Source organism: Tachypleus tridentatus, chromosome 3 (assembly GCF_004210375.1).
Source record: "Tachypleus tridentatus isolate NWPU-2018 chromosome 3, ASM421037v1, whole genome shotgun sequence".
NCBI classification, from domain to species: Eukaryota; Metazoa; Arthropoda; class Merostomata; order Xiphosura; family Limulidae; genus Tachypleus; species Tachypleus tridentatus.
Window position 1 is genome coordinate 108756957 of NC_134827.1, and position 72089 is coordinate 108829045.

The 72089-nt window shown below is 35.1% G+C and overlaps 3 protein-coding genes across 3 annotated transcripts; all 3 read right to left on the bottom strand.

Annotated features, from left to right (window-relative positions):
• Positions 1–3068: 3068 nt before the first annotated feature.
• LOC143245950 (uncharacterized) lies at positions 3069–21392 on the bottom strand. Its single transcript, XM_076492201.1, has 15 exons — positions 21373–21392; positions 21129–21237; positions 18342–18542; positions 16938–17132; positions 16200–16726; positions 15367–16060; positions 15101–15216; positions 13131–14978; positions 11569–11857; positions 10833–10982; positions 9156–9347; positions 7663–7855; positions 6112–6266; positions 4483–4634; positions 3069–3559 (listed from the first exon to the last, which is right to left on the bottom strand). Exons 1-15 carry the CDS (start codon positions 21390–21392, stop codon positions 3556–3558), a joined length of 4845 nt encoding a protein of 1614 aa, XP_076348316.1. The 3' UTR covers positions 3069–3555.
• A 19542-nt stretch (positions 21393–40934) lies between these two features.
• LOC143245951 (abnormal spindle-like microcephaly-associated protein homolog) lies at positions 40935–49594 on the bottom strand. The gene is made up of 7 exons (XM_076492202.1): positions 49316–49594; positions 48536–48685; positions 46859–47050; positions 45357–45549; positions 43805–43959; positions 42262–42438; positions 40935–41252 (listed from the first exon to the last, which is right to left on the bottom strand). Exons 1-7 carry the CDS (start codon positions 49592–49594, stop codon positions 40935–40937), a joined length of 1464 nt encoding a protein of 487 aa, XP_076348317.1.
• LOC143247719 (uncharacterized) lies at positions 49266–52909 on the bottom strand. The gene is made up of 2 exons (XM_076496137.1): positions 50887–52909; positions 49266–49553 (listed from the first exon to the last, which is right to left on the bottom strand). Exon 1 carries the CDS (start codon positions 52868–52870, stop codon positions 51023–51025), a length of 1848 nt encoding a protein of 615 aa, XP_076352252.1. The 5' UTR covers positions 52871–52909; the 3' UTR covers positions 49266–49553; positions 50887–51022.
• Between the last annotated feature and the right edge of the window lie 19180 nt (positions 52910–72089).

Sequence of the window (72089 nt, forward strand, 5' to 3'; positions counted from 1 at the left end):
GAATCTAAACACAACTAAATGAAGATTGCTGCTCTAGTCAGTATTGGTGGATTCTCAGAGTTTACCCAGAGATCCGAAACGGCGATGACAGTCGCTAATTCACACTCGTAAATTTACTCTGTAAGCGGGAGCACAACATGTTCGATTCTCAATCATGCAAGTAGTGAATACATAGCTGATAAATGTATCATTGAAGAGTATATACTACATACATATAACAGTACTAAAGTGAATAAAACTGTAGATTAATTAGAATGTATATAAATAAATAATAATGACATATCTGTCTACCATCGGCAGGAATCGAACCTCGGAATTATGTGTGAATCTGTAAAATCACCGTTGGTCCATCGGAGTAATTCAATAAGCAAAGATTTGGGAGGCAAACCAAAATAATCCGTCTTAAAACCCTGACATGTGCACGAGTACTGGTTTGATAGGTATGTCCGTCTAGAGACATCACCAACAACAGTAACCAGAAACTATTTGGCAAACCCACAATAATTAACACACTGCAGTTTAGCGTAAGAACTAGGCCTAACAAAATCGAATACTAGCCCTAATAACAAATATATGCTAAGCCTAACTGTAGCGTCGCATATTTTAACCATAGAACGAGGCGTAACAATCAGAAACCTAACTGATTTATGAAGGTTAAAGAATATAAAGCCTCCTGCTAGTACAGCGGTAAGTCTACTGATTTACAATGCTAAAATCAGGGGGTTCGATTCCCCTCGGTGGGCACAGCAGATATCCCGAGGTGGCTTTGCTATAAGAAACAATACAATACAAAATAAAAAATATAAAATGTCTAGATTAACCTGTTGACTGCCAAGTATTTCAGCTGCTACAATACAACTCTAATGCTTCTTCATTTTGTAACTTTTTCGTGACGTCATTTTGGATCGAAAGTGAAACAATTTGTAAGTAGGTCAAATGCATGTATGGTGCTGACATTTAGCGTTGAAGTTAGGTATTATTTAGAACGAATTAACTCGTCCGTGGCACTGTGTTACCGATCGGCTTGGACGAGTTATCTCGTCTACGGCACTGAACGGTTAATAAAATTAACTTTTGTGAACCGGAATGTTTGATACTTGTATTGTTTAGCCGAGCACGAAATTTTCTTTCAGTATCATTGTATTAAGACAATTTGATGAATGAGGGCAAACTCAGAATCGAATTTTTTTTTGTTCCTTTAATTTTAACACATTCTGCAGATTTATAGGCACATCACATACATGAACTGGAAAGGTTCCATCACTCCTGTTCTCAATGAATCTATGATTCATTTTCATGAAGGATTTCCCACAACAGGGTTTTCAAAACTTATAATGGATGCAAATTTTGTTTTTTTGAAATAAGAAAGAAAACAAGTGTCAACTTCCACGACAACGTAATTAAGGAAATGGTTTTTCTAAAGTCAATCATGTTAAAAGCGCAGTCATTTAAAAGACCGTGGCTATAGCATCATTAACTCATCCATCACAGTTTAAGTCAACTGAAAAGCGGCAGTTGACACTTTATTATCAACAAACCTACAGAAAATTTCCATGAAAAAACCAAATAAAAACGCATTAGTTTATAAAAGTGTTCCACCTTTACGAACAACCCTACACTTTTAAGGAACATATAGTGGTTGAAATGTGTAAGATAGGTTCTGATGCACTCCTCTACCAACCACTAGTAACCTAAAATTATTCAGGTATTTTAATATGTGATTGTATCATCACAATTAATCATTCATTATTATTCAGCGGAGTGGATACTAAGTTATGTGATTTTTGTTTTGTCTTTTCTTTCCTAAAACGTTTAGTTTCGTTGAAGAATTTCGACTAGAGAATCAATGTGTCATCTTATTTGCCCCACCTCGGTTCAAGTCTGCTTCAAAACAACAAACAAAGCAATACCTTAGTCACTTCGTGTAACATTTGCCTACAAGTTTTTCAAACCCTCGTATTATACTGAAAATAATGCTAAGCCTAACATTTTTTTCTAAGCTTATATATCGTACCGAAACATATGCTATACCTAACAACTTTTAATAACCTCATGGTTGTGTACCAAAACAGTTGCTAAGCCTAACTTTTTTTTTTTCTAAGCCTACATGTCGTACCGAAACAGATGCTATGCCTAATGACTTTTTTAATAACCTCATATTTGTTCCAAAACAGTTGCTAAGCCTGATGCCTTTTTTATAATCTCGTGTATTTGTACAGAAACACCAGTTCTTTTGGGACAGTAAAATTAATGCAAATAAAATAATAAAAATTGACGTTAGAAAAACAAGTAATTATGTTATTAATCCTTAAGTTACCAATCTGATTTGTAACTGACGTAAATAGAATTAATAATAATTCACTTATCTAATTCACACCACAACAGTCGTTGTTTGTGAAATCTAAAAATATGTCTGTCGTATTCCAGTTGGCCTCATAAGTACACGTATCAGGTTTGTTTTGAATATCGCGCAAAGCTACACAAGGGCTATCTGCACTAGCCGTCCCTGATTTAGCAGTGTAAGATTAGAGGAAAGCAGCTAATCATCACCACCCACTGACAACTCTTGGGCTACTCTTTCACCAACGAATAGTGGGATTGACCGTACCATCATAACGCCCCCACAGCTGAAAGGGCGAGCATGGTGTGACGGAGATTCGAACCCGCGATCTTCGGTTTACAAGTCTAGTGCCTTAACCACCTGGTCATGCCAGGCACAGGTATTGTTAGCACTAGATGTTACAGATATATTGTGGTTTACATACAACATTCTTTTGTTTGTATTAGCCTTAACCACCTGGTCATGCCAGGCACAGGTATTGTTAGCACTAGATATTACAGATATATTGTGGTTTACATACAACATTCTTTTCTCACATTCAGATATAAACTGTTAGAACTTGCAAATAAAAATTTTGTTTGGCCTTTATGTAAATCACTTCCTTCAGTACCATAATGCATACTTTATACAACTACTATTTTGAATAAAAGAAACAAAACAGTGTTACGAGGTAATCCAAAAATAAAATGTAACTTATTAATTTTAATAACTGACAAAATTTTCCCACTTTGAGTTTAATCCAATTTTATTATTATACAACATAAAAACGTACATGATAATCTGTTTTTGTTTGTTTTTCTTTTATACAGGTTAAAAAAGTGATAAAAATGAGAGGTGTATGAACTACAGCACACATACAACACGAATAAAAATCATAAGAATGTACAAGGAAGACACGGTCCTAGTGCTTGGAATTCTTTGACATATTCATCACTGCAACTATAGCATCAACTGGATCAATAAATTCTCGCATGTGTTTGTGTCCAAGTATCCAGTCTGGTTGGATTTGTGGCTGGTTTTGGTGACATGGGGAATGCAGACAGACATGCTGGAAATCACGCTCTTGGAACACACAGAAGATGAAAGAAATGAAGACGATAGAGTGGTGGACAACCGAGCTTTGGTCAGTTTCCTTTCCTCTTCCATCTTGTGTCGCCGACAGGTAAGATAATGGAGACTTTTGATTTTCTCCATCACATTCTTGTTAGATTTCATCACCTACACCAAAGTCAAGTCAGCATTCAGTTCAGTTCATACACTCTTTCAAGTAATATAGGTTTCAGATAATAAAGACAGTTGACAGTTGCAAAAATAAAAATATGACAGAAGACATTACAAGAAATTCACAATTAATTACATTTCAAACAAACCAAAATTATTACACAGTTTGTTCTCTCCAGGACAATATCAAAGCTGACCCAAATTAGAAAATTTGCAAGTATACCACATGTAAATTCAGGTTAGAAAAAAACCAAAGTATTACAACACTTAAGAACACAAAATATAAACACTGTAGAGGTAAAAGGAACACTAAAATAATCTTTTGTTAGACTGTTAATAACTGTGATGAATATCCTCTGTGCCATTCTACAGCCTAGTGTGCAAACAGTATCCTCTGTGCCATTTTACAGCCTGTGCAAAACAGTATCCTCTGTGCCTAGTGTGTAAACAGTTCTACAGCCTAGTGTGCAAACAGTATCCTTTGCCATTCTACAGCCTATAAACAGTATCCTCTTGTTTACAGCCTAGTGTGCAAACATATCCTATTAAAACAGTATCCTCTGTGTCATTTTACAGCCTAGTGTGCAAACAGTGTAGTTAAAAGTATCCTCTGTGCATTTTACAGCTAATCCTCTGTGCCAACAGCCTAGTTAATATATTTCTTGTTTTACATTTATTAAAACAACAAAACAACAGTGTAGTTAAAACACTAAGAATTAATTGTATACCATCACCACCCTATTAATGTAATCACATTTTTACCATCTCACTTCACAACAAATCTGACACATTTCAGACACCATAATTTTCGGATATTTCTGTTTGGCTGCTCCTAGAACTCTCTTCCTTGTAACAAGTTTACAAAGATAAAAGTCTATCTAGATTTTAATTTCTACTAGCTGGTCGATAGTCGTTATTACCGAGGCCTTCCCAGGATCCTGGAAGAAGATCCATAACAGTGTACAGACTTTCGAAAAATAGTTTCACCCTTCTCTCTGTAGATTCGCAAGAGGTCCAGCAGAGTATCGAGAGAACCAGTCACTGTCCACACAGAATCCACCGTTTTATCATACTGTTGATGTGGAAAGAAAACAATTCATTGAGATTGTGTTACAATATGATGAGAAAATCAAGTGAAACACACACTGTGCATCTATTACACAGAGAGAGAGAGAATGCTATCAAGTTACACTTATTAATTTGTGATAAGAACCAGATGCCCACTTACATCAAAACTGAAATCTAATTTGATAACGAGTACAGCTAATTAAGTACGCTTTTCTTACATGTGTAATTATATAAACTATAATGCTTTGTTTCATCAAAGACAAGGGTACTCTCACTATTAAAGATAACTTAGGCCATAAATACATGACACACTTATCTTAAATACAATAACATTGTATAATGTAGCTTAAACAACAGTATTATAAGATATATACAATATTTGAGTAATACCTGCACATGCATACATAAAACAAAGAAATTAACACATTTCTTCAGTAGTAAAGTTTGAAACACATTTACAAGTTCATTTCAATGCAATTTAAGTGTTTTTTAATCCCTTGTACTTCTTACTCTCATGAAAATGGTATAAATTAAAACTTAAATCACAAAAATGATGCAGTTAAGTTGGTCTTTTTATAGTAATAGCTGAGGAAAAAACGTTTTTATACGGAAACAAATTAAGGGTAAGTTAGGTCCCAGGCTAAACGTTTTATACAGAGCCCATCATGAAAAAAACAAAAAAGTGAAACCACAAAATGGGCTTTTTTTTTTTTTTTTCACCCTAGCCCCACCTATAATACTCCTTTAAAGCTCTGTGAATGGTTAGGATTTCAGTTTCACACACAAACTTTCTCAGAGTTCTTTTGTTAAGGTCTGTATGTTATGGTAATGACTTTCTCAGAGTTCTTTTGTTAATAATAATAATAAAACAATGACTTTCTCAGAGTTCTTTTGTTAAGGTCTGTTTGTTATGGTAATAATAAAACAATGACTTTCTCAAGTTCTTTTGTTAAGGTCTGTATGTTATGGTAATAATAAAACAATGACTTTCAGAGTTCTTTTGTTAAAACAAATAAAGGAAAATAATAAAACAATGCAAAGATTTCATGAAAACAAATAAAGAGAAAATATTTAATGTAAGTTTAAAGCCGGGTGTTAAACTGTCATTACAGAAGCATCTGGTTTATAAAACCAGTTTAGAAATGAAATAAAATAAGGTTAACTTGCAACAAGAAATAACTCAGTATTATAGAGGTGTTGCAGAAACATGCAGTACTGGATAAGAGGAAGATTGAAGAAGCTAAACGTCACACAATGTAAACAGCTCGCCTTTCTTGATGACGAGAAACCCACTTGAAATAAAAATGTATTTTAGAACGGCTGGTATTAACACTTACTGATAAGCAAAGACCAACGTTTCGACCTTCCTAGATCATATTTAGAAATAAAATGATCAAGGAACAATAATACATTTGAAGCAGAACCTATGTTGTCATGGTAACAACCCAAGTGAAACAGAATCTCTGTTGGAGAATACAAACCTTGGCAAGATTTAACAAGATGTTTGTGGAATATTTAATCAATTCCATGTGAGGCAAGCTTCGGTTACAGCTTCGTATCAACTGGAAAAGGATTTCTACTGCACTGCCTTCTGCTATCTTCTCACAACATGACGCCGAGAGCCGGGTAACAACATCTGGGCAATTACATAAAATGGTTTAGCACAACTTTCAAAAAATGTAAAACAACCTTACAAGGATTTATGGACAACGTAAAAGCTTTGGTATAAACACAGTAAGTGAAATTTAAAATTTTAGAAGAAAGAAAGATTAATAGTGAAATAATTAAAACAATCGTTTTCTTTGGTTAAACAAAAGTTTCATTTTAAAATTCCACCTACATTTCTTAAGGGAACTTACTAGGAGAAACGTGAAGAAAAAATATCTACAGTCTAACATGAATTTATCACTTTTGTTAGGCCTAAAATATATTTTTCCATCCTAGACATTCTACATCAATACTCATTCTATAACAGACAACCTCAGATGGTTATTATATCACACACCAGTGTTTAATAAGTTTTCCTGGTTTAGTTCAAGTGAAGGTAAAACCATTAAAATCTTTACGCAGAATAAAAACATTTTAACAGTTTTTCCAGAATGTAAAAAAAAAAATATTCTTGGTCCCAGAAACAGAAAAATTTTCATGATTTTAAAATGTTAACTCTAGCGTTTAAGTGATTGCAAAAATGATTCCAACAACAGATGGAATCTTGTGTAATTGCTAGTCTCAAAAATTACTTTTTATGTAATGTATGCACTCTCAGATATAAAGACAGAGGGCAAATGCAACAAACAAAATCGTTTGTAATTCATTAAATACTTACTACACATGTACAACTCTTCTTAAACTTACAAAAATCTCAACTTTTATATTCAAAACAAACATTTTGTAAGCCATATATTAAAGGATCTGACACTGCCTAGCAGCACAGAATAGAACGACATACACAAACACTCGAGCATTATACAACATGCACGTGTTCGTGATAAAAGTTGTCACAATATTTTATTAACACTCAGGCTTCTTACTAAACAAAATGTTTCATTTAGTTTTCCAGTACATTTTCTCAGTGGTCACACTAGAATGTGAGCATCAGAATATAACAGAAATGTATTGAATATGTTGGTATTTCCAAGAAACAGAGAAATCCATAAGATAATAAAAATAGCACTTTGCACTTTCTCATAACCAGAATGGAAGAGATAAAAGCAGAAATTAGTACTATTATGATTAATTTGTTTTTTTAAAAGGTAACAGACTTAATACATTAAACCATCAGCAAAGATAAACCAACACCGTGTCCGAAGCAAGTGAAACTTTGACATTTTTCGCTACGTCATCCGTCAACATTGAGAAATTTAGTTAAGTTTGTTCTAAAAACAAAATTCCTGGATTTAAGACCCACAAGAACGTTTGGTCATACATAAAACTTGAAAAATTATTTCTCTCCTGTTTTCTAATTACAAATCTTGAGAGTAATTAAAACAAGTGGGTGTCGTAACATGAGAGCTAAAAAATCTCAGTCTCACCTAAATGCATCAGTGCAGACAAGATGTAGGATAGATTTCGGCAACGTAATAAGAAATCTAGAGCCGAAGTTGTTCGATTACATAATTTCTTATCTTCAGTAGCGTTCGCATTAACGGTTTTCAATCTTTCTCTTATTGTTTTCAGTTGACGACTCTTGAGTTTGCAACGCTGCACGTGCCCTCGCCAAGCAGCCTGATGTGAAAGAAACATATTACTACAATATTAATTTTTTAAACAATGACAAATGATATACAAAGAAACTGATACACTTACCTACATGTTGTCAGAGTTCTAATTTTTCTCTCTGTTACATATCTAAAGAAAACAGATTAATTTGCACATCTAATAATAATCTAACCACTACAACTAAATGTAAGTGATTTTAACATTTTTAGTAATATAACAGAAACATGACCTTTGAAATTCCCGGAACCACCTGACTCGTTAACAGACATATCACACGATTGAACTAGGCAACACGATTCGACAAATCTAGGAACTAAATCTACTGAACCAGAGAAAAAACTATAAGAAACCTGAAATTGTTATACTGATGGTTATAAAACAGACCAAATAATCTGATTAGATAAAATAATTGCAAGAAACTTTTGGATATGAGCAGAATTATAATAAAATAATTATGGATCAACACAATGGTCAGCCATCTTAAATATATCTTCTCTTCTGTATGGATGGTGCCACACAAACATACCCTAATCTCCTGCTCAGACCAGTCAAGATTCATTTTACAAAATCCAATTTAACAGGCACTTTCTGAGCATGATTCGTTAGCTGCAAAAATCTGATTATTGCAACAACAACAACAACAAAATCCCTGTAGAAGGCAATGAACAACAAATAACAGATCTATTTCTCACTTATGTGATAAAATACCACCCAATAATAAACATTGTTAACAGATAACTGTAGACATATCACAGTAGAAAACCAATAAACTTGCAACGCCCTGGTCTCATTGCAGGAAACATCAGAACAAGAATGGCAGGCCTAAAACAGCTTCAAGGTCAAAGGTATTAGACACAGGGCAAATCTGTTATGGCTACACTACACACAAGTTTGGTTGAAAAATAGCCTCCTATTTGGTTTTACCCAAAATTCCATTATCACAACTCAAATTGGTTCAGCTCTCTAGGGCTAAAGCCATCCTAAAACGTGCCTTCGACTCCTCTGTAGCCCCTGCATTCAACAAACAGTTTTATTGTTCCAGCTGCTAAATATTAAAGCATGTATACCTACAAGACATAGCCCACTTCTCCATCAATCTCTATCTGGTCCTCTACACAGACCAGGAAGAAACTGGTTCCATTCTTGACTTAAGATCTGGATAACATTTTATTCACACATGAATTATGCAAGCTCTAATAATCCTTATAAAAAATCTGACCACTAAAACTTAACAGGTCAACTCAATATTTATGCTAAACTTCAGTGTACACACTTTACCTTCCAATCTACACTTGATTGTACAAACCTGTATAACTGTAGCTGCATTTTGTTCCTTTACCAACCTCCTATAAACCAACCATGAACGCACTTTTGCCTGTATCACAGTTGCTGCCTTTTCTTGTGTAAGAAGATAAATTCGAGCAGCTCTCTGGAACAGTATTACGTTCTGTCGCAGACGTAAAAACCACAGTCTCTGCAAGCGTCCTCTCATCCACCTCTGGAGAAGTCATGAAATACTTAATGTAAGACATCACAAGTTGTACAGTTACAATAAATCAAATTTTGGCAAAAGCAAGTTTACAAAAATCAGAAGTACTTATAAAAATAGAAGCATGTTCTGTTTCACTTTCCAAAACCACTAAGATGTATATCACTGTTCAAAGAGATACATATTTATAATTTAAAATATGCCATATTAGCTCAAATAAGGAAACTTCTTAACTACAGTAATAGTAATAAAATAAACATAACAAAATTGTCTTTATTTTTCATAAACACTCAAAAATAAAATATTAGTTTTGTTCTAGGTTATACAACAGTTATTGTGCTGTTTTCATAAGTTATCTTTGTTTAGAAAAACGTTAAAATGTGCAAGTCATACCTGTAGGGATTATCACACAGTATTCACACTGATGAGTTAATTTGATATTTAACATTAAAAAAACCATTTAATGTAAGTAACCCCCCCTACCACATATTTCCACAATCCTTTTGATAGTTTTCCACACCTTTTCACATGACAAACTTTTTTCAAGCTCAACTTTCAACCAATCATTATCTTAAAAACATAAATGATATATTAATTGAACTTGTCACACACTTCTTGTAGTTTGTTTGGAAGTTTGCATAAAGCTACACAAGGACTGTCTGTGTTAGCCATCCCTAATTTAGCAGTGAAAGACTAGAGTAAATGGAGCTTGTAATCACCACCCACTGCTAATTCTTGGGCTACTCTGTTACTAACAGACAATACGATTGACCATCACAAAACCACCCCAGGGCTGGCGTGTTTGGTGGGATGAAGATTCAAGCCACAAGCCGCAACCCACAGATTGTGATTTGAGTGATATAACTGCCTAGAAGTGTCAGGCCCACCCACTTCTTTTGAAAAACAACAATGCCTTACATTGAGACTGGTAAGATCATTTTAATACTTCTACAAAACTGTTACGTGTTTTGTTTTACAGACAATAAGAATTCCCATATACGTTTGATTTTCACAGGTCCAGCTCTGTTGAAGAGATCTGGTACAGATGACAAGTTTTCTTGATGGCAACTTGTGACAGACAAAAACTTGTATTAAATGTTACAAAACCTGTAAATCACTATTTAATAATAAACGAAATAAAAGCAACTGCAGTCAAACATGTTTAACTTTAATAGTTTTCACCCAAAAACATATCTTAGTTTTAACTTTTGGAAGAAAAACTATATATAGTGCAAAGACACTTCAATCTTCCAAACACAAAAATAAACTCTAAAATGAAATGTCTGAAAAAAAGTCTTACCACAAAAATTTTCTTCAATGTACTTAAATTGAAAACTGTAGAGCAGTGTGGAAATTATGGTAGCTTACAAGTGATTTTATTCCCAAATTTCTGGGGTCAGATGTGTATCAAGTTGCACTCTTTATGCATAAAAATAATGCCCATATACTTTGACCAGTATGAACATTTAATGTTTAAAAACTAAGATTACTAGCCTGAATAACAACAACTGCATCCAGTTGTTTCTTCGCCAACCTCAAATTTAATATTCGTCGGTAAAACCTTTGAACTCGTACAGCCGATAGATGACGTAATACCATGGCTACAAAACATTCCACTTTGACAGTTCTTGCCATAAGTAAAGCCTATAATTTAAAATAAACAAAAGATAATTATTTATAATGTTAACATATACAATAATACAAAATATACTACAGTAATATGACCAACAAGAAATTCAACATTTCAGAAATGTTTAGCATAAAAACTTTGTTATTAACACAGCAAGTTCACACAAACACCCCTATTTAATTATTAATCTAAATATTACATTCAGTTTTATCACTTTTTGTGATAAGTAAATGGAAAGGTCAGACATTCTATTTATTATTTTTAGAGGTACTCAGTGATATCCATAAGTAACATATTCAACAAATCAAGTTTCAAAACATTTAAAGATTAAAATGAAAACTTGTTAAATCAGTGTTTTGATATGAATACAGATTTTTAGGACTAAATATCAAACGTTTTAATGTTTGTTTTTTCCAACATTTAGCATCCTAAAGCAGCTTAAACTCATTGGTAAACTGTGCCACATTTAGTATACCTAGATCTTAGAGCATTTCATAATCTACAATTTCAACTAATGAACAGACCTCGACAATGTTTCGACTAATATAGATACATAAAGTAGCTGATAAAAAACAACATCTGAAACAATGATTTACTTACATCCAGGTGTTTTTGAGCCAAGAAACCACGAACAGCTTCTTGTAATTTTACTCTAATTTCAAGTTGCTGGTCCATCTGAAGAAGTTGCTGGCATTGTAACCAACTACGTGCCTTGACTTGGAGTAGTAACACTGGCCGATAGATTTTCAGATAACGTCTTTTAATCAGAGCACTTTTGTACCATCTTTGAATTGTAATGGCTGCCTTTAACCTTTTCACTTGTCGACGTACTAACCAACCTCTTGTAGCTGCTTGAAGCTTCACTGTGCTGCTTTGTAATCTCTCAAACCTGTAATCATTTTTTAAACTTATTTCACACAAACTGTTCATTACAATTTCTGTAATACATGCAACTGAAATGAATCTTCGCTTCAAGTTGGAAGAAAAATTCAGAATAAAAGTATTACAAAGTGAGAAACAAACTGGATATAATGTGATATCATGAAGACATTACCAAGTGAGAAACAAACTGGATATAATGTGATATCATGAAGACATTACCAAGTGATATAATGTGATATCATGAAACAAACTGGATATAATGTGATATCATGAAGACATTACCAAGTGAGAAACAAACTGGATATAATGTGATATCATGAAGACATTACCAAGTGAGAAACAAACTGGATATAATGTGATATCATGAAGACATTACCAAGTGAGAAACAAACTGGATATAATGTGATATCATGAAGACATTACCAAGTGAGAAACAAACTGGATATAATGTGATATCATGAAGACATTACCAAGTGAGAAACAAACTGGATATAATGTGATATCATGAAGACATTATATAATGTGATATCATGAAGTGTGAGAAACAAACTGGATATAATGTGATATCATGAAGACATTACCAAGTGAGAAACAAACTGGATATAATGTGATATCATGAAGACATTACCAAGTTTATAATGTGATATCATCTTTTCAGTGGAAATCTTGTAATTAAAACCGCACCATTTAAGGCCAAAAGAAATTTCCATGAACTGCAAGATTTGTTGTTAATCACAAAAAATGCCTCAAAATAGCCAGCTTCTATAGGGAGAAATGTTGATTTTAATTACAATAAATAAATATTTACATTTTAAAGATATTCGTGATAAAGTTAATCACCCAGTGGGATCCTCATCTGTTTAATCTATTTAAATTATAAATCATTACTATTATTTGGCTAAGTAACTTTACCAATACACTTTAAGTGTTACATTAAATTTTATAGTAAAACAAATTATTGATAGAAGCAAACAGGTACACATCATATTCCAATTAAATCACTTGTTGAATCCAAACAAATCTTGATGTATATATTTCAACACGTTGTTCAACATGCATTATTTAACATAAAATAGAGTTGTATCTATTATTCTATAAAACCAACACTTTGTAAACAATTCAGCAGTGCATACTAAATTTCAAGTTATGATATGCTTAACAAACTTAATTGAAAAACTTTAAATGATTCACTTAACAAATAATATATACAAGCAAATTTACTGAATTTTTTTCAGGCAACAATAGCTACAATGGTCAAACAACACAGAAGTATAACAAACCTAATCTTTTGTGTTCGATCCTCACGTATTGCCCGAAACCAACGTTGAATCACCACAGCAGCTCTTCGCTGGAGAAGAAACTGTTGTCTTAGTTTTCGCCCTCGATATGAGGTTTGAATGTAAACAACACGATTTCTCACAACCTGAAACCTTTTTCTATATATTGTTGCTCTAAAGCACGCTTGAATTATCACAACACTCTTTCGAAGCTCAAGATAGCCTTTTCTCACTTCTTTTGCTAACAACCAACTTCGAAAGTATTTCTGTATTTCATATACTGCCCTGAGTTTCTTTTGGTACTTCCCCCTAGCCAGCACCATGCGATACCAAGACTGCAACTTCATGGCCGAGGACCTCATTACTAAGAATTTCTTTCTTACAATGACGCAACGTATGACAGACTGAACAATACGTGCAGAAACCATGGTTTTCGTAATTCTCCTTGCCACGAAGCCTCTGTAAGCGCTTTGGATTATTATGGCACTCTGACGAAATTGCACAAATTGCTGATGATACAACCTGCATTGTAACTTTGCTTTCCATCTCTGTTGAAGAAGTACAGTTGTCTTTTTCAGTTGAACAAATTGTTTTCTTGTCCTATGTGTCCTGTATGCAGCCTGTATTGTGGTAGCAGCCCAACGATTACGACCAACCGTTTTCCTTACAACGTAACCTCGCCACCAAGCCTGCACCTTGATGCAAGCGTTACGTAGCAACTGGTACCTTCTGTACTCAGCTCGTCCAGAGAGCTTTGCTTTAAACTTTTGCTGAATGAATGTAACCGCACGACACATCTGTAAAAATTCTGCTCTCTTTATCAAACCACGGACATACTTTTGTAAAGTAACACAAGCAGCCCTCATTTCCAGAAACTTGTTTCTTGCTATAAACATTTTCATGTAGGACTGAATTATAATTGAAGCCTTTTCTTCCTTCATTTTTTTCCTGACTAAATATCCCTTAAACCAAGCCTGTACCAATGTGGTAGCCCGTCTCTTCCTCAGAATTCTCTTTTTGAGTTTCTGGAGTATTAAAACATCAGTTACAAGCTGTCGGATCCTGATGAACAGACTTTTTCTTCTCTGAAAGTTCTTTCTAGCAATAAATCCCCTGATGTATCTCTGAATGATTATGGCTGCATGGTGTTCTTTCTTCAAGTGTTGTCTTACCTGGTGCCCTCGCCAAGAGCTCTGGATTACCAACACTGCTTTCTTCATTACTAAGTAACGTTCCAATTCCCTTCTTCCGTTCAGAAAAGCTCTGAAATGAGCTTGAAGTACCAATGTTGCTCTTTTTTTTGCAGCATATTTCTTTCTCTCTCTATATCCTCTGTAAAGAGTTTGAATTATTACAGCACCATCTCGTCTGCGTTTCAGTGCTGATCGAAGCTTCCAACCCCGATATGCTGCCTGGATTCTTATCACAGACTCCTTCAAGCTCAAGTAGAAAGCTCTATCTTTCTGTCCCATCAAATATGCTTTGATAGCTTTCTGTAAAACTACTACTGCTTGTTTAAGTTTAAGAAAAGACTTGCGATCTGAGTATCTTCTGAAGCAAGTCTGAATCCTTGTTGCAGCAAAATGCAACTGACGAACTTCTTGCCGAATTTTCCAGCCTCTGTAACCCGCTTGAATTGTTACGACTGGAGTTTTAACCTTCTGAAACTCGTGTTTTGCCGACCTGCAAGCCTTGACAGCTCTGTATCTTCTTTGTAGGTTGATGACCACTTGCTTCAGTTGAATGTATTTCTTCCTAACCAAATATTGTCTGATGCATGCTTGCACTGTCACAATATTATTGCAATACTTCTGCAGCAATCGTCTACATATCCACCCCCCGTACCCAAGCCTGTATTGTTAGAATAGCTCCCTTACTGATGTGGTACTGTAACATGGTTCTTTTCCCCAAACTCCAAGCACGGTAACGACATTGTATTATTACAGCTGATCTTCGCATTAGCAGATATTTACTTCTCTGCCGAAACATTCTGTACTGAGCTTGGATCAAAATACACGCACGAGACTGAATTCGGTTTCTTTCCGGACCTTCCAGCCACGGACTCCAGCTTGCAGAGTGATAGCAGCTCCTTGAGCAAGTAAATACTCTCTACGACAAACCACAGCTAGTTTCTTTGCTCTGTACCTTTCTTGGAGTACAAGAGTGGCCCATTTTAAAATTCTAAACCTTTTCTAACTAGAAATCCTCGTATCAGCTTCTGGATCCTTCTACAAGCTACCTGAAGCTCTAAATAACGTTTCCTGGACTTCATCATTCTAAACTGTGTCTGCAAAGTGATCGTGGCTTGTTTTAAGTTCAAGAAATTCCTCCGAATTTCTTTTCCACACTGCCAAGCACGCACTCTTTCCTGCATTTTGTAGGTAACCAAACAGAGTTCCATGTATCGTGATCTTTGTTGGTACATTCGTACACATGCTTGAAGTTTTATCACAGCTTTCTTTTGCATACAGAACTCTCGTCTTTCCACGAATCCTCGATATGCAGCTTGGATGAGAATTGCAGCATTTCTTTTCAGAATATACTCTTTTCTTTCCTTCCGACAGTTTAGAGTAGCAATGCGTCTATCTTCTATTTTCTTAACGTAATTCTTGATTAACAAATAATGCCTGCGTGCAATAAACCCTTTCATTCTGGCTTGTAAAACCAATACAGCTTGTCTATAAGCCAGGAAGTCTTTTCGAGCTTTTTTCATTCTGAATTGTGCTTGTACTTTAACCACTAGTTTTAGGAGTAGAAGGAACCTCAGTCTCTCTTTGTTTCTTGCTAACGTAGCTTTAAAATGTTGCTGCAGAGTGATTGCTGCATGCCTTATCTGAAGAAAACGTTTTCTAGCCATTAACATACGAAAGTAGCTCTGCAACTTTATTACAGCTGACCTATGGGTCAGGTACCTCTTTCGGAGAAGGTAGGACCTGATATAAGATTGTAATATGACAACACTTTTCTCAGAGCAAGATAATCCTGCCTAACCTTCTGTCCCGTCTTAGTGTTCCTCCACCACTTCTGAATACAAACTACTGCTGTTTTCTGTTTTTTAAAGAAATTTTTTGCCAAATAACTTCTTGCGTGTGCTTGCAATATAACGACAGCTTTTCTTTTGCCAGAAAACTCCGTCGAGTTTTCTTCGTCCTGTACCATCGTTGTATGTTTATTACTGCATAACGGATTCTCAGATAAGCCATTCTGCACTGCTGACCATGATATATAGCTCTCACGACTCTTTGAAGTCTAAGAATAGCAGCATACAATTGATGGTATTTTAGTCTAGCTAACCACCCTTTCACAACAGCTTGAATGGCCACAGCTGCTCGCTGCTGTCTTTCCAGTCTTTTCCTGACTAACCAACCACGAACAAGAGCTTGGATGAAGATGATGGAACACCTTATACGGATATATTCTCTTCTCTGTGTACACCCTATTATGTGGGCACGATATTGGCTTTGTATTGTTTTAACAGCCAGTTGGAATTTCAAGTAAGATTTCCGTGCCTTCCAGGAGCGGATATACTTCTGTAAGGTAACAGCAGCAACTAATCTTTCCTTCATTTCCTTCCTTGTTCTGAAGCCTCTGTAAGCAGCCTGGAAAGAAACAAACAAGATATCGGAAAATGTACAGCACATAACTTTAGTTACATAACAAATTTTCTCAGTTGTTTAAATGCAGATGTATGAAAACCTCATTGTTTATACAATAAAAACATAATGCACGTCATATTTTCAATGCTGTTTACAGGAAAATATGTTAAGTTTTCCTTAATTAAGTACTCTACCACAATATATTACTACAAACCTGAATAACAACAGCCATCAGCTGTTGGTACTGGAATAGTTTCTCTATACGCAAGCTTTGCAAACGTTTCCTTGCTACAAAACATTTAAAGGCACACTGAATGATGGTCGCTGCCCTGTTTTGTTTGTTCAGTTGTTGCCGGTGTAAAAACTTGCGAAGAGCTCTTTGAATTACTGTTGCAGCTTTAATTTTGGCCTGCAACATAAAGTACAATATTACCAAACAATACAAATACTGACAATACATGTATACATATAAAGCAAAAGTACAACACACTATGAAAACAGTTTGGTTACTTACTTATCACTGTTACAAGTTAATAGTCTCCACATGATACGCTCAAACTGCTAAACTGGAATAAAAGTCGCTTACAATATATAGAAAAGGTGTCAGGATAGCTTGTAACCATAAGAAAGACTTTCAAAACAATGCAAGTGATAATTTGTGACAGGCTTTTCTTAACCAGAGGTTAATAAGTAATAATAATGGAACCATTTGTGAGGTGTATGCCTCTGTCATCATGGCCTTTCGATTAACACCCAAAATACTCTATGTAAACTCTAACTTTGTAAATGGCTTATATAGATAAAGATTTGTTAAACATCTTACTGCCATGTAAAATATCACAAGAGAAATAATCCATGGACTTAAGCACAAAATGTACTTTAACATTTGATATACAAGATATTTTTCCTTACATTTTTTTTAGACATCCTGCTTTGTATTAAATGTACATTCTCTCTCTCTTAAAGTATGTTTCAATACAGTAATAAGATGTTTTCTATGCTGAACCTAGTTTTCTTAGATAAGGAAAATGTTTATTAAGATTCCCCAAATGTTTGTAGGGTACATCTAACGTTTTTCAATTTAAGAGTCAAACAAGAGGTACTCAATACAGTTGAAACTTTAGTTTGCAAATTGGCTACAAGGACAGCACTGTTAGCAGCACTGAGGCACCAGGTTTGTTTACATCTGAAGTCTTGTGTTTTGGCTTATATTTTACCCTTATTTTAAATGTACATTTTGTCTTCCAATGAACCAAGAGCAATGCTAGTGCTGTTTAAAACTTTATTCAACACGAGAGAGCAGAAACCATCTTACAAGGTACATTAAGCCTTATTACAGATATTCCATTTACGTCACAATCTTTATCTCTGCATAAAGATGCAGTAGACACTGTCTTACTGAGGGTCCCTTGTTGGTTATTCTTACCAGTATCATAACACCCTGACCTTCAGTAATTCTCAGTCTGTCTAGATCTACCATATCATGACTTTACACAAAGTTTATTATTTCTTTGTGCCATAACATTTGTTATTAGAAGAAAGTGAAATGTCATACTAACAGTTATGTAGGGTAACTAAAACAAACAAAATGATATTTAATGTCACGACCAGAACCTACCTTCCTCTTGGCTTCTTCCTTCCTAATTTGTCGTCTCTTCCACGCAAGTTGTAAAATTCGGGCTGCACGAATTTCTTCACTCAGATCAATCAGTCGTGCACTGAGATACGTTACCAGGGTGATGACCACTTTCTCATCAGGAATAGTATTGGACATATCTGTTGGTTTAGTCAAAATGGGAATACCTCCAAGCTCTTGCATCTAAAATGAGTTAAACCTTCTTAAACACCGACATTTTTATGTCAGTGCTAAGTTTCATAAAAAAGTGAACCATTCTACACAACTGATTAATAAACCAAGTATGAAAAAATTCAATTCATTTTTTTCTTCCAGAAAAATAATATTCAAATTTAAATTATTTACAATATAATTAGTGTTATTACTTTGTTATAATTTAAGTTCTGTGAGATAGATGTCAGATGAGTCATAATGTAAATTTTAATAGAAATTAAGCTTCTAATATGATGAAGCAAAGGTACAGGGACAAGGTTCACTCTTCTAACAACAAATTTTAGTTGAACTAATGATAAACATAAGTCATGTTGAATGAAAAGTCAGCTTCCATAGGTATGCCAGTGATCTGTTTAAACGTTTTTCAAAGGTCACATAGTTATAAGAGTTAAAGTTGCATATTGGTCTTCTATATAAACATATCAGTGTCAAAGAACAAATTAATTAAATATTAATAATACTCAAGTCTTGTAAAACTTAATACATGAAATAATAAAGTTGTATGTTGGAAGGACAATTAAAAATTCATTCAAGAGAATAGAAAGTAGTCCAACATTCTAGAACTGTTGTACCGTATTCCTAAATAGGCCAAAACCAATGGCAAAATAATTTAAGAATTATTTTAGGTCATTAAATATGATATGACAGATTTAGTTACAGTATTTATTAATTTACAAGACAACCACATTTTAAAAGAATTTTGTAATTATATACAAAAGTAAATTTATTAACCCTTTAAAATGTGATTTTTGTTAATCAATACGGTAACTAAATAATATTAACTAAAGTTTAGATATTCAATTACTAAATAATTCTCAGAAAATTATATAAAATTAGCAGTTATTTCATATTAATTTACTGAAGATTAGTAATAATATTAATTATATTAATTAAATTCTATAGATGAAATTTAAATATCCAATCTTCTCTATCTGTTTTATAATCTCTATCTCATTAAAGATGTACATTTTAAACCACGAGTCACAAACGTTTTTGGATAAATGCAAAATGTAAAAATAATTCATTTGTTTTTGGAATTTCGCTGAAAGCAACACGAGGGGGCGTTATAATGTGGCCGTCAATCCCACTATTCGTTGGTAAAAGAGTAGCCCAAGAGTTGGCGGTGGATGGTGATGACTAGCTGCCTTCCCTCTAGTCTTCCAATACTAAATTAGGGACGGCTAGCACAGATAGCCCTCGAGTAGCTTTGTGCGAAATTCCAAAACAAACAAACAAACCAAATATGTACAATTTCTAAAACATATAAAGTAGTACAGGAAGGAATGGAAAACAATGTAAGGTACTGCATTCAGTACAGTAATAAATTTTCATGCTGATCCTCAGTCTTGTAAAGTTTATGATATGAGATAATTTATGAAAGAAGCCAAAATATAGAAGAGAATGAAAATGATGCTGCTGTAAATGAAACTTTTGCTGATATTTGGGAGTGTGAATAAAGAACAACTTCTCAAGTTGCTGACATTGAGGAAAGAACTGTACGGTTGCACTGATGATGTAGATGCTGAAAAAAACAAAAACAAAACTAGATTAACAGAAACTGTTTTAGCAAAACAACGAAATCTTTGAACAAAATGTTACAGAGGTCTAATCTTTGATTAAAAATATTGTGTAATAATTTCCATTTCATCAAAGCTAACCAAGCACCCGGATGTTAATAACCATTATTACAGTAATTAAATGGATTCTTTTTTGTCTCCAAATAATAGATCAGTTCGATACCATTGCCGTTCTTGAAATAAATTCAGTTACACCAAATAGTTGTAATTGGGTTGCTGATTAACCACAATGTAACGTGTAAAATAACATTTGCGAGTTTTAAGTTATTCAAGTTAATTACCTGAACGTACTTATACAGACACTACAAGCCAACCATCCAGTCAGCAGGGCCCGCTACTAACAGTGTTTTGTATGTGTGTTTGAAAATAGTAACTGTATTCACTCTCCCACAGTATGGAGCTTGTTTAGTGGAATTTTCAAACTTAGATCTTTCGATTTCACATCTCGTCACACTAACGTTTAGGCCATGACCGACTCACAATGTATTACATAAACTATAAGGATATTTAAAATTATCTTACCGATTTTATGTGTCAGACTTCTTTCCATTTCGGGTTTCGTTATAAGTATCTGTGCTGTTTGAATAAGGGAATACCCACCGTTGTACCATATGTTTATTTTTATTTTTAGGAAGGTAACTGTATATTCCTGTAATTGACTGTTTATCATGGTTCTTATTGGAACACAGTCAACAGTGGCTGACTGAGTTGTTGAATATCCAAATTGTAAAATACTTTTCATGTTTTCTAGTTCTCTATAGCTGCCCTCTAATTCTTTACTGGACTGAAAAACTGAGTGCCTTTTACAGAATGTTGAAACGTGAATATTTGGTCTCTCGCAATCGTATGATTCTTCAGCTTGATGGATTTCAGCTTTTGTTTCAAATGTAAATGAACCTTCATAAAGTGAACAGAAACGCAACAAGCTTTCTTCATAAAAGAACAACTTATATTTTTCATTTTCCTGTGGTTGACTAACCGTGGTTATTTCTCTGAAGTTTTCAAATTCGGCTTCTTCGACAAGATCATCTATCTCTTCTTCTACCTCTGTAACGTAGCTTTCATTTTCTTCGTATCTTCCAGTGCAGCTATAAAATAAATTAGTAAAAGTATTTTGTTTGTTTGTTTGGAATTAAGGTCAAAGCTACACAATGGGCTACCTGTGTTGTGCCCATCACGAATATCGTAACCCGTATTTTGGCGTTTTGAGCTTTCAGACTTACCACTGAGTCACTTGGGGCATGAGACTAATATTACGTATGTAAAAAAATAATTTAGTAAAAATCAAAACAGCTAAACAAAACAAAAAGATGGAATAAATATAAATGTAAATGTACATTTATTAATGTAAGTTGTTTAATACATGGAAATCTAATTTTGTCCACAATGCATATTGTTATTTTTTTCCCTTTGATATAAACATGCGGAAAATTAAAGAAGTGACTGCTTTTAATCACATATGTCCCCTGTGGGACAGAGGTAAGTCTTTGGATTCACAACGGTGAGATGAGGGGTTCCATTACTCTCGGTGGATACAGCAGATAGCCCGATGTGGATTTGTTATAAGAAAAACATGTACACACGCACACATAATCATGGGCCCAGCATGGCCAAGTGGTTACGGCACTCGACTTGTAATCTTAGGGTCGCGGGTTTGAATCCCCGTCACACCACACATGCTCGCCCTTTTAGACGTGGGGGCGTTATAATGTTACGGCCAATCCCACTATTCATTAATAAAAGAGTAATCCAAAAGTTGGCGGTGGATGGTGATTGCTAGCTGCCTTCCCTCTAGTCTTACACTGCTAAATTAGGGACGGCTAGCGCAGATAGCCCTCGAGTAGCTTTGCGCGAAATTAAAACAAAACAAAAAAAAAACACATAATAATGTATATAAATGGCCCGGCATGGCCAAGTGGGTTAAGGCGTTCCACTCGTAACCTGAAGGCTGCACCAAACATGTTCGCCCTTTCAGCCGTAGGGGCGTTATTATGTAAGGGTAAATACAACTATTCTTTTTCCACTAGGTAAAAGAGTAGCCTAAGATTTGGCGGTGGGTGGTGATGACTATCTGGCTTCCCTTTAGTGTTACACTGCTAAATTAGGGACAGCTAGCGCAGATTGCCCATCAGTAGCTTTGAGCGAAATTTAAAAAAACAAACAAACAAATAAAACAAATGTGTAAAAATATGAAAAAAAACGAAATTTAAATATATTAGTGTTATTGAAAGATGCTGGTTGGGTCATCTATTAATTGCTTATATTATTGCTTTCTTTAATATGTTAACAAAATTTTATAAATTGTATTGGTCTGTTCCAAAGAAAGCTAGTACAGTATCACCATATTGACAAACTTATAGACCCAGAAATTAGATAAACCGAGCACGGTAATTTCATTCGAAAAAGAAAATAATAATACCCTAATGCTATTACTGATGTTTCCTTTAAGCTTGTATCAGACAAAATATGTAGAGGTCTAACAAGAAATGACTGTTGCATTTAATACAAAATACTGTTTCACGTAATTACAATAATAAAATCTTTTTTTATAGCTATCATCGTCCACTGTTTTCTAATTACTCTTGCAATAATATTTTGTATTAAGTTATTAAACTATGCGACAAACTTTGAATTGTGAAAATAAATATTAATATAGAATAATAATATGTGTAATAATAACAAGAAAGGCATAATTAAGTAATAGGGTTATCTCGCAAATGAAGGCTTAGGGAGTATCCACGCACTTTAGATCACATAAAAAACCACGTACCAAGATGGAATCAAACACAAAAACAATGTTCGTAACTTTCTCCTCACATATCTCCCTATTTTTCCCATATTTAAATCAAATTAGTAGATTGCTCACAACTAATCGCCTTTTAAAAGATTTTTATTTTCAATGTAAAATTCTGTTGTCATAGTAATTCCGAATTGTAACACTATTACAACAATATCTTACAGTGACGTTTAAACTAACCCTTAACAACGTTGTTTAGTTAGTAACAGATAATCGAATGTACATATTTAAAAAAACTTTAAACAATACTTTCTTTCACGTGCTACAATATCACAATGACGTAAAAATAAGAATAAATATAAACACACACTTGCATATTTGTTAATGTAAGTTGTTTTTTTTTTTTGATAAAGATTGTTTATTTTTTGAATTTCGCACAAAGCTACTCGAGGGCTGGCTATCTGCGCTAGCCGTCCCTAATTTATTAGTATAAGACTAGAGGGAAGGCAGCGAGTTATAACCACCCACCGCCAACTCTTTTACCAACGAATAGTGGGATTGACCGCACATTATAACGCCCCACGGCTGAAAGGGCGAGCATGTTTGGCGCGACGGAGATGCGAACCCGGACCATCAGATTACGAGTCGCACGCCTTAACACGCTTGGCCTTGCCGAGCCTTTTTGATAAAGAAAATTTTATATGATTTATATTGTTTTTGCCAGTTATTTCTGCTCCATGAGGACCCTTCATAGCCAAGCGAGTTACGGCGTGCGACTCGCATCCCCGTCGCGCCAAACATGCTAGCTTTTTCAGCCGTTGGAGCGTTATAAAGTGACGGTCAATCCCACTATTCGTTGGCAAAAGAGTAGCCCAGGAGTTGGCGGTGGGTGGTGATGACTAGCTGCCTTCCCTCTAGTCTTACACTGCTAAATTAGGGACGGCTAGTGCAGATAGCCCTCGAATAGCTTTGCGCGAAATAAGAAAAACAAACAAACAATCTACTCTGAAAAATCAAAGAAGTGATTATGCTTAACCATGTGTTCAACTTATGAGAAAGAGCTTCGAAATGTTCTTTCAGTATTGTTGGAAAACGTCTGTTAGTTTCTCTGACACAAGATGTATTATTCTTTATGTCGAATTTGTTAAACCGATCCAGCATTTTTGAAGAGCACGCTATATCTGGTTTATTAGATAATCTACGCTTGTCATTAAAATGCATAGATTGGAAAACTCTAGTCATCAGTGTTAGTTAGGCCTGTTGTAGTTTATAATACTGTATTCTTTATTTAGTCCACTAGAGATAACAAATAATATGAAGTGTCTAATAGCATTTCAACCATTTGTTGTCCGTCACATCCATTGCCGACGGCAGATTTCTTGCTAAAAAAGAACTTACTTATCAGAGCGGCCCGGCATGACCAGGTGGGTTAAGGCGTTTGACTCGTAATCCGAGGGTTGCGGGTTCGAATCCCTGTCGAACCGAACATGCTCGCCCTTTCAGCCATGGGGGCATTATAATGTGACGCTCAATCCCACTATTCGCTGGTAAAAGAGTTGGCGGTGGATGGTAATAACTAGCTGCCTTCCTTCTAGTCTTACACTACTAAATTAGGGACGGCTAGCGCAGATAGCCCTCGAGTAGCTTTGCGCGAAATTCAAAACAAACATACAATTCGATGTCGTTTAGGCATATGAAGATACAGTGAAGGGAAACCTTACAATAACAAAATATTTTCTACATTGGCTAAGAATGTTGAAAACTACCATATCCATTAATGTAATATTAGATCTTCACGATTCTAATAACACAATATATCAATCTAGCTTTGCTGCGTTGTTCTTACATTATAGACTTGGAATGTTATATTCCTTATTACAATTCCACCTTTCTCACCTGGGCCCGGCATGGCCAAGTGGATTAAGGCGTTCGATTCATAATTCGAGTAATGCTCTCCCTTTCAGCCATGGGGGCGTTATAATCTGACGGTCAATCCCACTATTCGTTGGTAAAAAAGTAGCCCAAGAGTTGGCTGTGGGTGGTGATGACTAGCTGCCTTCCCTTTAATCTTACACTACTAAATTATGGACGGCTAGCGCAGATAGCCCTCGTGCAGCTTTACGTAAAATTCAAAAACAAACAATCAAAGCCTCTCTCACCCAATGTTTTGTTTTAGTTATTTTTTTAGTTAATATTTTCTTTTATTAGCTGTCGTAAAATGGTACAACGGGAAACATGTAGGCCTACAATGCTAAAAATCAAGTATACATATCTATGGTTGGCACAGGAGAAATAATCCATTGCACAGATTTGTTCTTGACACAGAAGAAATTTTTAGTCCGTCTATTTTATAAAAAAAAAATTAAAATAATAAACTTTCTAAGAAACTATTCTCTTTTGTATGAATTTTATAAGAAAAATCACATTCAATAAAAAAAAAATTTAATTTTTTTTGGCTATTTCCTTTGTTTCTGAAGTTGTAAAATAAATTAAGAAAATGTTTTGGTAACTTGAGACCTGTATTGATGTAGAATTTGTGGTAGCATATCATTATTGATGTTTTATTTATTCGGAAAGAAAATAGGCTATTTTTATCTGAAAGTGTGTGATTTTTTTTATTATATTAAATTAACTTTCATGATAAATATTATTACTCAAGTGTTAACATTTAGAAATTTCATCACTTCTAAAAGTGCCTGAAGGTGTCACACATGAATAATCGGATAAGTTAAGGTATGATTAGTTTTTAAACTTTATTTATTCTTTTCTTGAGTTATGATTAGACTTCTGACTCGAAATTTGCAGGTCTCGGGAATCCCGCCACCAAAAATGCTCGCGTTTTCAATCGTGGGGGAGATATAACGTGACAGCCAGTTGAAATACACCATAGCCCATTGTTTAGCTTTGTGCTTAATAGTGACAGCCAGTTGAAATACACCATAGCCCATTGTTTAGCTTTGTGCTTAATAGTGACAGCCAGTTGAAATACACCATAGCCCATTGTTTAGCTTTGTGCTTAATAGTGACAGCCAGTTGAAATACACCATAGCCCATTGTTTAGCTTTGTGCTTAATAGTGACAGCCAGTTGAAATACACCATAGCCCATTGTTTAGCTTTGTGCTTAATAGTGACAGCCAGTTGAAATACACCACAGCCCATTGTGTGGCTTTGTGCTTAATAGTGACAGCCAGTTGAAATACACCATAGCCCATTGTTTAGCTTTGTGCTTAATAGTGACAGCCAGTTGAAATACACCATAGCCCATTGTGTAGCTTTGTGCTTAATAGTGACAGCCAGTTGAAATACACCATAGCCCATTGTTTAGCTTTGTGCTTAATAGTGACAGCCAGTTGAAATACACCATAGCCCATTGTGTGGCTTTGTGCTTAATAGTGACAGCCAGTTGAAATACACCATAGCCCATTGTTTAGCTTTGTGCTTAATAGTGACAGCCAGTTGAAATACACCATAGCCCATTGTTTAGCTTTGTGCTTAATAGTGACAGCCAGTTGAAATACACCACAGCCATTGTGTGGCTTTGTGCTTAATAGTGACAGCCAGTTGAAATACACCATAGCCCATTGTTTAGCTTTGTGCTTAATAGTGACAGCCAGTTGAAATACACCATAGCCCATTGTTTAGCTTTGTGCTTAATAGTGACAGCCAGTTGAAATACACCATAGCCCATTGTTTAGCTTTGTGCTTAATAGTGACAGCCAGTTGAAATACACCATAGCCCATTGTTTAGCTTTGTGCTTAATAGTGACAGCCAGTTGAAATACACCACAGCCCATTGTTTACTTTGTGCTTAATAGTGACCAGTTGAAATACACCATAGCCCATTGTTTAGCTTTGTGCTTAATAGTGACAGCCAGTTGAAATACACCATAGCCCATTGTTTAGCTTTGTGCTTAATAGTGACAGCCAGTTGAAATACACCATAGCCCATTGTTTAGCTTTGTGCTTAATAGTGACAGCCAGTTGAAATACACCATAGCCCATTGTTTAGCTTTGTGCTTAATAGTGACAGCCAGTTGAAATACACCATAGCCCATTGTTTAGCTTTGTGCTTAATAGTGACAGCCAGTTGAAATACACCATAGCCCATTGTTTAGCTTTGTTTAGCTTTGTGCTTAATAGTGACAGCCAGTTGAAATACACCATAGCCCATTGTGTGGCTTTGTGCTTAATAGTGACAGCCAGTTGAAATACACCATAGCCCATTTGTAGCTTTGTGCTTAATAGTGACAGCCAGTTGAAATACACCACAGTTCATTGTGTGGCTTTGTGCTTAATAGTGACAGCCAGTTGAAATACACCATAGCCCATTGTTTAGCTTTGTGCTTAATAGTGACAGCCAGTTGAAATACACCATAGCCCATTGTGTGGCTTTGTGCTTAATAGTGACAGCCAGTTGAAATACACCATAGCCCATTGTGTGGCTTTGTGCTTAATAGTGACAGCCAGTTGAAATACACCATAGCCCATTGTTTGGCTTTGTGCTTAATAGTGACAGCCAGTTGAAATACACCATAGCCCATTGTTTAGCTTTGTGCTTAATAGTGACAGCCAGTTGAAATACACCATAGCCCGTTGTTCTTAATAACAAATAACAAAAATTAATGGACTGAACCCCCACTAAATTACCAGACACTGAGTGAAAGTTTCCCAAATTTAGAAAAAAAATTGATACAAAACACAAGAATTAAAGTTTAATTTAGATATTAAATCCAAATATTTAGATAGATAAATCTAAACAGGTATTTTGTAGGATTGGTTTGTTTGTTTTTGAATTTCGCGCAAAGCTACTCGAGGGCTCTCTGCGCTAGCTGTCCCTAATTAAGCAGCGTAAGATTAGAGGGAAGAAAATTAATCATCACCGCCCACCGCCAACTCTTGGGCTACTCTTTTACCAACGAATAATGGGATTGACCGTCATATTATAACGCCCCCATCACGCTGAAAAAGCGAGCATGTTTGGTACGACGGGGATGCGAACCCGCGACCCTCACATTAGCGAATCTCACCCTTAATTCACGTAGCCATGTCGGGCTTTTGGGATTGGTATGCACATCTAACCCTATAACGTTATTACTCTAGTGAATGGAGAGGGGGGACATCTACAGCCTTCGAGACGATGGAGACGGAATCGAGAAGTTGGCGATGATATAACTGACCAGCTGTTTCTTGTCTAGTCTACCCCTGGTAACTCAGCGATAAGTCAGTGAGCTTACAACGCTAACATAGGATTTCGATACCCGCAATAGGCAAAATACGGATAGCTCTTTATGTAACTTTGTGCTTTGCAAACTCTCTAATCTATCAGTTAAAAACCATGAATGTCTAAGCGCAGATAGCTGTATAGCTTCGCGTAAAAATTATGAAGTGAACAAATACTGCACAATTTTGTAACTCAAGTTTACAGATGGGCGAATAGGAAATTAAGAGTAGTTCAAGTTACCCTTGACTTAGGTTTGTATTGTGTAAGAAACAAAACATGTATTTCATTACAGCAAAAACAACTATTTTCATAATAGATGGTAATTAACACTAGATAATAATCATAATAGATCGAGATATCTCCATAGGGTAACAACGAGTGTTAAAAAGTTTCTGGGTTGAATACATCTTTCTAAACACAGTTAAAATAGTGTTGTAAATTGTTACCAAGATGAAGTTATTTCAATATTGTAGTTTTTGTATTCAGTAGAGTTTATCAGCCAGACTCTAATAGTATTGACTCAAATACTATTATTAAAATAACATATTTTTATTATATTTGTTGTAGTATTTGTTCTTAATTAATTTTTTTTACTATTATCATTACAATTTATTTTATCTTTTAGCATAACAATTATAATATTTCTTGCAATGTTTCTTGACCTTATAATATCATTTTTATTTTAACTTATTAGACTTCGGACTTCTTTTTGTAAAGAAACTTAAGGAGTGTGTTCTTTTTTTTCGTTGTGGTTTTCTAAACGTCTCACCTGTAGAAGGTTTGGGTAAGAGACGAATGTTTGTGCATTAATTTAAAAACAAAAAACGTAATGATTGTCCAAAATAATTATTTAGTACAAACACGTTATATAGTGCTGATTATGTTACGTTACAACTATTTTGAATATGCAAATCAAGTCATATGACAACCACAACCGAAATAATGTCCTTGTGGAACGGAATGTATCAGGACTACATTTTGACATTGTTTAGTGTTTCATAGGAAGAGTGACCCCAACAAAAACTGATCACTTTGGGAAGGATATGTAATGACTCTCTACAACACTTTATGGTATTAATACACTTAGGTAACAAATGTGCAATGTAATGACTCTCTATAACACTTTATGGTATTAATACACTTAGGTAACAAATGTGCAATGTAATGACTCTGTATAACACTTTATGGTATTAATACACTTAGGTAACAAATGTGCAATGTAATGACTCTCTATAACACTTTATGGTATTAATACAAATGGTAACAAATGGTGCAATGTAATGACTCTCTATAACACTTTATGGTATTAATACACTTAGGTAACAAATGTGCAATGTAATGACTCTCTATAACACTTTATGGTATTAATACACTTAGGTAACAAATGTGCAATGTAATGACTCTCTATAACACTTTATGGTATTAATACACTTAGGTAACAAATGTGCAATGTAATGACTCTCTATAACACTTTATGGTATTAATACACTTAGGTAACAAATGTGCAATGTAATGACTCTCTATAACACTTTATGGTGGTAACAAATGTGCAATGTAATGACTCTCTATAACACTTTATGGTATTAATACACTTAGGTAACAAATGTGCAATGTAATGACTCTCTATAACACTTTATGGTATTAATACACTTAGGTAACAAATGTGCAATGTAATGACTCTCTATAACACTTTATGGTATTAATACACTTAGGTAACAAATGTGCAATGTAATGACTCTCTATAACACTTTATGGTATTAATACACTTAGGTAACAAATGTGCAATGTAATGACTCTCTATAACACTTTATGGTATTAATACACTTAGGTAACAAATGTGCAATGTAATGACTCTCTATAACACTTTATGGTATTAATACACTTAGGTAACAAATGTGCAATGTAATGACTCTCTATAACACTTTATGGTATTAATACACTTAGGTAACAAATGTGCAATGTAATGACTCTCTATAACACTTTATGGTATTAATACACTTAGGTAACAAATGTGCAATGTAATGACTCTCTATAACACTTTATGGTATTAATACACTTAGGTAACAAATGTGCAATGTAATGACTCTCTATAACACTTTATGGTATTAATACACTTAGGTAACAAATGTGCAATGTAATGACTCTCTATAACACTTTATGGTATTAATACACTTAGGTAACAAATGTGCAATGTAATGACTCTCTATAACACTTTATGGTATTAATACACTTAGGTAACAAATGTGCAATGTAATGACTCTCTATAACACTTTATGGTATTAATACACTTAGGTAACAAATGTGCAATGTAATGACTCTCTATAACACTTTATGGTATTAATACACTTAGGTAACAAATGTGCAATGTAATGACTCTCTATAACACTTTATGGTATTAATACACTTAGGTAACAAATGTGCAATGTAATGACTCTCTATAACACTATAACACTTTATGGTATCTAATAACACTTTATGGTATTAATACACTGGTAACAAATGTGCAATGTAATGACTCTCTATAACACTTTATGGTATTAATACACTTAGGTAACAAATGTGCAATGTAATGACTCTCTATAACACTTTATGGTATTAATACACTTTAACAAATGTGCAATGTAATGACTCTCTATAACACTTTATGGTATTAATACACTTAGGTAACAAATGTGCAATGTAATGACTCTCTATAACACTTTATGGTATTAATACACTTAGGTAACAAATGTGCAATGTAATGACTCTCTATAACACTTTATGGTATTAATACACTTAGGTAACAAATGTGCAATGTAATGACTCTCTATAACACTTTATGGTATTAATACACTTAGGTAACAAATGTGCAATGTAATGACTCTCTATAACACTTTATGGTATTAATACACTTAGGTAACAAATGTGCAATGTAATGACTCTCTATAACACTTTATGGTATTAATACACTTAGGTAACAAATGTGCAATGTAATGACTCTCTATAACACTTTATGGTATTAATACACTTAGGTAACAAATGTGCAATGTAATGACTCTCTATAACACTTTATGGTATTAATACACTTAGGTAACAAATGTGCAATGTAATGACTCTCTATAACACTTTATGGTATTAATACACTTAGGTAACAAATGTGCAATGTAATGACTCTCTATAACACTTTATGGTATTAATACACTTAGGTAACAAATGTGCAATGTAATGACTCTCTATAACACTTTATGGTATTAATACACTTAGGTAACAAATGTGCAATGTAATGACTCTCTATAACACTTTATGGTATTAATACACTTAGGTAACAAATGTGTCTTCAGATCGTGAGGGATTTAAAATTTCCGACACTTCTTTACTTAATAGCATTGGAGAAAATAGAAATATGGATCAACCAGGGGTTATCCAGAAAAAGACCTGCAACAAGTCGTACTGTAATTATGGTAATCAAAGTGCGATGTCATATAATAGGTAAAATCCATGAACATAAAGGTCAGCGTCAAAAGCCATTCACTTGTATGTAACCTACGCAAGACGAATCTCCGTCCGGGAAAACGATATAAGTGTCAACAAAAGATACTTCTATGACACATCCGTTCAATCGTCACAGATAGCTGTAGAATGAAACCAGTATCATATTATTCCATGTAAAGGTATACCGGTAAAGCCTCTGGTCTTTATATATATGGATTTCTGTACGATCAGATTATTGAAACGAACGCTCTATAACCGACATCCTTGCACAGTGGGTGGATTATGGAAAGAAAGTATGAAGGGTCTGTGTTTTTTTTTATGTGACATTCTTTCGAGGGATCATTTTACAACACAAACTGTGCTGTTTGGCTGTTGTCAACCAACACTAGCATCAGATAGGTTGTGATCGTACGTGGCGACATGAATTATAAGGACATTATAAATCCTTTTCATATAACATGTCCGTCCTTCTCTATAGCTTTTAACTCATCATATCCGTAACATTCATTCAAGTGTTTTCCTTAAACGTTGTTAATGATGCTTCCACAACAAGGGCCATGCAAGTTTTTCATTAATGTTCAATTGAACATAATATTTTGCAAACGTTTGGTAGAAGTGCAACATAAGGCTAATGAAAGTTGTTGGTGTTCTAGTTCAATGCTTCACAATGAACTACATTCACTCTCTTCACCACCGCAAGATCCCTGGATTTAGGAGTCAGAAGTCCGTAAACTTACCGCTGACAAAAGCTTAATATCTGTTTTGTTTGCTTTGAATTTCGAGCAAAGCTACACGAGAGATATCTGTATAATTTGCAAAAGATGAAATAATTTATACATTGGACAAACAGGCCGACGATTCGGTAACTGAGCACGAAAACATATAAATCATATTAAACTGTAGAACCAAGATACACCTGTAGGTAAACATTTCACCATCAATAACCACTCAGTTGAGAACTTTTCGATTCTTTGACATATGAGTGCTCCAACAAACACTCACTAAAGAGAACGACTCGAAAGATGATTAATCTATAAGCTGGGGGTGCGACAACCATCTGATTTAAATTAACGCTTTTCTTTCCTGCAGATTTCTATTTTTCATTCTTTGTTAAAATTTTAATTGCTATAAACGTGTTTTTTTTTGGTAAGGGTGTTACTACCCATACTAGTCGTCCTGAGATACAAAATTTTCAATGGTTCCCTATTAAAACCATAGGCCCTAGCAGGGGCGTAGCCAGGGGTTACCCCCCATGGACCTAAACTTTTTAGACAAGTTCAGTTGCCACCTGTGAAGTTTCATAAAGATCCGTGATTGCATGGCAGATAATTTCACACACAACAAATGGTCAAATGGAAATTTCTGATTGAACACTCTTTTAATACAGCAATTTTTGTCAAAACTAGAGAAATACAATCGAATATCTATGAAAGGCTCAAACACCTGTTCGTTCTTGTCAGAACATCTACAACACAGTTTGGTTCAACTTTGATATCACGGTGAATGTATAATGAGGCCAGGTCATTCAATCGATCTTCAGTGGTGGTATTTCTCAAATACGTTTTGAGTCTTCTGAGAGTTGAAAACGAACGCTCCACTGAGCTCGTTGACACAGGCAGCGTGACAAATACTTTCAACAGTCTAGAAATGACTGGGAACATTTCTGCATTGCACATTGCATATGCATCTATGACATTTTTTGGTCTGTTGTTTGCAAGTGATTTGTACCAAACCCTAAGTTCACCTACTGCAGCTAGTGAAGTGCTGTCAATGTCAGTCTTGTATATATTGACCAACTCTTTAATTTGGTCACATTGTTGTGCTGTAGGTTCTGACCGTTCTGTGGTAGATCCTGATGGTAGAAGACACATGAAGTTTGTAAGGAGAGTTTTGTGACTGGACAGATGGCCACATATTTGTGAAAGAAAGTCATCAACAAATGGCAGAAATACAACAATACAAAAGTACTCCTCAGAGCTAGTGGTTTGTGAAATAGCACCGTACATCTGTCTTTTAGCCTGCCTTGGCATTATGATGTCAATTTGAAGCTCACTACACAGAGTTTGAGCCTCACAGAAAATGTTGTTAACTTCATTCACAGTATTATTTCTGAGTAAACGGATTAAATCTTCCACTATTTCTGCGTGATGCATCGCAGCAACTAAATCAATGTTCTGTTGCTGCAGTAAGTTGCATAGAGGTAAACTAAAGGAAAACAATCTAGCAATGATAAGTAGAGTGATGATGAATTCTGGCTGTGTTAAAAAACACAACAATTGATTAGCTGACGCGACAGAATCTCTGTCTTGCCAACCTGATATGGTCTCAAGGAGATCTGCAACTGCATGGATTAAATCTAGAAAGGCAATGACTGAGTTATGCTTCTCAAACCACCGGATGGGGCAGAGACCTTTCAAACTTTTTTTTTTTTCAATTCAGTTGCTTTATTCTCCACATAAAGAGCCAAAACGTGCTTTCGTTTGTGTGTATTAAGAAAGTTTTCAGTGCCAGAAATTACTTCCATGCAATTTCGCACAAGAACTTCTTTACAAGCATCAGAAGTTTAGGGAATGGGCACTGCAGTGTACATAGGGTGCAAGTTGGAATTTATCAGTTATGTGTCTCTGGACACCATTGAATTTCACACTCATAGAAGCAGCACCGTCGTATCCTTGTCCTCACAGGTAAGCCATGTCAATACCATATTTTGTCAGATTGGTTATGATAACATCAACCAAGTTTCTGCCTGTCACATCATAAACAGGTATAAATTGCAAAAAATTTATATTTTCAGTTTGTGTATGGAAATTTCACTAGTTGTCCCAATTTCTGGCTTCCAACACCAGCACCATCATTAGCAAAAAGAAAGCAGTACTTGCAGAAAGCATCCTTTGCATGTTAACTGTAGAGTAGCCATCTCCACTGTGAAAGCCAACGATGCTGAAAACGCAGCTTTCTTGGACCACACTGGGGGAAAATGTAATCACTCCCTGGCTTCCAGGCATTCTCAAGGAGGCATATTTTGGTTTCAGCGTTTATCTAAAAGAGACAGAAAGACATAGTTCTAATTCAGTTATTTTGCACATAGGAAAGTTTGTTATGAGAGTACAATAACTTCGAAGAGAAAGGCTTAGAGTTGTACTTTACAGAGCAAGCCTAACATCCTGTGGCTGTTGACCTACAATCACTAGCAGCAATGAATATTCAGTCTAAAACTCATCAGAGTGTTTGCATGATTTTTAATACAAAATTAATATAATGAGGAGTCGACTCACCTGTTTACCAATGCTGACATCATCTCAGATATGTAATTTCCAATGTACCAGACTGAACCTGAGATAGTAGTGGTAGCACTGGTAGAAGGCCACGGTGATGACTCTGACAATTCTGATTCAACCTGATTGGCTGCAGCAGATTGATCAGGTTCAGCCTCATGAATGGGTTTTTAAAGAACCCATGCAGTGTCTTTTGCTTTTTCAGGCTTGACATAGTGAATGATTGTATATTGCAACTTCTGTTTGTCAACGTCACATTCACAGTACCATTGGCGCCATTGAATGATTCACTATAGATGGCGCCAATGGTTCAAGGTTAGTGCCATGGTGCTGCCAGCCTGTCACGGTGCCACCCACTGTTTATTTGTGTAGTTAATTCTTGAAATCCATGGAATCTGAACATACACTGTCCATGATATTTGAATACAGATTATACACACTATACATATATTTTACACTCTCCTGAGTGACTCTATATTTTATATATTGATGACAGGACTGTAGGCCTACTTTGCTGGGCCTGATAGCTTTAAGTTATATATTATATTATATATATAATATATATGTTTATGTATGATTACAAAAATAAGGCAAACACCTCAGTGTTCCATTCTGAAATCTGTCAAAAAGGTGGTCTCAAAATGAGACCAGGCTCAAACTAATAAATAAAAAAATCAGGCTAATAAAAGCCTAATTCAGGCTTTTCTTTTATGTTTTTATTTAAAAATTTTCCCGGGGGTCATGCCTCCGCACCTCTCAAGCATGGCTTAGTGCCTGCGGCGCTTGCATCAAGCACTCAACTAAACCCCTCTAATGGTCATTTCTGGCTACGCTCCCTGGGCCCTAGGGCTGAGCCCCCTTTAGCTCCTACCTAAACACGCCACTGCTTTACATGACTTCTAACGTTTATGTAATAGATGTAATTTTGCCTATAAATTACACCGTCAACATTTCCAAATACTTCGCACGCAAGTTCTATGAATTCTGCGCATGCGCCATTATTGTAAACTGTACGATCTGATGAAGAGTGCTACCTCGAAACGTCATCCTTCTTTAAATAACAATACGTATATATAATTGGCGACTTTTCAACCTGTTATTTTATTTTAATATATTTTTGTCAGTTATGCAGTTTTAATTATATTTGTCTTGCAAGGGATCGCACCAATAGATAAGCCTATTCGTAGTCCTCACAATCGTTTACGGCCCAGCATGGCCAAGCGTGTTAAGGCGTGCGACTCGTAATCTGAGGGTCGCGGGTTCGCATCCACGTCGCGCCAAACATGCTCGCCCTTTCAGCCGTAGGGGCGTTATAATGTGACGATCAATCCACTATTCGTTGATAAAAGAGTAGCCCAAAAGTTGGCGGTGGGTAATGATGACTAGCTGCCTTCCCTCTAGTCTTACACTGCTAAATTAGGGACGGCTAGCACAGATAGCCCTCGAGTAGCTTTGTGCGAAATTAAAAAACAAACAACCAAACACACCGTTACAGATTGGGCTATATCTGCAGTGCTCACTACAAGCATCGAAACCTGGTTTTTAGGGTTAGAGGTCTTCACACTTGTCGCTGAGTGGGATCATGCAGTTATTCAGCCTTTCCTATAGGTGTTTGTTTGTTAGTTAAGTGAGAAGTTAGCCCAATGATCTATCAGTGATGCGCTCACTGCAAGTGATGGAAACCCTGTTTTAACGGTGTGAGCTCTCTAACAGGACATTTTAATATGATTTTATTTATGTAAATTATTATTAATAATAACAAACTGGAGGAATTTTGCGATCAATGTTATTTTTTCCTTGTAGGGTATATTATTTGTACCGTACAAATCAAGTGAAGATTTTATCCCCAAGAATAAATAAAACTCGGACGTCAGAGGAAGCAAACACAAGCGACTAAATAAAAGAAACATTTATTCACAATAGTGTGTTATGTGGCCCACCTACCGGCAGGCATCTTAAACTCCATTGTAACTTCACTGGCTGTTGGGAATGGAAACGGATGCTTTTCCGAGAATTATATTATACCGCGCTATACTGCATTATACCAGATACGGTATCCCACAATCCATAGCTACCTACGTTACCAACTATTCCAAATAGCAGCAAAACGTGTTACAAAAATAAGCATATTTGCTGCTTTCTGTTTAAAAGTGCATAAAAAGTACAAACCACAGCGTTAAACTTCTAAAATTTTCAATCAGAAATGTTGGTTTCAGCTCTCAGTGTGTTTGGACTCTTTTTGTTTTGTTTTTAAAAATATATATATTGTAATTTGAACACAAGAAATATAAGAAATTTAACACTGTTTTCATTGAATTGTCTGAGTGAGCTTGTTATACAGAAACGACACATCACACTCCAGTTTCAGAAAAAAGTTAAGACATTTCTGAGTTGACCTATAAAGATAGACCAGAAGGAAAACAACTTTATTTTTCAGATTTTTATTAATGAAAATTGAGAAAGACAGCTAGTTCTTTTTGACACGCAAAATTATATCAGAAAAGAAAATTATATTTAACATCCACGTGCTTGCTCTCTTACCAACGTGACAAGCAGTCACTTTCGTCAGGAGTTCGTGAAAAAGATATGTGGTCGGAAACTAAACAGGAAGCTACTTGTGGAAGTTAAAACTAATAATGTCAGTCATTTCACAACTTGAACCTTTAAGTGGGAACCACCGCGCGTGCGTGTGTGTGTTCTTATAGCAAAGACGCATCAGGTCATCAGTGTCCATCGAGGGAAACCAAACCCCTGATTTTAGCGGTGTAAATCCGAAGACTTACCGCTGTTCCAGCAGAGGACAATTGGAACCAGAATCTAAACACAACTAAATGAAGATTGCTGCTCTAGTCAGTATTGGTGGATTCTCAGAGTTTACCCAGAGATCCGAAACGGCGATGACAGTCGCTAATTCACACTCGTAAATTTACTCTGTAAGCGGGAGCACAACATGTTCGATTCTCAATCATGCAAGTAGTGAATACATCAGCTGATAAATGTATCATTGAAGAGTATATACTACATACATATAACAGTACTAAAGTGAATAAAACTGTAGATTAATTAGAATGTATATAAATAAATAATAATGACATATCTGTCTACCATCTGCAGGAATCGAACCTCGGAATTATGTGTGAATCTGTAAAATCACCGTTGGTCCATCGGAGTAATTCAATAAGCAAAGATTTGGGAGGCAAACCAAAATAATCCGTCTTAAAACCCTGACATGTGCACGAGTACTGGTTTGATAGGTATGTCCGTCTAGAGACATCACCAACAACAGTAACCAGAAACTATTTGGCAAACCCACAATAATTAACACACTGCACTTTAGCGTAAGAACTAGGCCTAACAAAATCGAATACTAGCCCTAATAACAAATATATGCTAAGCCTAACTGTAGCGTCGCATATTTTAACCATAGAACGAGGCGTAACAATCAGAAACCTAACTGATTTATGAAGGTTAAAGAATATAAAGCCTCCTGCTAGTACAGCGGTAAGTCTACTGATTTACAATGCTAAAATCAGGGGTTCGATTCCCCTCGGTGGGCACAGCAGATATCCCGAGGTGGCTTTGCTATAAGAAACAATACAATACAAAATAAAAAATATAAAATGTCTAGATTAACCTGTTGACTGCCAAGTATTTCAGCTGCTACAATACAACTCTAATGCTTCTTCATTTTGTAACTTTTTCGTGACGTCATTTTGGATCGAAAGTGAAACAATTTGTAAGTAGGTCAAATGCATGTATGGTGCTGACATTTAGCGTTGAAGTTAGGTATTATTTAGAACGAATTAACTCGTCCGTGGCACTGTGTTACCGATCGGCTTGGACGAGTTATCTCGTCTACGGCACTGAACGGTTAATAAAATTAACTTTTGTGAACCGGAATGTTTGATACTTGTATTGTTTAGCCGAGCACGAAATTTTCTTTCAGTATCATTGTATTAAGACAATTTGATGAATGAGGGCAAACTCAGAATCGAATTTTTTTTTTGTTCCTTTAATTTTAACACATTCTGCAGATTTATAGGCACATCACATACATGAACTGGAAAGGTTCCATCACTCCTGTTCTCAATGAATCTATGATTCATTTTCATGAAGGATTTCCCACAACAGGGTTTTCAAAACTTATAATGGATGCAAATTTTGTTTTTTTGAAATAAGAAAGAAAACAAGTGTCAACTTCCACGACAACGTAATTAAGGAAATGGTTTTTCTAAAGTCAATCATGTTAAAAGCGCAGTCATTTAAAAGACCGTGGCTATAGCATCATTAACTCATCCATCACAGTTTAAGTCAACTGAAAAGCGGCAGTTGACACTTTATTATCAACAAACCTACAGAAAATTTCCATGAAAAACCAAATAAAAACGCATTAGTTTATAAAAGTGTTCCACCTTTTACGAACAACCCTACACTTTTAAGGAACATATAGTGGTTGAAATGTGTTTCTTTACTAACAACCGTAAGATAGGTTCTGATGCACTCCTCTACCAACCACTAGTAACCTAAAATTATTCAGGTATTTTAATATGTGATTGTATCATCACAATTAATCATTCATTATTATTCAGCGGAGTGGATACTAAGTTATGTGATTTTTTTTTGTCTTTTCTTTCCTAAAACGTTTAGTTTCGTTGAAGAATTTCGAGTAGAGAATCAATGTGTCATCTTATTTGCCCCCACCTCGGTTCAAGTCTGCTTCAAAAACAACAAACAAAGCAATACCTTAGTCACTTCGTGTAACATTTGCCTACAAGTTTTTCAAACCCTCGTATTATACTGAAAATAATGCTAAGCCTAACATTTTTTTCTAAGCTTATATATCGTACCGAAACATATGCTGTACCTAACAAGTTTTTTTTAATAACCTCATGGTTGTGTACCAAAACAGTTGCTAAGCCTAACTTTTTTTTTTCTAAGCCTACATGTCGTACCGAAACAGATGCTATGCCTAATGACTTTTTTAATAACCTCATATTTGTTCCAAAACAGTTGCTAAGCCTGATGCCTTTTTTATAATCTCGTGTATTTGTACAGAAACACCAGTTCTTTTGGGACAGTAAAATTAATGCAAATAAAATAATAAAATTGACGTTAGAAAAACAAGTAATTATGTTATTAATCCTTAAGTTACCAATCTGATTTGTAACTGACGTAAATAGAATTAATAATAATTCACTTATCTAATTCACACCACAACAGTCGTTGTTTGTGAAATCTAAAAATATGTCTGTCATATTCCAGTTGGCCTCATAAGTACACGTATCAGGTTTGTTTTGAATATCGCGCAAAGCTACACAAAAGCTATCTGCACTAGCCGTCCCTGATTTAGCAGTGTAAGATTAGAGGGAAAGCAGCTAATCATCACCACCCACTGACAACTCTTGGGCTACTCTTTCACCAACGAATAGTGGGATTGACCGTACCATCATAACGACCCCACAGCTGAAAGGGCGAGCATGGTGTGACGGAGATTCGAACCCGCGATCTTCGGTTTACAAGTCTAGTGCCTTAACCACCTGGTCATGCCAGGCACAGGTATTGTTAGCACTAGATGTTACAGATATATTGTGGTTTACATACAACATTCTTTTGTTTGTATTAGCCTTAACCACCTGGTCATGCCAGGCATAGGTATTGTTAGCACTAGATATTACAGATATATTGTGGTTTACATACAACATTCTTTTCTCACATTCAGATATAAACTGTTAGAACTTGCAAATAAAAATTTTGTTTGGCCTTTATGTAAATCACTTCCTTCAGTACCATAATGCATACTTTATACAACTACTATTTTGAATAAAAGAAACAAAACAGTGTTACGAGGTAATCCAAAAATAAAAATGTAACTTATTAATTTTAATAACTGACAAAATTTTCCCGCTTTGAGTTTAATCCAATTTTATTATTATACAACATAAAAACGTACATGATAATCTGTTTTTGTTTGTTTTTCTTTTATACAGGTTAAAAAAAGTGATAAAAATGAGAGGTGTATGAACTACAGCACACATACAACACGAATAAAAATCATAAGAATGTACAAGGAAGACACGGTCCTAGTGCTTGGAATTCTTTGACATATTCATCACTGCAACTATAGCATCAACTGGATCAATAAATTCTCGCATGTGTTTGTGTCCAAGTATCCAGTCTGGTTGGATTTGTGGCTGGGTTTTGGTGACATGGGGAATGCAGACAGACATGCTGGAAATCACGCTCTTGGAACACACAGAAGATGAAAGAAATGAAGACGATAGAGTGGTGGACAACCGAGCTTTGGTCAGTTTCCTTTCCTCTTCCATCTTGTGTCGCCGACAGGTAAGATAATGGAGACTTTGGATTTTCTCCATCACATTCTTGTTAGATTTCATCACCTACAACAAAGTCAAGTCAGCATTCAGTTAAGTTCATACACTCTTTCAAGTAATATATGTTTCAGATAATAAAGACAGTTGACAGTTGCAAAAATAAAAATATGACAGAAGACATTACAAGAAATTCACAATTAATTAGATTTCAAACAAACCAAAATTATTACACAGTTTGTTCTCTCCAGGACAATATCAAAGCTGACCCAAATTAGAAAATTTGCAAATATACCACATGTAAATTCAAGTTAGAAAAAAAACCAAAGTATTACAACACTTAAGAACACAAAATATAAACACTGTAGAGGTAAAATGAACACTAAAATAATCTTTTGTTAGACTGTTAATAACTGTGATGAATATCCTCTGTGCCATTCTACAGCCTAGTGTGCAAACAGTATCCTCTGTGCCATTTTACAGCCTAGTGCGTAAACAGTATCCTCTGCCATTCTACAGCCTAGTGTGTAAACAGTATCCTCTGTGCCATTCTACAGCCTAGTGCGCAAACAGTATCCTCTGCCATTCTACAGCCTAGTGTGTAAACAGTATCCTCTGTGCCATTCTACAGCATAGTGTGTAAACTGTATCCTCTGTGCCATTTTACAGCCTAGTGCGCAAACAGTATCCTCTGCCATTCTACAGCCTAGTGTGTAAACAGTATCCTCTGTGTCATTTTACAGCCTAGTGTGCAAACAGTATCCTCTGTCATTTTACAGCCTAGTGTGCAAACAGTATCCTCTGTGCCATTTTACAGCCTAGTGTGCAAACAGTATCCTTTGTAATATATTTCTTGTTTTACATTTATTAAAACAACAAAACAACAGTGTAGTTAAAACACTAAGAATTAATTGTATACCATCACCACCCTATTAATGTAATCACATTTTTACCATCTCACTTCACAACAAATCTGACACATTTCAGACACCATAATTTTCGGATATTTCTGTTTGGCTGCTCTCTTCCTTGTAACAAGTTTACAAAGATAAAAGTCTATCTAGATTTTAATTTCTACTAGCTGGTCGATAGTCGTTATTACCGAGGCCTTCCCAGGATCCTGGAAGAAGATCCATAACAGTGTACAGACTTTCGAAAAAATAGTTTCACCCTTCTCTCTGTAGATTCGCAAGAGGTCCAGCAGAGTATCGAGAGAACCAGTCACTGTCCACACAGAATCCACCGTTTTATCATACTGTTGATGTGGAAAGAAAACAATTCATTGAGATTGTGTTACAATATGATGAGAAAATCAAGTGAAACACACACTGTGCATCTATTACACAGAGAGAGAGAGAATGCTATCAAGTTACACTTATTAATTTGTGATAAGAACCAGATGCCCACTTACATCAAAACTGAAATCTAATTTGATAACGAGTACAGCTAATTAAGTACGCTTTTCTTACATGTGTAATTATATAAACTATAATGCTTTGTTTCATCAAAGACAAGGGTACTCTCAGTATTAAAGATAACTTAGGCCATAAATACATGACACACTTATCTTAAATACAATAACATTGTATAATGTAGCTTAAACAACAGTATTCTAAGATATATACAATATTTGAGTAATACCTGCACATGCATACACATAAAACAAAGAAATTAACACATTTCTTCAGTAGTAAAGTTTGAAACACATTTACAAGTTCATTTCAATGCAATTTAAGTGTTTTTTAATCCCTTGTACTTCTTACTCTCATGAAAATGGTATAAATTAAAACTTAAATCACAAAATGATGCAGTTAAGTTGGTCTTTTATAGTAATAGCTGAGGAAAAACGTTTTATACGGAAACAAATTAAGGGTAAGTTAGGTCCCAGGCTAAACGTTTTATACAGAGCCCATCATGAAAAAAACAAAAAAGTGAAACCACAAAATGGGCTTTTTTTTTTTTTTTTTAACCCTAGCCCCACCTATAATACTCCTTTAAAGCTCTGTGAATGGTTAGGATTTCAGTTTCACACACAAACTTTCTCAGAGTTCTTTTCTCAGTTAAGGTCTGTATGTTATGGTAATAATAAAACAATGACTTTCTTCTTTTGTTAGAGTTCTTTTCTCAGAGTTAAGGTCTGTTTGTTATGGTAATAATAAAACAATGCAAAGATTTCATGAAAACAAATAAAGGAAAATAGCAGAAAATATTTAATGTAAGTTTAAAGCCGGGTGTTAAACTGTCATTACAGAAGCATCTGGTTTATAAAAACCAGTTTAGAAATGAAATAAAATAAGGTTAACTTGCAACAAGAAATAACTCAGTATTATAGAGGTGTTGCAGAAACATGCAGTACTGGATAAGAGGAAGATTGAAGAAGCTAAACGTCACACAATGTAAACAGCTCGCCTTTCTTGATGACGAGAAACCCACTTGAAATAAAAATGTATTTTAGAACGGCTGGTATTAACACTTACTGATAAGCAAAGACCAACGTTTCGACCTTCCTAGATCATATTTAGAAATAAAATGATCAAGGAACAATAATACATTTGAAGCAGAACCTATGTTGTCATGGTAACAACCCAAGTGAAACAGAATCTCTGTTGGAGAATACAAACCTTGGCAAGATTTAACAAGATGTTTGTGGAATATTTAATCAATTCCATGTGAGGCAAGCTTCGGTTACAGCTTCGTATCAACTGGAAAAGGATTTCTACTGCACTGCCTTCTGCTATCTTCTCACAACATGACGCCGAGAGCCGGGTAACAACATCTGGGCAATTACATAAAATGGTTTAGCACAACTTTCAAAAAATGTAAAACAACCTTACAAGGAAATTATGGACAACATAAAAAGCTTTGGTATAAACACAGTAAGTGAAATTTAAAAATTTTAGAAGAAAGAAAGATTAATAGTGAAATAATTAAAACAATCGTTTTCTTTGGTTAAACAAAAGTTTCATTTTAAAATTCCACCTACATTTCTTAAGGGAACTTACTAGGAGAAACGTGAAGAAAAAATATCTACAGTCTAACATGAATTTATCACTTTTGTTAGGCCTAAAAATATATTTTTCCATCCTAGACATTCTACATCAATACTCATTCTATAACAGACAACCTCAGATGGTTATTATATCACACACCAGTGTTTAATAAGTTTTCCTGGTTTAGTTCAAGTGAAGGTAAAACCATTAAAATCTTTACGCAGAATAAAAACATTTTAACAGTTTTTCCAGAATGTAAAAAAAAATTATTCTTGGTCCCAGAAACAGAAAAATTTTCATGATTTTAAAATGTTAACTCTAGCGTTTAAGTGATTGCAAAAATGATTCCAACAACAGATGGAATCTTGTGTAATTGCTAGTCTCAAAAATTACTTATGTAATGTAAGCACTCTCAGATATAAAGACAGAGGGCAAATGCAACAAACAAAATCATTTGTAATTCATTAAACACTTACTACACATGTACAACTTTTCTTAAACTTACAAAAATCTCAACTTTTATATTCAAAACAAACATTTTGTAAGCCATATATTAAAGGATCTGACACTGCCTAGCAGCACAGAATAGAACGACATACACAAACACTCGAGCATTATACAACATGCACGTGTTCGTGATAAAAGTTGTCACAATATTTTATTAACACTCAGGCTTCTTACTAAACAAAATGTTTCATTTAGTTTTCCAGTACATTTTCTCAGTGGTCACACTAGAATGTGAGCATCAGAATATAACAGAAATGTATTGAATATGTTGGTATTTCCAAGAAACAGAGAAATCCATAAGATAATAAAAATAGCACTTTGCACTTTCTCATAACCAGAATGGAAGAGATAAAAGCAGAAATTAGTACTATTATGATTAATTTGTTTTTTTAAAAGGTAACAGACTTAATACATTAAACCATCAGCAAAGATAAACCAACACCGTGTCCGAAGCAAGTGAAACTTTGACATTTTTCGCTACGTCATCCGTCAACATTGAGAAATTTAGTTAAGTTTGTTCTAAAAAACAAAATTCCTGGATTTAAGACCCACAAGAACGTTTGGTCATACATAAAACTTGAAAAATTATTTCTCTCCTGTTTTTCTAATTACAAATCTTGAGAGTAATTAAAACAAGTGGGTGTCGTAACATGAGAGCTAAAAATCTCAGTCTCACCTAAATGCATCAGTGCAGACAAGATGTAGGATAGATTTCGGCAACGTAATAAGAAATCTAGAGCCGAAGTTGTTCGATTACATAATTTCTTATCTTCAGTAGCGTTCGCATTAACGGTTTTCAATCTTTCTCTTATTGTTTTCAGTTGACGACTCTTGAGTTTGCAACGCTGCACGTGCCCTCGCCAAGCAGCCTGATGTGAAATAAACATATTACTACAATATTATATTTTTAAACAATGACAAATGATATACAAAGAATAAGAGAAACTGATACACTTACCTACATGTTGTCAGAGTTCTAATTTTTCTCTCTGTTACATATCTAAAGAAAACAGATTAATTTGCACATCTGATAATAATAATCTAACCACTACAACTAAATGTAAGTGATTTTAACATTTTTAGTAATATAACAGAAACATGACCTTTGAAATTCCCGGAACCACCTGACTCGTTAACAGACATATCACACGATTGAACTAGGCAACACGATTCGACAAATCTAGGAACTAAATCTACTGAACCAGAGAAAAGACTATAACAAACCTGAAATTGTTATACTGATGGTTATAAAACAGACCAAATAATCTGATTAGATAAAATAATTGCAAGAAACTTTTGGATATGAGCAGAATTATAATAAAATAATTATGGATCAACACAATGGTCAGCCATCTTAAATATATCTTCTCTTCTGTATGGATGGTGCCACACAAACATACCCTAATCTCCTGCTCAGACCAGTCAAGATTCATTTTACAAAATCCAATTTAACAGGCACTTTCTGAGCATGATTCGTTAGCTGCAAAAATCTGATTATTGCAACAACAACAACAAAAATCCCTGTAGAAGGCAATGAACAACAAATAACAGATCTATTTCTCACTTATGTGATAAAATACCACCCAATAATAAACATTGTTAACAGATAACTGTAGACATATCACAGTAGAAAACCAATAAACTTGCAACGCCCTGGTCTCATTGCAGGAAACATCAGAACAAGAATGGCAGGCCTAAAACAGCTTCAAGGTCAAAGGTATTAGACACAGGGCAAATCTGTTATGGCTACACTACACACAAGTTTGGTTGAAAAATAGCCTCCTATTTGGTTTTACCCAAAATTCCATTATCACAACTCAAATTGGTTCAGCTCTCTAGGGCTAAAGCCATCCTAAAACGTGCCTTCGACTCCTCTGTAGCCCCTGCATTCAACAAACAGTTTTATTGTTCCAGCTGCTAAATATTAAAGCATGTATACCTACAAGACATAGCCCACTTCTCCATCAATCTCTATCTGGTCCTCTACACAGACCAGGAAGAAACTGGTTCCATTCTTGACTTAAGATCTGGATAACATTTTATTCACACATGAATTATGCAAGCTCTAATAATCCTTATAAAAAATCTGACCACTAAAACTTAACAGGTCAACTCAATATTTATGCTAAACTTCAGTGTACACACTTTACCTTCCAATCTACACTTGATTGTACAAACCTGTATAACTGTAGCTGCATTTTGTTCCTTTACCAACCTCCTATAAACCAACCATGAACGCACTTTTGCCTGTATCACAGTTGCTGCCTTTTCTTGTGTAAGAAGATAAATTCGAGCAGCTCTCTGGAACAGTATTACGTTCTGTCGCAGACGTAAAAACCACAGTCTCTGCAAGCGTCCTCTCATCCACCTCTGGAGAAGTCATGAAATACTTAATGTAAGACATCACAAGTTGTACAGTTACAATAAATCAAATTTTGGCAAAAGCAAGTTTACAAAAATCAGAAGTACTTATAAAAATAGAAGCATGTTCTGTTTCACTTTCCAAAACCACTAAGATGTATATCACTGTTCAAAGAGATACATATTTATAATTTAAAATATGCCATATTAGCTCAAATAAGGAAACTTCTTAACTACAGTAATAGTAATAAAATAAACATAACAAAATTGTCTTTATTTTTCATAAACACTCAAAAATAAAATATTAGTTTTGTTCTAGGTTATACAACAGTTATTGTGCTGTTTTCATAAGTTGTCTTTGTTTAGAAAAACGTTAAAATGTGCAAGTCATACCTGTAGGGATTATCACACAGTATTCACACTGATGAGTTAATTTGATATTTAACATTAAAAAAACCATTTAATGTAAGTAACCCCCCCTACCACATATTTCCACAATCCTTTTGATAGTTTTCCACACCTTTTCACATGACAAACTTTTTTCAAGCTCAACTTTCAACCAATCATTATCTTAAAAACATAAATGATATATTAATTGAACTTGTCACACACTTCTTGTAGTTTGTTTGGAAGTTTGCATAAAGCTACACAAGGACTGTCTGTGTTAGCCATCCCTAATTTAGCAGTGAAAGACTAGAGTAAATGGAGCTTGTAATCACCACCCACTGCTAATTCTTGGGCTACTCTGTTACTAACAGACAATACAATTGACCATCACAAAACCACCCCAGGGCTGGCGTGTTTGGTGGGATGAAGATTCAAGCCACAAGCCACAACCCACAGATTGTGATTTGAGTGATATAACTGCCTAGAAGTGTCAGGCCCACCCACTTCTTTTGAAAACAACAATGCCTTACATTGAGACTGGTAAGATCATTTTAATACTTCTACAAAACTGTTACGTGTTTTGTTTTACAGACAATAAGAATTCCCATATACGTTTGATTTTCACAGGTCCAGCTCTGTTGAAGAGATCTGGTACAGATGACAAGTTTTCTTGATGGCAACTTGTGACAGACAAAAACTTGTATTAAATGTTACAAAACCTGTAAATCACTATTTAATAATAAACGAAATAAAAGCAACTGCAGTCAAACATGTTTAACTTTAATAGTTTTCACCCAAAAACATATCTTAGTTTTAACTTTTGGAAGAAAAACTATATATAGTGCAAAGACACTTCAATCTTCCAAACACAAAAATAAACTCTAAAATGAAATGTCTGAAAAAAAGTCTTACCACAAAAATTTTCTTCAATGTACTTAAATTGAAAAACTGTAGAGCAGTGTGGAAATTATGGTAGCTTACAAGTGATTTTATTCCCAAATTTCTGGGGTCAGATGTGTATCAAGTTGCACTCTTTATGCATAAAAATAATGCCCATATACTTTGACCAGTATGAACATTTAATGTTTAAAAACTAAGATTACTAGCCTGAATAACAACAACTGCATCCAGTTGTTTCTTCGCCAACCTCAAATTTAATATTCGTCGGTAAAACCTTTGAACTCGTACAGCCGATAGATGACGTAATACCATGGCTACAAAACATTCCACTTTGACAGTTCTTGCCATAAGTAAAGCCTATAATTTAAAATAAACAAAAGATAATTATTTATCAATATTCAATAATACAAAATATACTACAGTAATATGACCAACAAGAAATTCAACATTTCAGAAATGTTTAGCATAAAAACTTTGTTATTAACACAGCAAGTTCACACAAACACCCCTATTTAATTATTAATCTAAATATTACATTCAGTTTTATCACTTTTTGTGATAAGTAAATGGAAAGGTCAGACATTCTATTTATTATTTTTAGAGGTACTCAGTGATATCCATAAGTAACATATTCAACAAATCAAGTTTCAAAACATTTAAAGATTAAAATGAAAACTTGTTAAATCAGTGTTTTGATATGAATACAGATTTTAGGACTAAATATCAAACGTTTTAATGTTTGTTTTTCCAACATTTAGCATCCTAAAGCAGCTTAAACTCATTGGTAAACTGTGCCACATTTAGTATACCTAGATCTTAGAGCATTTCATAATCTACAATTTCAACTAATGAACAGACCTCGACAATGTTTCGACTAATATAGATACATAAAGTAGCTGATAAAAAAAAACAACATCTGAAACAATGATTTACTTACATCCAGGTGTTTTGAGCCAAGAAACCACGAACAGCTTCTTGTAATTTTACTCTAATTTCAAGTTGCTGGTCCATCTGAAGAAGTTGCTGGCATTGTAACCAACTACGTGCCTTGACTTGGAGTAGTAACACTGGCCGATAGATTTTCAGATAACGTCTTTTAATCAGAGCACTTTTGTACCATCTTTGAATTGTAATGGCTGCCTTTAACCTTTTCACTTGTCGACGTACTAACCAACCTCTTGTAGCTGCTTGAAGCTTCACTGTGCTGCTTTGTAATCTCTCAAACCTGTAATCATTTTTTAAACTTATTTCACACAAACTGTTCATTACAATTTCTGTAATACATGCAACTGAAATGAATCTTCGCTTCAAGTTGGAAGAAAAATTCAGAATAAAAGTATTACAAAGTGAGAAACAAACTGGATATAATGTGATATCATGAAGACATTACCAAGTGAGAAACAAACTGGATATAATGTGATATCATGAAGACATTACCAAGTGAGAAACAAACTGGATATAATGTGATATCATGAAGACATTACCAAGTGAGAAACAAACTGGATATAATGTGATATCATGAAGACATTACCAAGTGAGAAACAAACTGGATATAATGTGATATCATGAAGACATTACCAAGTGAGAAACAAACTGGATATAATGTGATATCATGAAGACATTACCAAGTGAGAAACAAACTGGATATAATGTGATATCATGAAGACATTACCAAGTGAGAAACAAACTGGATATAATGTGATATCATGAAGACATTACCAAGTGAGATATAATGTGATATCATGAAGACAAACTGGATATAATGTGATATCATGAAGACATTACCAAGTGAGAAACAAACTGGATATAATGTGATATCATGAAGACATTACCAAGTGAGAAACAAACTGGATATAATGTGATATCATGAAGACATTACCAAGTGAGAAACAAACTGGATATAATGTGATATCATGAACACTTTTTCAGTGGAAATCTTTATTTTTGTAATTAAAACCGCACCATTTAAGGCCAAAAGAAATTTCCATGAACTGCAAGATTTGTTGTTAATCACAAAAAATGCCTCAAAATAGCCAGCTTCTATAGGGAGAAATGTTGATTTTAATTACAATAAATAAATATTTACATTTTAAAGATATTCGTGATAAAGTTAATCACCCAGTGGGATCCTCATCTGTTTAATCTATTTAAATTATAAATCATTACTATTATTTGGCTAAGTAACTTTACCAATACACTTTAAGTGTTACATTAAATTTTATAGTAAAACAAATTATTGATAGAAGCAAACAGGTACACATCATATTCCAATTAAATCACTTGTTGAATCCAAACAAATCTTGATGTATATATTTCAACACGTTGTTCAACATGCATTATTTAACATAAAATAGAGTTGTATCTATTATTCTATAAAACCAACACTTTGTAAACAATTCAGCAGTGCATACTAAATTTCAAGTTATGATATGCTTAACAAACTTAATTGAAAAACTTTAAATGATTCACTTAACAAATAATATATACAAGCAAATTTACTGAATTTTTTTCAGGCAACAATAGCTACAATGGTCAAACAACACAGAAGTATAACAAACCTAATCTTTTGTGTTCGATCCTCACGTATTGCCCGAAACCAACGTTGAATCACCACAGCAGCTCTTCGCTGGAGAAGAAACTGTTGTCTTAGTTTTCGCCCTCGATATGAGGTTTGAATGTAAACAACACGATTTCTCACAACCTGAAACCTTTTCTATATATTGTTGCTCTAAAGCACGCTTGAATTATCACAACACTCTTTCGAAGCTCAAGATAGCCTTTTCTCACTTCTTTTGCTAACAACCAACTTCGAAAGTATTTCTGTATTTCATATACTGCCCTGAGTTTCTTTTGGTACTTCCCCCTAGCCAGCACCATGCGATACCAAGACTGCAACTTCATGGCCGAGGACCTCATTACTAAGAATTTCTTTCTTACAATGACGCAACGTATGACAGACTGAACAATACGTGCAGAAACCATGGTTTTCGTAATTCTCCTTGCCACGAAGCCTCTGTAAGCGCTTTGGATTATTATGGCACTCTGACGAAATTGCACAAATTGCTGATGATACAACCTGCATTGTAACTTTGCTTTCCATCTCTGTTGAAGAAGTACAGTTGTCTTTTTCAGTTGAACAAATTGTTTTCTTGTCCTATGTGTCCTGTATGCAGCCTGTATTGTGGTAGCAGCCCAACGATTACGACCAACCGTTTTCCTTACAACGTAACCTCGCCACCAAGCCTGCACCTTGATGCAAGCGTTACGTAGCAACTGGTACCTTCTGTACTCAGCTCGTCCAGAGAGCTTTGCTTTAAACTTTTGCTGAATGAATGTAACCGCACGACACATCTGTAAAAATTCTGCTCTCTTTATCAAACCACGGACATACTTTTGTAAAGTAACACAAGCAGCCCTCATTTCCAGAAACTTGTTTCTTGCTATAAACATTTTCATGTAGGACTGAATTATAATTGAAGCCTTTTCTTCCTTCATTTTTTTCCTGACTAAATATCCCTTAAACCAAGCCTGTACCAATGTGGTAGCCCGTCTCTTCCTCAGAATTCTCTTTTTGAGTTTCTGGAGTATTAAAACATCAGTTACAAGCTGTCGGATCCTGATGAACAGACTTTTTCTTCTCTGAAAGTTCTTTCTAGCAATAAATCCCCTGATGTATCTCTGAATGATTATGGCTGCATGGTGTTCTTTCTTCAAGTGTTGTCTTACCTGGTGCCCTCGCCAAGAGCTCTGGATTACCAACACTGCTTTCTTCATTACTAAGTAACGTTCCAATTCCCTTCTTCCGTTCAGAAAAGCTCTGAAATGAGCTTGAAGTACCAATGTTGCTCTTTTTTTTGCAGCATATTTCTTTCTCTCTCTATATCCTCTGTAAAGAGTTTGAATTATTACAGCACCATCTCGTCTGCGTTTCAGTGCTGATCGAAGCTTCCAACCCCGATATGCTGCCTGGATTCTTATCACAGACTCCTTCAAGCTCAAGTAGAAAGCTCTATCTTTCTGTCCCATCAAATATGCTTTGATAGCTTTCTGTAAAACTACTACTGCTTGTTTAAGTTTAAGAAAAGACTTGCGATCTGAGTATCTTCTGAAGCAAGTCTGAATCCTTGTTGCAGCAAAATGCCACTGACGAACTTCTTGCCGAATTTTCCAGCCTCTGTAACCCGCTTGAATTGTTACGACTGCAGTTTTAACCTTGTGAAACTCGTGTTTTGCTGACCTGCAAGCCTTGACAGCTCTGTATCTTCTTTGTAGGTTGATGACCACTTGCTTCAGTTGAATGTATTTCTTCCTAACCAAATATTGTCTGATGCATGCTTGCACTGTCACAATATTATTGCAATACTTCTGCAGCAATCGTCTACATATCCACCCCCGTACCCAAGCCTGTATTGTTAGAATAGCTCCCTTACTGATGTGGTACTGTAACATGGTTCTTTTCCCCAAACTCCAAGCACGGTAACGACATTGTATTATTACAGCTGATCTTCGCATTAGCAGATATTTACTTCTCTGCCGAAACATTCTGTACTGAGCTTGGATCAAAATACACGCACGAGACTGAATTCGATTTCTTTCCGGACCTTCCAGCCACGGACTCCAGCTTGCAGAGTGATAGCAGCTCCTTGAGCAAGTAAATACTCTCTACGACAAACCACAGCTAGTTTCTTTGCTCTGTACCTTTCTTGGAGTACAAGAGTGGCCCATTTTAAAATTCTAAACCTTTTCTAACTAGAAATCCTCGTATCAGCTTCTGGATCCTTCTACAAGCTACCTGAAGCTCTAAATAACGTTTCCTGGACTTCATCATTCTAAACTGTGTCTGCAAAGTGATCGTGGCTTGTTTTAAGTTCAAGAAATTCCTCCGAATTTCTTTTCCACACTGCCAAGCACGCACTCTTTCCTGCATTTTGTAGGTAACCAAACAGAGTTCCATGTATCGTGATCTTTGTTGGTACATTCGTACACATGCTTGAAGTTTTATCACAGCTTTCTTTTGCATACAGAACTCTCGTCTTTCCACGAATCCTCGATATGCAGCTTGGATGAGAATTGCAGCATTTCTTTTCAGAATATACTCTTTTCTTTCCTTCCGACAGTTTAGAGTAGCAATGCGTCTATCTTCTATTTTCTTAACGTAATTCTTGATTAACAAATAATGCCTGCGTGCAATAAACCCTTTCATTCTGGCTTGTAAAACCAATACAGCTTGTCTATAAGCCAGGAAGTCTTTTCGAGCTTTTTTCATTCTGAATTGTGCTTGTACTTTAACCACTAGTTTTAGGAGTAGAAGGAACCTCAGTCTCTCTTTGTTTCTTGCTAACGTAGCTTTAAAATGTTGCTGCAGAGTGATTGCTGCATGCCTTATCTGAAGAAAACGTTTTCTAGCCATTAACATACGAAAGTAGCTCTGCAACTTTATTACAGCTGACCTATGGGTCAGGTACCTCTTTCGGAGAAGGTAGGACCTGATATAAGATTGTAATATGACAACACTTTTTCTCAGAGCAAGATAATCCTGCCTAACCTTCTGTCCCGTCTTAGTGTTCCTCCACCACTTCTGAATACAAACTACTGCTGTTTTCTGTTTTTTAAAGAAATTTTTTGCCAAATAACTTCTTGCGTGTGCTTGCAATATAACGACAGCTTTTCTTTTGCCAGAAAACTCCGTCGAGTTTTCTTCGTCCTGTACCATCGTTGTATGTTTATTACTGCATAACGGATTCTCAGATAAGCCATTCTGCACTGCTGACCATGATATATAGCTCTCACGACTCTTTGAAGTCTAAGAATAGCAGCATACAATTGATGGTATTTTAGTCTAGCTAACCACCCTTTCACAACAGCTTGAATGGCCACAGCTGCTCGCTGCTGTCTTTCCAGTCTTTTCCTGACTAACCAACCACGAACAAGAGCTTGGATGAAGATGATGGAACACCTTATACGGATATATTCTCTTCTCTGTGTACACCCTATTATGTGGGCACGATATTGGCTTTGTATTGTTTTAACAGCCAGTTGGAATTTCAAGTAAGATTTCCGTGCCTTCCAGGAGCGGATATACTTCTGTAAGGTAACAGCAGCAACTAATCTTTCCTTCATTTCCTTCCTTGTTCTGAAGCCTCTGTAAGCAGCCTGGAAAGAAACAAACAAGATATCGGAAAATGTACAGCACATAACTTTAGTTACATAACAAATTTTCTCAGTTGTTTAAATGCAGATGTATGAAAACCTCATTGTTTATACAATAAAAACATAATGCACGTCATATTTTCAATGCTGTTTACAGGAAAATATGTTAAGTTTTCCTTAATTAAGTACTCTACCACAATATATTACTACAAACCTGAATAACAACAGCCATCAGCTGTTGGTACTGGAATAGTTTCTCTATACGCAAGCTTTGCAAACGTTTCCTTGCTACAAAACATTTAAAGGCACACTGAATGATGGTCGCTGCCCTGTTTTGTTTGTTCAGTTGTTGCCGGTGTAAAAACTTGCGAAGAGCTCTTTGAATTACTGTTGCAGCTTTAATTTTGGCCTGCAACATAAAGTACAATATTACCAAACAATACAAATACTGACAATACATGTATACATATAAAGCAAAAGTACAACACACTATGAAAACAGTTTGGTTACTTACTTATCACTGTTACAAGTTAATAGTCTCCACATGATACGCTCAAACTGCTAAACTGGAATAAAAGTCGCTTACAATATATAGAAAAGGTGTCAGGATAGCTTGTAACCATAAGAAAGACTTTCAAAACAATGCAAGTGATAATTTGTGACAGGCTTTTCTTAACCAGAGGTTAATAAGTAATAATAATGGAACCATTTGTGAGGTGTATGCCTCTGTCATCATGGCCTTTCGATTAACACCCAAAATACTCTATGTAAACTCTAACTTTGTAAATGGCTTATATAGATAAAGATTTGTTAAACATCTTACTGCCATGTAAAATATCACAAGAGAAATAATCCATGGACTTAAGCACAAAATGTACTTTAACATTTGATATACAAGATATTTTTTCCTTACATTTTTTTAGACATCCAGCTTTGTATTAAATGTACATTCTCTCTCTCTTAAAGTATGTTTCAATACAGTAATAAGATGTTTTCTATGCTGAACCTAGTTTTCTTAGATAAGGAAAATGTTTATTAAGATTCCCCAAATGTTTGTAGGGTACATCTAACGTTTTTCAATTTAAGAGTCAAACAAGAGGTACTCAATACAGTTGAAACTTTAGTTTGCAAATTGGCTACAAGGACAGCACTGTTAGCAGCACTGAGGCACCAGGTTTGTTTACATCTGAAGTCTTGTGTTTTGGCTTATATTTTACCCTTATTTTAAATGTACATTTTGTCTTCCAATGAACCAAGAGCAATGCTAGTGCTGTTTAAAACTTTATTCAACACGAGAGAGCAGAAACCATCTTACAAGGTACATTAAGCCTTATTACAGATATTCCATTTACGTCACAATCTTTATCTCTGCATAAAGATGCAGTAGACACTGTCTTACTGAGGGTCCCTTGTTGGTTATTCTTACCAGTATCATAACACCCTGACCTTCAGTAATTCTCAGTCTGTCTAGATCTACCATATCATGACTTTACACAAAGTTTATTATTTCTTTGTGCCATAACATTTGTTATTAGAAGAAAGTGAAATGTCATACTAACAGTTATGTAGGGTAACTAAAACAAACAAAATGATATTTAATGTCACGACCAGAACCTACCTTCCTCTTGGCTTCTTCCTTCCTAATTTGTCGTCTCTTCCACGCAAGTTGTAAAATTCGGGCTGCACGAATTTCTTCACTCAGATCAATCAGTCGTGCACTGAGATACGTTACCAGGGTGATGACCACTTTCTCATCAGGAATAGTATTGGACATATCTGTTGGTTTAGTCAAAATGGGAATACCTCCAAGCTCTTGCATCTAAAATGAGTTAAACCTTCTTAAACACCGACATTTTTATGTCAGTGCTAAGTTTCATAAAAAAGTGAACCATTCTACACAACTGATTAATAAACCAAGTATGAAAAAATTCAATTCATTTTTTTCTTCCAGAAAAATAATATTCAAATTTAAATTATTTACAATATAATTAGTGTTATTACTTTGTTATAATTTAAGTTCTGTGAGATAGATGTCAGATGAGTCATAATGTAAATTTTAATAGAAATTAAGCTTCTAATATGATGAAGCAAAGGTACAGGGACAAGGTTCACTCTTCTAACAACAAATTTTAGTTGAACTAATGATAAACATAAGTCATGTTGAATGAAAAGTCAGCTTCCATAGGTATGCCAGTGATCTGTTTAAACGTTTTTCAAAGGTCACATAGTTATAAGAGTTAAAGTTGCATATTGGTCTTCTATATAAACATATCAGTGTCAAAGAACAAATTAATTAAATATTAATAATACTCAAGTCTTGTAAAACTTAATACATGAAATAATAAAGTTGTATGTTGGAAGGACAATTAAAAATTCATTCAAGAGAATAGAAAGTAGTCCAACATTCTAGAACTGTTGTACCGTATTCCTAAATAGGCCAAAACCAATGGCAAAATAATTTAAGAATTATTTTAGGTCATTAAATATGATATGACAGATTTAGTTACAGTACATTATTTACAAGACAACCACATTTTAAAAGAATTTTGTAATTATATACAAAAGTAAATTTATTAACCCTTTAAAATGTGATTTTGTTAATCAATACGGTAACTAAATAATATTAACTAAAGTTTAGATATTCAATTACTAAATAATTCTCAGAAAATTATATAAAATTAGCAGTTATTTCATATTAATTTACTGAAGATTAGTAATAATATTAATTATATTAATTAAATTCTATAGATGAAATTTAAATATCCAATCTTCTCTATCTGTTTTATAATCTCTATCTCATTAAAGATGTACATTTTAAACCACGAGTCACAAACGTTTTTGGATAAATGCAAAATGTAAAAATAATTCATTTGTTTTGGAATTTCGCTGAAAGCAACACGAGGGGGCGTTATAATGTGGCCGTCAATCCCACTATTCGTTGGTAAAAGAGTAGCCCAAGAGTTGGCGGTGGATGGTGATGACTAGCTGCCTTCCCTCTAGTCTTCCAATACTAAATTAGGGACGGCTAGCACAGATAGCCCTCGAGTAGCTTTGTGCGAAATTCCAAAACAAACAAACAAACCAAATATGTACAATTTCTAAAACATATAAAGTAGTACAGGAAGGAATGGAAAACAATGTAAGGTACTGCATTCAGTACAGTAATAAATTTTCATGCTGATCCTCAGTCTTGTAAAGTTTATGATATGAGATAATTTATGAAAGAAGCCAAAATATAGAAGAGAATGAAAATGATGCTGCTGTAAATGAAACTTTGCTGATATTTGGGAGTGTGAATAAAGAACAACTTCTCAAGTTGCTGACATTGAGGAAAGAACTGTACGGTTGCACTGATGATGTAGATGCTGAAAAAAACAAAAACAAAACTAGATTAACAGAAACTGTTTTAGCAAAACAACGAAATCTTTGAACAAAATGTTACAGAGGTCTAATCTTTGATTAAAAATATTGTGTAATAATTTCCATTTCATCAAAGCTAACCAAGCACCCGGATGTTAATAACCATTATTACAGTAATTAAATGGATTCTTTTTTTTGTCTCCAAATAATAGATCAGTTCGATACCATTGCCGTTCTTGAAATAAATTCAGTTACACCAAATAGTTGTAATTGGGTTGCTGATTAACCACAATGTAACGTGTAAAATAACATTTGCGAGTTTTAAGTTATTCAAGTTAATTACCTGAACGTACTTATACAGACACTACAAGCCAACCATCCAGTCAGCAGGGCCCGCTACTAACAGTGTTTTGTATGTGTGTTTGAAAATAGTAACTGTATTCACTCTCCCACAGTATGGAGCTTGTTTAGTGGAATTTTCAAACTTAGATCTTTCGATTTCACATCTCGTCACACTAACGTTTAGGCCATGACCGACTCACAATGTATTACATAAACTATAAGGATATTTAAAATTATCTTACCGATTTTATGTGTCAGACTTCTTTCCATTTCGGGTTTCGTTATAAGTATCTGTGCTGTTTGAATAAGGGAATACCCACCGTTGTACCATATGTTTATTTTTATTTTTAGGAAGGTAACTGTATATTCCTGTAATTGACTGTTTATCATGGTTCTTATTGGAACACAGTCAACAGTGGCTGACTGAGTTGTTGAATATCCAAATTGTAAAATACTTTTCATGTTTTCTAGTTCTCTATAGCTGCCCTCTAATTCCTTACTGGACTGAAAAACTGAGTGCCTTTAACAGAATGTTGAAACGTGAATATTTGGTCTCTCGCAATCGTACGGTTCTTCGGCTTGATGGATTTCAGCTTTTGTTTCAAATGTAAATGAACCTTCATAAAGTGAACAGAAACGCAACAAGCTTTCTTCATAAAAGAACAACTTATATTTTTCATTTTCCTGTGGTTGACTAACCGTGGTTATTTCTCTGAAGTTTTCAAATTCGGCTTCTTCGACAAGATCATCTATCTCTTCTTCTACCTCTGTAACGTAGCTTTCATTTTCTTCGTATCTTCCAGTGCAGCTATAAAATAAATTAGTAAAAGTATTTTGTTTGTTTGTTTGGAATTAAGGTCAAAGCTACACAATGGGCTACCTGTGTTGTGCCCATCACGAATATCGTAACCCGTATTTTGGCGTTTTGAGCTTTCAGACTTACCACTGAGTCACTTGGGGCATGAGACTAATATTACGTATGTAAAAAAATAATTTAGTAAAAATCAAAAACAGCTAAACAAAACAAAAAGATGGAATAAATATAAATGTAAATGTACATTTATTAATGTAAGTTGTTTAATACATGGAAATCTAATTTTGTCCACAATGCATATTGTTATTTTTTCCCTTTGATATAAACATGCGGAAAATTAAAGAAGTGACTGCTTTTAATCACATGTGTCCCCTGTGGGACAGAGGTAAGTCTTTGGATTCACAACGGTGAGATGAGGGGTTCCATTACTCTCGGTGGATACAGCAGATAGCCCGATGTGGATTTGTTATAAGAAAAACATGTACACACGCACACATAATCATGGGCCCAGCATGGCCAAGTGGTTACGGCACTCGACTTGTAATCTTAGGGTCGCGGGTTTGAATCCCCGTCACACCACACATGCTCGCCCTTTTAGACGTGGGGGCGTTATAATGTTACGGCCAATCCCACTATTCATTAATAAAAGAGTAATCCAAAAGTTGGCGGTGGATGGTGATTGCTAGCTGCCTTCCCTCTAGTCTTACACTGCTAAATTAGGGACGGCTAGCGCAGATAGCCCTCGAGTAGCTTTGCGCGAAATTAAAACAATACAAAAAAACACATAATAATGTATATAAATGGCCCGGCATGGCCAAGTGGGTTAAGGCGTTCCACTCGTAACCTGAAGGCTGCACCAAACATGTTCGCCCTTTCAGCCGTAGGGGCGTTATTATGTAAGGGTAAATACAACTATTCTTTTTCCACTAGGTAAAAGAGTAGCCTAAGATTTGGCGGTGGGTGGTGATGACTATCTGGCTTCCCTTTAGTGTTACACTGCTAAATTAGGGACAGCTAGCGCAGATTGCCCATCAGTAGCTTTGAGCGAAATTTAAAAAAACAAACAAACAAATAAAACAAATGTGTAAAAATATGAAAAAAAACGAAATTTAAATATATTAGTGTTATTGAAAGATGCTGGTTGGGTCATCTATTAATTGCTTATATTATTGCTTTCTTTAATATGTTAACAAAATTTTATAAATTGTATTGGTCTGTTCCAAAGAAAGCTAGTACAGTATCACCATATTGACAAACTTATAGACCCAGAAATTAGATAAACCGAGCACGGTAATTTCATTCGAAAAGAAAATAATAATACCCTAATGCTATTACTGATGTTTCCTTTAAGCTTGTATCAGACAAAATATGTAGAGGTCTAACAAGAAATGACTGTTGCATTTAATACAAAATACTGTTTCACGTAATTACAATAATAAAATCTTTTTTTATAGCTATCATCGTCCACTGTTTTCTAATTACTCTTGCAATAATATTTTGTATTAAGTTATTAAACTATGCGACAAACTTTGAATTGTGAAAATAAATATTAATATATAATAATAATATGTGTAATAATAACAAGAAAGGCATAATTAAGTAATAGGGTTATCTCGCAAATGAAGGCTTAGGGAGTATCCACGCACTTTAGATCACATAAAACCACGTACCAAGATGGAATCAAACACAAAAACAATGTTCGTAACTTTCTCCTCACATATCTCCCTATTTTTCCCATATTTAAATCAAATTAGTAGATTGCTCACAACTAATCGCCTTTTAAAAGATTTTTATTTTCAATGTAAAATTCTGTTGTCATAGTAATTCCGAATTGTAACACTATTACAACAATATCTTACAGTGACGTTTAAACTAACCCTTAACAACGTTGTTTAGTTAGTAACAGATAATCGAATGTACATATTTAAAAAAACTTTAAACAATACTTTCTTTCACGTGCTACAATATCACAATGACGTAAAAATAAGAATAAATATAAACACACACTTGCATATTTGTTAATGTAAGTTGTTTTTTGATAAAGATTGTTTATTTTTTTGAATTTCGCACAAAGCTACTCGAGGGCTGGCTATCTGCGCTAGCCGTCCCTAATTTATTAGTATAAGACTAGAGGGAAGGCAGCGAGTTATAACCACCCACCGCCAACTCTTTTACCAACGAATATTAGGATTGACCGCACATTATAACGCCCCACGGCTGAAAGGGCGAGCATGTTTGGCGCGACGGAGATGCGAACCCGGGACCGTCAGATTACGAGTCGCACGCCTTAACACGCTTGGCCTTGCCGGGCCTTTTTGATAAAGAAAATTTTTTATGATTTATATTGTTTTTGCCAGTTATTTCTACTCCATGAGGACCCTTCATAGCCAAGCGAGTTACGGCGTGCGACTCGCATCCCCGTCGCGCCAAACATGCTTGCTTTTTCAGCCGTTGGAGCGTTATAAAGTGACGGTCAATCCCACTATTCGTTGGCAAAAGAGTAGCCCAGGAGTTGGCGGTGGGTGGTGATGACTAGCTGCCTTCCCTCTAGTCTTACACTGCTAAATTAGGGACGGCTAGTGCAGATAGCCCTCGAATAGCTTTGCGCGAAATAAGAAAAACAAACAAACAATCTACTCTGAAAAATCAAAGAAGTGATTATGCTTAACCATGTGTTCAACTTATGAGAAAGAGCTTCGAAATGTTCTTTCAGTATTGTTGGAAAACGTCTGTTAGTTTCTCTGACACAAGATGTATTATTCTTTATGTCGAATTTGTTAAACCGATCCAGCATTTTTGAAGAGCACGCTATATCTGGTTTATTAGATAATCTACGCTTGTCATTAAAATGCATAGATTGGAAAACTCTAGTCATCAGTGTTAGTTAGGCCTGTTGTAGTTTATAATACTGTATTCTTTATTTAGTCCACTAGAGATAACAAATAATATGAAGTGTCTAATAGCATTTCAACCATTTGTTGTCCGTCACATCCATTGCCGACGGCAGATTTCTTGCTAAAAAAGAACTTACTTATCAGAGCGGCCCGGCATGACCAGGTGGGTTAAGGCGTTTGACTCGTAATCCGAGGGTTGCGGGTTCGAATCCCTGTCGAACCGAACATGCTCGCCCTTTCAGCCATGGGGCATTATAATGTGACGCTCAATCCCACTATTCGCTGGTAAAAGAGTTGGCGGTGGATGGTAATAACTAGCTGCCTTCCTTCTAGTCTTACACTACTAAATTAGGGACGGCTAGCGCAGATAGCCCTCGAGTAGCTTTGCGCGAAATTCAAAACAAACATACAATTCGATGTCGTTTAGGCATATGAAGATACAGTGAAGGGAAACCTTACAATAACAAAATATTTTCTACATTGGCTAAGAATGTTGAAAACTACCATATCCATTAATGTAATATTAGATCTTCACGATTCTAATAACACAATATATCAATCTAGCTTTGCTGCGTTGTTCTTACATTATAGACTTGGAATGTTATATTCCTTATTACAATTCCACCTTTCTCACCTGGGCCCGGCATGGCCAAGTGGATTAAGGCGTTCGATTCATAATTCGAGTAATGCTCTCCCTTTCAGCCATGGGGGCGTTATAATGTGACGGTCAATCCCACTATTCGTTGGTAAAAAAGTAGCCCAAGAGTTGGCTGTGGGTGGTGATGACTAGCTGCCTTCCCTTTAATCTTACACTACTAAATTATGGACGGCTAGCGCAGATAGCCCTCGTGCAGCTTTACGTAAAATTCAAAAACAAACAATCAAAGCCTCTCTCACCCAATGTTTTCTTTTAGTTATTTTTTTTAGTTAATATTTTCTTTTATTAGCTGTCGTAAAATGGTACAACGGGAAACATGTAGGCCTACAATGCTAAAAATCAAGTATACATATCTATGGTTGGCACAGCAGAAATAATCCATTGCACAGATTTGTTCTTGACACCGAAGAAATTTTTTAGTCCGTCTATTTTATAAAAAAAACTTAAAATAATAAACTTTCTAAGAAACTATTGTCTTTTTGTATGAATTTTATAAGAAAAAATCACATTCAATAAAAAAAAAATTAATTTTATTTTGGCTCTTTCCTTTGTTTCTGAAGTTGTAAAATAAATTAAGAAAATGTTTTGGTAACTTGAGACCTGTATTGATGTAGAATTTGTGGTAGCATATCATTATTGATGTTTTATTTATTCGGAAAGAAAATAGGCTATTTTTATCTGAAAGTGTGTGATTTTTTTTATTATATTAAATTAACTTTCATGATAAATATTATTACTCAAGTGTTAACATTTAGAAATTTCATCACTTCTAAAAGTGCCTGAAGGTGTCACACATGAATAATCGGATAAGTTAAGGTATGATTAGTTTTTAAACTTTATTTATTCTTTTCTTGAGTTATGATTAGACTTCTGACTCGAAATTTGCAGGTCACGGGCTCGAATCCCGCCACCAAAAATGCTCGCGTTTTCAATCGTGGGGAGATATAACGTGACAGCCAGTTGAAATACACCATAGCCCATTGTTTAGCTTTGTGCTTAATAGTGACAGCCAGTTGAAATACACCACAGCCCATTGTTTAGCTTTGTGCTTAATAGTGACAGCCAGTTGAAATACACCACAGCCCATTGTGTGGCTTTGTGCTTAATAGTGACAGCCAGTTGAAATACACCACAGCCCATTGTTTAGCTTTCTGCTTAATAGTGACAGCCAGTTGAAATACACCACAGCCCATTGTGTGGCTTTGAGCTTAACAGTGACAGACAGTTGAAATACACCACAGCCCATTGTGAGGCTTTGTGCTTAATAGTGACAGCCAGTTTAAATACACCATAGCCCATTGTTTAGCTTTGTGCTTAATAGTGACAGCCAGTTGAAATACACCACAGTTCATTGTGTGGCTTTGTGCTTAACAGTGACAGCCAGTTGAAATACACCACAGCCCATTGTTTAGCTTTATGCTTAATAGTGACAGCCAGTTGAAATACACCACAGCCCATTTTGTGGCTTTGAGCTTAACAGTGACAGAGAGTTGAAATACACCACAACCCATTGTGAGGCTTTGTGCTTAATAGTGACAGCCAGTTTAAATACACCATAGCCCATTGTGTGGCTTTGTGCTTAATAGTGACAGACAGTTGAAATACACCATAGCCCATTGTTTAGCTTTGAGCTTAATAGTGACAGCCAGTTGAAATACACCATAGCCCATTGTGTGGCTTTGTGCTTAATAGTGACAGCCAGTTGAAATACACCACAGCCCATTGTCTGGCTTTGTGCTTAATAGTGACAGCCAGTTGAAATACTCCACAGCCCATTGTGTGGCTTTGTGCTTAATAGTGACAGCCAGTTGAAATACACCACAGCCCATTGTTTAGCTTTGTGCTTAATAGTGACAGCCAGTTGAAATACACCACAGCCCATTGTTTAGCTTTGAGCTTAATAGTGACAGCCAGTTGAAATACACCACAGCCAATTGTGTGGCTTTGTGCTTAATAGTGACAGCCAGTTGAAATACACCACAGCCCACTGTGTGGCTTTGTGCTTAACAGTGACAGCCAGTTGAAATACACCACAGCCCATTGTTTAGCTTTCTGCTTAATAGTGACAGCCAGTTGAAATACACCACAGCCCATTGTGTGGCTTTGTGCTTAACAGTGACAGCGAGTTGAAATACACCACAGTCCATTGTGAGGCTTTGTGCTTAATAGTGACAGCCAGTTTAAATACACCATAGCCCATTGTGTGGCTTTGTGCTTAATAGTGACAGACAGTTGAAATACACCATAGCCCATTGTTTAGCTTTGTGCTTAATAGTGACAGCCAGTTGAAATACACCATAGCCCATTGTGTGGCTTTGTGCTTAATAGTGACAGCCAGTTGAAATACACCACAGCCCATTGTGTGGCTTTGTGCTTAACACTGACAGCCAGTTGAAATACACCACAGCCTATTGTTTAGCTTTGAGCTTAACAGTGACAGCCAGTTGAAATACACCACATCCCATTGTTCAGATTTGTGCTTAATAGTGACAGCCAGTTGAAATACACCACAGCCCATTGTGTGGCTTTGTGCTTAATAGTGACAGCCAGTTGAAATACACCACAGCCTATTGTTTAGCTTTGAGCTTAACAGTGACAGCCAGTTGAAATACACCACAGCCGATTGTGTGGCTTTGTGCTTAATAGAGATAGCCAGTTGAAATACACCACAGCCCATTGTGTGGCTTTGTGCTTAATAGTGACAGCCAGTTGAAATACACCACATCCCATTGTGTGGCTTTGTGCTTAATAGTAACAGCCAGTTGAAATACACCACAGCCCATTGTTTAGCTTTGTGCTTAACAGTGACAGCCAGTTGAAATACACCACAGCCCACTGTGTGGCTTTGTGCTTAACAGTGACAGCCAGTTGAAATACACCACAGCCCATTGTGTGGCTTTGAGCTTAACAGTGACAGACAGTTGAAATACACTACAGCCCATTGTGAGGCTTTGTGCTTAATAGTGACAGCCAGTTTAAATACACCATAGCCCATTGTTTGACTTTGTCTATAATAGTGACAGCCAGTTGAAATACACCACAGTTCATTGTGTGGCTTTGTGCTTAACAGTGACAGCCAGTTGAAATACACCACAGCCCATTGTGTGGCTTTGAGCTTAACAGTGACAGACAGTTGAAATACACCACAACCCATTGTGAGGGTTTGTGCTTAATAGTGACAGCCAGTTTAAATACACCATAGCCCATTGTGTGGCTTTGTGCTTAATAGTGACAGACAGTTGAAATACACCATAGCCCATTGTTTAGCTTTGAGCTTAATAGTGACAGCCAGTTGAAATACACCATAGCCCATTGTGTGGCTTTGTGCTTAATAGTGACAGCCAGTTGAAATACACCACAGCCCATTGTGTGGCTTTGTGCTTAACAGTGACAGCCAGTTGAAATACTCCACAGCCCATTGTGTGGCTTTGTGCTTAGTAGTGACAGCCAGTTGAAATACACCATAGCCCATTGTTTAGCTTTGTGCTTAATAGTGACTGCCAGTTTAAATACACCATAGCCCATTGTGTGGCTTTGTGCTTAATAGTGACAGCCAGTTGAAATACACCACAGCCCATTGTGTGGCTTTGTGCTTAACAGTGACAGCCAGTTGAAATACACCACAGCCTATTGTTTAGCTTTGAGCTTAACAGTGACAGCCAGTTGAAATACACCACATCTTATTGTTTAGATTTGTGCTTAATAGTGACAGCCAGTTGAAATACACCACAACCCATTGTGTGGCTTTGTGCTTAATAGTGACAGCCAGTTGAAATACACCACAGCCTATTGTTTAGCTTTGAGCGTAACAGTGACAGCCAGTTGAAATACACCACAGCCGATTGTGTGGCTTTGTGCTTAATAGTGATAGCCAGTTGAAATACACCACAGCCCATTGTGTGGCTTTGTGCTTAATAGTGACAGCCAGTTGAAATACACCACATCCCATTGTGTGGCTTTGTGCTTAATAGTAACAGCCAGTTGAAATACACCACAGCCCATTGTTTAGCTTTGTGCTTAACAGTGACAGCCAGTTGAAATACACCACAGCCCATTGTGTGGCTTTGTGCTTAATAGTGACAACCAGTTGAAATACACCACAGCCCATTGTTTAGCTTTGTGCTTAATAGTGACAGCCAGTTGAAATACACCACAGCCCATTGTGTGGCTTTGTGCTTAATAGTGACAACCAGTTGAAATGCACCACAGCCCATTGTGTGGCTTTGTGCTTAATAGTGACAGCCAGTTCAAATACACCACAGCCCATTGTGTGGCTTTGTGCTTAATAGTGACAGCCAGTTGAAATACACCATTGCCCATTGTTTAGCTTGGTGCTTAACAGTGACAGCCAGTTGAAATACAACACAGCCCATTGTTCTTAATAACAAACAACAAAAATCAATGGACTGAACCCCCACTAAATTACCAGACACTGAGTGAAAGTTTCCCAAATTAAAAAGAAAATTGATACAAAAACGCAAGAATTAAAGTTTAATTTAGATATTAAATCCAAATATTTAGATAGATAAATCTAAACAGGTATTTTGTAGGATTGGTTTGTTTGTTTTTGAATTTCGCGCAAAGGTACTCGAGGGCTCTCTGCGCTAGCCTAATTTAGCAGCGTAAGATTATAGGGAAGGAAAGTAATCATCACCGCCCACCGCCAACTCGTGGGCTACTCCTTTACCAACGAATAATGGGATTGACCGTCACATTATAACGCCCCCCACGGCAGAAAAAGCGAGCATGTTTGGTACGACGGGGATCCGAACCGGCGATCCTCACATTAGGAATTTCACTCCTTAATTCATCTAGCCATTTCGGGCTTCTGGGATTGTTATGCACTTCTAACCCTATAACGTTATTACTCTAGTGAATGGAGAGGGGGGACATCTACAGCCTTCGAGACGATGGAGACGGAATCGAGAAGTTAGCGATGATATAACTGACCAGCTGTTTCTTGTCTAGTCTACCCCTGGTAACTCAGCGATAAGTCAGTGAGCTTACAACGCTAACATAGGATTTCGATACCCGCAATAGGCAAAATACGGATAGCTCTTTATGTAACTTTGTGATTTGCAAACTCTCTAATCTATCAGTCAAAAACCATGAATGTCTAAGCGCAGATAGCTGTATACCTTCGCGTAAAAAGTATGAAGTGAACATATACTGCACAATTTTGTAACTCAAGTTTACAGATGGGCGATTAGGAAATTAAGAGTAGTTCAAGTTACCCTTGACTTAGGTTTGTATTGTGTAAGAAACAAAACATGTATTTCATTACAACAAAAACAACTATTTTCATAATAGATGGTAATTAACATTAGATAAAAATCATAATAGATCGAGATATCTCCATAGGGTAACAACGAGTGTTAAAAAAGTTTCTGGGTTGAATACGTCTTTCTAAACACAGTTAAAATAGTGTTGTAAATTGTTACCAAGATGAAGTTATTTCAATATTGTAGTTTTTGTATTCAGTAGAGTTTATCTACCAGACTCTAATGGTATTGACTCAAATACTATTATTAAAATAACATATTTTTATTATATTTGTTGTAGTATTTGTTCTTAATTAATTTTTTTTACTATTATCATTACAATTTATTTTATCTTTTAGCATAACAATTATAATATTTCTTGCAATGTTTCTTGACCTTATAATATCATTTTTATTTTAACTTATTAGACTTCGGACTTCTTTTTGTAAAGAAACTTAAGGAGTGTGTTCCTTTTTTTTCGTTGTAGAACGTCTCACCTCTAGAAGGTTTGGGTAAGAGACGAATGTTTGTGCATTAATTTAAAAACAAAAAACGTAATGATTGTCCAAAATAATTATTTAGTACAAACACGTTATATAGTGGTGATTATGTTACGTTACAACTATTTTGAATATGCAAATCAAGTCATATGACAACCACAACCGAAATAATGTCCTTGTGGAACGGAATGTATCAGAACTACATTTTGACATTGTTTAGTGTTTCATAGGAAGAGTGACCCCAACAAAAACTGATCACTTTGGGAAGGATATGTAATGACTCTCTACAACACTTTATGGTATTAATACACTTAGGTAACAAATGTGCAATGTAATGACTCTCTATAACACTTTATGGTATTAATACACTTAGGTAACAAATGTGCAATGTAATGACTCTCTATAACACTTTATGGTATTAATACACTTAGGTAACAAATGTGCAATGTAATGACTCTCTATAACACTTTATGGTATTAATATTAGGTTAGGTAACAAATGTGCAATGTGCAATGACTCTCTATAACACTTTATGGTATTAATACACTTAGGTAACAAATGTGCAATGTAATGACTCTCTATAACACTTTATGGTATTAATACACTTAGGTAACAAATGTGCAATGTAATGACTCTCTATAACACTTTATGGTATTAATACACTTAGGTAACAAATGTGCAATGTAATGACTCTCTATAACACTTTATGGTATTAATACACTTAGGTAACAAATGTGCAATGTAATGACTCTCTATAACACTTTATGGTATTAATACACTTAGGTAACAAATGTGCAATGTAATGACTCTCTATAACACTTTATGGTATTAATACACTTAGGTAACAAATGTGCAATGTAATGACTCTCTATAACACTTTATGGTATTAATACACTTAGGTAACAAATGTGCAATGTAATGACTCTCTATAACACTTTATGGTATTAATACACTTAGGTAACAAATGTGCAATGGTATTAATACTTAGGTAACTGTGCAATGTAATGACTCTCTATAACACTTTATGGTATTAATACACTTAGGTAACAAATGTGCAATGTAATGACTCTCTATAACACTTTATGGTATTAATACACTTAGGTAACAAATGTGCAATGTAATGACTCTCTATAACACTTTATGGTATTAATACACTTAGGTAACAAATGTGCAATGTAATGACTCTCTATAACACTTTATGGTATTAATACACTTAGGTAACAAATGTGCAATGTAATGACTCTCTATAACACTTTATGGTATTAATACACTTAGGTAACAAATGTGCAATGTAATGACTCTCTATAACACTTTATGGTATTAATACACTTAGGTAACAAATGTGCAATGTAATGACTCTCTATAACACTTTATGGTATTAATACACTTAGGTAACAAATGTGCAATGTAATGACTCTCTATAACACTTTATGGTATTAATACACTAAGGTAACAAATGTGCAATGTAATGACTCTCTATAACACTTTATGGTATTAATACACTTAGGTAACAAATGTGCAATGTAATGACTCTCTATAACACTTTATGGTATTAATACACTTAGGTAACAAATGTGCAATGTAATGACTCTCTACAACACTTTATGGTATTAATACACTTAGGTAACAAATGTGCAATGTAATGACTCTCTATAACACTTTATGGTATTAATACACTAAGGTAACAAATAAATGACTCTCTATAACACTTTATGGTATTACAAATGTGCAATGTAATGACTCTCTATAACACTTTATGGTATTAATACACTTAGGTAACAAATGTGCAATGTAATGACACTCTCTATCTCTAACACTTTATGGTATTAATACACTTAGGTAACAAATGTGCAATGTAATGACTCTCTATAACACTTTATGGTATTAATACACTTGAGGTAACAAATGTGCAATGTAATGACTCTCTATAACACTTTATGGTATTAATACACTTAGGTAACAAATGTGCAATGTAATGACTCTGTATAACACTTTATGGTATTAATACACTGGTTTATGGTATTAATACACTTAGGTAACAAATGTGCAATGTAATGACTCTCTATAACACTTTATGGTATTAATACACTTAGGTAACAAATGTGCAATGTAATGACTCTCTATAACACTTTATGGTATTAATACACTTAGGTAACAAATGTGCAATGTAATGACTCTCTATAACACTTTATGGTATTAATACACTTAGGTAACAAATGTGCAATGTAATGACTCTCTATAACACTTTATGGTATTAATACACTTAGGTAACAAATGTGCAATGTAATGACTCTCTATAACACTTTATGGTATTAATACACTTAGGTAACAAATGTGCAATGTAATGACTCTCTATAACACTTTATGGTATTAATACACTTAGGTAACAAATGTGCAATGTAATGACTCTCTATAACACTTTATGGTATTAATACACTTAGGTAACAAATGTGCAATGTAATGACTCTCTATAACACTTTATGGTATTAATACACTTAGGTAACAAATGTGCAATGTAATGACTCTCTATAACACTTTATGGTATTAATACACTTAGGTAACAAATGTGCAATGTAATGACTCTCTATAACACTTTATGGTATTAATACACTTAGGTAACAAATGTGCAATGTAATGACTCTCTATAACACTTTATGGTATTAATACACTTAGGTAACAAATGTGCAATGTAATGACTCTGTATAACACTTTATGGTATTAATACACTTAGGTAACAAATGTGCAATGTAATGACTCTGTATAACACTTTATGGTATTAATACACTTAGGTAACAAATGTGCAATGTAATGACTCTCTATAACACTTTATGGTATTAATACACTTAGGTAACAAATGTGCAATGTAATGACTCTCTATAACACTTTATGGTATTAATACACTTAGGTAACAAATGTGCAATGTAATGACTCTCTATAACACTTTATGGTATTAATACACTTAGGTAACAAATGTGCAATGTAATGACTCTGTATAACACTTTATGGTATTAATACACTTAGGTAACAAATGTGCAATGTAATGACTCTCTATAACACTTTATGGTATTAATACACTTAGGTAACAAATGTGCAATGTAATGACTCTCTATAACACTCTTATTTATGGTATTAATACACTTAGGTAACAAATGTGCAATGTAATGACTCTCTATAACACTTTATGGTATTAATACACTTAGGTAACAAATGTGCAATGTAATGACTCTCTATAACACTTTATGGTATTAATACACTTAGGTAACAAATGTGCAATGTAATGACTCTCTATAACACTTTATGGTATTAATACACTTAGGTAACAAATGTGCAATGTAATGACTCTCTATAACACTTTATGGTATTAATACACTTAGGTAACAAATGTGCAATGTAATGACTCTCTATTAACACTTTATGGTATTAATACACTTAGGTAACAAATGTGCAACACTGTATTAATGACTCTGTAATGACTCTATAACACTTTATGGTATTAATACACTTAGGTAACAAATGTGCAATGTAATGACTCTCTATAACACTTTATGGTATTAATACACTTAGGTAACAAATGTGCAATGTAATGACTCTCTATAACACTTTATGGTATTAATACACTTAGGTAACAAATGTGCAATGTAATGACTCTCTATAACACTTTATGGTATTAATACACTTAGGTAACAAATGTGCAATGTAATGACTCTCTATAACACTTTATGGTATTAATACACTTAGGTAACAAATGTGCAATGTAATGACTCTCTATAACACTTTATGGT

Excerpts from the sequence above, each read along its gene's own strand:
- LOC143247719 (XM_076496137.1), bottom strand. The coding sequence starts at position 52,870 with ATGTTTCGGCAGAGAAGTAAATATCTGCTAATGCGAAGATCAGCTGTA.
- LOC143245951 (XM_076492202.1), bottom strand. The coding sequence starts at position 49,594 with ATGAACAGTTTGTGTGAAATAAGTTTAAAAAATGATTACAGGTTTGAG. Across the intron at positions 47,051-48,535 it reads ATGCAGTTGTTGTTATTCAG|AGGTGGATGAGAGGACGCTT; the intron begins GCTAGTAATCTT and ends TGACTTCTCCAG. Across the intron at positions 42,439-43,804 it reads TCTTGTTAAATCTTGCCAAG|TATGATAAAACGGTGGATTC; the intron begins GTTTGTATTCTC and ends CCACATCAACAG.
- LOC143245950 (XM_076492201.1), bottom strand. The coding sequence starts at position 21,392 with ATGCCCCAAGTGACTCAGTG. Across the intron at positions 16,061-16,199 it reads CACACGCAAGAAGTTATTTG|GTCCTACCTTCTCCGAAAGA; the intron begins GCAAAAAATTTC and ends ATCTTATATCAG. Across the intron at positions 4,635-6,111 it reads TCTTGTTAAATCTTGCCAAG|TATGATAAAACGGTGGATTC; the intron begins GTTTGTATTCTC and ends CCACATCAACAG.